Source organism: Coffea arabica, chromosome 10e (genome assembly GCF_036785885.1).
Source record: "Coffea arabica cultivar ET-39 chromosome 10e, Coffea Arabica ET-39 HiFi, whole genome shotgun sequence".
NCBI lineage: Eukaryota > Viridiplantae > Streptophyta > Magnoliopsida > Gentianales > Rubiaceae > Coffea > Coffea arabica.
This window is the reverse complement of record NC_092328.1, coordinates 32,628,956-32,701,044: the sequence shown is the minus strand read 5'-3', so window position 1 is coordinate 32,701,044 and position 72,089 is coordinate 32,628,956. Positions and strand designations below refer to the sequence as shown.

At 39.7% G+C, this 72,089-nt stretch overlaps 1 protein-coding gene across 2 annotated transcripts in view; it reads left to right on the top strand.

Annotated features, from left to right (window-relative positions):
- The first annotated feature begins 70,882 nt into the window (after positions 1–70,882).
- LOC113712435 (mitogen-activated protein kinase kinase kinase 1) overlaps positions 70,883–72,089 on the top strand; it is a 12,107-nt gene continuing 10,900 nt past the window's right edge. For both annotated transcript variants that reach the window (XM_027235860.2, XM_072066871.1), the window contains exon 1: positions 70,883–72,089. This exon is cut by the window's right edge and continues 255 nt beyond it. In XM_027235860.2, coding sequence (XP_027091661.2) covers positions 71,026–72,089 — 1,064 coding nt within the window. In that variant the 5' untranslated portion in view covers positions 70,883–71,025.

Here is a 72,089-nt window from a genome sequence, read left to right as displayed (position 1 = left end):
CTGCATGTTGGTTGCATGAAAATAACTTTTGATTTTTGCACCTTGATCCCCAAGTCTCCCTTTGTTGCATTGTGGCCCAATTATATTTTTATTTCTTGCAATTGAATCCTAAAGTATTTGCATCTTCACCTAAAGTATTGGAAATGGTCTCTGATTCTTTTCCTTGTGAAATTTTTGCATTTGAATCATTACTTGATCTTTTTTTGGCCCTTGAACCCTTGAAGTTCCTAAAAGTGTTTGATTAGGCTTGAATGCTTGGTTAGTGTTCACAATTGAGTCTTTGGCAGCACTAATGTTTCAATTCAATTGCTTGCTTGCCTTCATTGGTTATCATGTTTTGCTAAGGTGATGCTTAATGCATGGATTGTGAAACTTGGTGTCTAAATGAGTATGTGGTTGCCTATTTTCTTGAATTTTCTGAAATAAATTGGTTACTTGACCATTTCTTGCTCATTGGACCTGTAAAATTCCTAAAAATGTTTTCAAGTAACCTTGATTGGTTGATCAATGATTGCTATTGGGTCTTTAGTCGTTTTGCCATTTTAGAAATTTGATCAATGTTCCACCTTTGTTTGGAATTCATACATTATTTGATCATTTCTAAGTTGCAAAGTGAGGAAACATTCAATGTTTGACGGATTCCGATTTGTCTTATTACCTTTTTGTTTCGATAGTCTTATTACCTTCAATGTTCCACCCTTTTCTTTGGTGACTTTGTCATACTTTACTATTTGTGGTACCTTGACCCTTTTATTATTTTGGAGGGTACATTAGTAACTTCACTACGTTAGAGCTTCAACTCAAGGGAGGTAACTTCTATATTCTTGAGTTATTTTTCCTACGTGCTCCTACGTGTTATGTGAATATACATGTCTACTTTGCTTTCATAGCCTTTCTTTAATTTCTTTTATTTACGTCATTTATTTTTGCTTTTTATTTAAGTTATTCTTTATGGGGTATGTGTACACCTCTTGGCTTGTAATAGTTAGGGATTTAATTATTTTATTCCTTTTACCCCTTTTAGATTGTAGTAGGGTCTCCCTAATGTAATAGATAGGGCTTGGAGGAGCATTCAATGAAGACCTATCGAAGTCATGTGCCTAGCTAGCAAATGTAATAATTAGGGCTTTAATCGTCTTATGTGTCTTGCATGCTTAGTTGCTACGTGTTAATTTGCTTTGTTAGGGCCTTGCATCTAGTCGAGCATGCTAAATGTTATGTGCTATGTGTTTATGAGTGTTTGGCATGTCTACTCGCTTTCCATAGCCATGAATGAATGTGATGGATGAATGTACGTTTCCGCCAGTCCAACGCTAGTCGGAATTCATAGAATGGGCTAGTCCAACGCTAGACCCTTAGGGATTTCCCCTCGTTAGTACATGTTTGCATATTCATTACATGTCATGCATTCTTTTTAGTTTTATCATTTTTGCATGCCCCCCGAACCCCTTTTCCCTCCATTTTAGGATTTTTGCATTTCATGCTAGTTATAGGGTTCATTTGCTTGAGAGTCCCCTTAAATATGGGATATAGACGAGTGTGGCTTTTTCTAAGCCTTAGCACGCTTGTATTCCCTCTATAAAAGGGCAAATTGAGTCACGATTTAGGTCTCCCCGTACCCAATATGCATGAATTCCCTAAGCTCATGCATTTTTAAATCCACTCTACCATTTTATACCCTCATCACACTTTCATTTCTCCTCCCATTTTGCACACGTGCACCTTTACGTTTCTTCACTTGCACACGAACACTTTTATCATCACTTGCACACATACACTTCATAATATCACTCGCACACATGCACTTTATGTTATCTCACATACATTTTCACATTATTACTTTACTCAACTTATCTTGTACATCCATTTGCACACCTCCACTTACATCCTATTATTTTTATCACTTTTCTCACTTCACACAAACTCACATTTTCACATGGCATGCATTCCACTCATTTTTACGTCATTTAGGATTATGTGTGACCTCTCCAAAGGATCATTATTGGGCTTCACAATTAATGTGATTGGCACCACTCAACCTTTGAAGAGAAATTTCCCCCATGTCCCCTTAGGTCTAGGTTTTTGCATTCATATAGTCATATCCAACACGCGATACATACCTTGGGTAGAAAAATTAGGAAAAGTTGGGTTAAGTCACGCAACTAGCCTTGGCTAGGGTGAGGGAGTGCCTTAGGCCTTGCCTTTGCCTTCTCCCTCATCAAATGTGACCCCCGATCCCTCTTTTTGGTTACGTAGACCCAAAAGTTCTCTAAAAGGGTTTATTTGCTTTTTTCATTCAAAAACAAAAAATCATTTTTGGGTGACTTGGTACACCCTAACTCTATACCAAGTGGCGACTCCATTTTTATTAAAAAACCCTTTTCTGAACTTTGTTTGGCCAAATCGTCGCATTCTTAAGTCCCATGGCCTTTTTACTTTTCATTTCGCACACGTTCACATGTATATCGTACACACTACTCACTCTCACACACACTCACACCACCATTTCGAAAAGTGGGGCGCGACAGACTGGACCCGATCCTGAACCCCAAGCCGACCCTAATGTGCAGATAGCTGCTGCTATGCAGCAAATGACAAACCTGCTGGCACAAGTAGTGCAGCAACAAGCCCAGAACCCAAACCCTAACCCTGGAAACCCCGGAAACCCTGGCCATCATGTCGAGAGCGAAGACAGAGCTCTCGAACGGTTCCAAAAGTTCGCTCCGCCAAAGTTTGTTGGGGGACCCGACCCAGACGTTGCCGAAAGATGGCTTGAAAAGATGGTGGATATATTTGAAGCCCTACACTACCCTGACGAACGGCAGGTGACTTTTGCCGTGTTCCAGCTTGAGGGGGCAGCCCGTTCCTGGTGGAACGTAATTCGGCAGAAGTGGGAACGAGAACAGACACCTAGGACTTGGGTGAATTTCATCACAGAGTTCAATGCGAAGTTTTTTCCTCCTCTAGTTCAGGAGAGGAAGGAAGACGAGTTCATTCGACTCCGCCAAGGAGCTCAAACTGTGGCGGAATATGAGAGCCAATTCACCCGCCTATCCAAATTTGCGCCCGAACTCATCATGACCGAGCAGCGAAGAATACGGCGATTTGTCCAGGGCCTGAACGTAGAGATTCAAAAGGACCTCGCGGCAGCCCAAATGAACGCCTTCAGCGAAGCAGTGGAGAAGGCACAACGAGTAGAGAATGCTAGGCTCCAGGTGAAAAACTTCCAGGCGAAAAAGAGAGGATTTCCTGGAAGTAGTTCGGGGCAGGGGGATGAAAGTACCCCTCCCAAGTTTGGGCGGGGAACGGGAGGAGTAAGGATGCCAGGAGTATCACAAGAGAGCCCGTCAAGAGGAGGCTCGGCTTCTGCAGCACGCGGACCCTGCGGGTATTACGGAAAATTAAACCACTCGGAGGACAATTGCTGGAAGAAAGGAGGAAAATGCTTGCTCTGTGGGAGTGCCGAACATCAAATTGCTAACTGTCCAGCTCGCCTGCGCGAGCGGCAAGGGACTCTGCCACCAACTACGACCAACCCTGCCCAGTCGAAGGGGGACAAGGATGGATCGAAAGTGTCCTCTCGGGCGTACTCTTTAGAACAACATGAAGTCTTTGACCCATTAGAGGACGTGGAAGGTAAGAATTTCCTGAACCTGGCCAGTGAAGGGGGTACAGATTTGTTAGCTAAGTAAAATGCTCAATGTAATCCCGGAGTAGCCTATGATAAGGAATTTCGAGGACGAAATTCTTTTAAGGGGGACAGAGTGTGAGAACCCGTATTTCCCTAATAATTTTCCTAGGGTTTTCCCCTTTAATTGCATGTTTTCTGCATTTTCTGGCTTAGGAATATTTTCTTGGTGGATTTTATGGATAAATATAGTTTTTAGATGATTTTTCTAGCATTGGGTAGTTTTTGAAAAATTACGGATAGATTATGAGCGTGGGCCCCACTAGTGCGAAAAGTTCGGAAAAATTCGGCCAATAAGGTTAAGTTTCGGATACTGTGTAAAATTTATCGGGTGTTAAGAGATAAGTAGAGTGTGTGAAATGATTGATGTGAGAGAGAAAAGAAAGGATAGGAATGCATTAATGAAGTGCCACGTGTCACTTGGTGATTGGTTTTGACTTAAGAACACTATTCACTTTTTTTGACTTTTGACCAAAATTGGTTAAATATCTTAAAAATTGACTAAAAATCACCATTTTTCACTCCATGTTGGCCGACTCTTGAGAGCTCAAGAAGGAAGAAGATTTCTCAAAATTTCAAGCTCCCAACTAGCTCAATCTTCCAAACCACTTGCATAAATTAGTTTCTACTCCATAAACTTCTTCCATTAGGTGCTAGTGAGTTGTGTGGTGAAGTTTTTTTGGAGAATCTAAGGTGGTCTACAACTTCCTCTCTCTTGTTTAGTAGGTAAGTGATGATTGAACATCCTCTTATATCTAATGATGCTTATTTTGTGCATAATGGTGGCTTGAGTGATGGAATGTGTGATTTATTTCTTGATTTGAGTTGATTTGGTGAAGTTTTTATATTTTTGAGGAATTTTCTGGTTTAATATGAATGTGATGTTGTGGCTGTCTTTGATGATTGGAAATAGTCTATAAAGACTCTAGTAGGTGTGAATTAGTGATAAAGGCAACCAATTTTGGGTTTGGATTGAAATGAGAAAGTTAGGGTTGATAACCCCTAAATCTGTCCGGTTTTGGGTCATAGGGTTAGAGGCCGAATTGGACTTTACGGAAAACATGAAAGTTGTAGGTATTGATGATTTTGAAGTGCCTGCAAAATTTCAGGGCATTTGGAGTAGTGTAGAGTGAGTTATGTCATTTTTACTGTTGCTGTTCTGGGTGATCAGAATGTGCGAACTGCACTTGTAATTGGCCATTTTGACTGGAATTGCTTTGGATTTTGATGATAGTGTCTTCTGATGAAATGTAGCTTGATGTCTTAGCTATCATATGCCTTTGGAATCAATGCATTTGGACCTGTATAGACTGACTTGGACTGATTACAGTTTTGTGTGATTTGGGAACCTGCAATTACGGTTCTGGCTTGGTTTTCTGCATTTTTTACCTAGTTGTGCTAGGATTTGGACTGAGTGGCCTTCTACATTGTTGTAGCCCTGTCTTTTAGGTTCGAGATGGTGGGTCTTACGTCCTCATCCGATAAGCGTAGCGCATTTTGTGCCATTACCGCATTAGGAGGCCAAAACTGTTTTTGTTGTTGGATCAAATGAGTTCCCTTTGCTGAAATTTCTGGTTTGCTATTATGCTTGTTTATGCATATGAAACCCTATTGGGTTATAATTGGCTTGGCTTTATGACTCGTTATCGAGTCTTATGGTATTTGTTTACATGTTCTAGGGCGTGACGTTAGTGCACGACGTATTAGGGACGACGGTGCATGAAACCTCACTTGCTTAATTGGTGAGTATACTACTCACTTGAATGTTACAATGTGGCTTTGCTATATGTGATTTTGTTGCCTTGAAGGCTTATCTGGCTATTGGAATTGATTGAGGTGAGGGTGTACTTGACCGCCCTCACCCCTTGTGATACCGTTAATGACTGATTACCGTTTTACTGAAATACTGCACTTGCTATATGAGATATTGAATTCCATTCATGGAAAACTGATTTGGTGTCGTTTGGACGAATATCCAACGGCCCTACTGTACTACTGAGCTCAACCCCGTTGGTAGTCAATTGAATCGAGCCGGCGAGGGCTTGGTCGTGAAAATTGACATGCCACAGGGACTGTACTGGGGAATCTTGTAGTAATGAGACTCTTGGTTCCGGTATACTCGAGTATTACCAAAAGCTACTGATTGGAGTGCGGGCCCGATTGGGGTATGTTTGGTGGAAGGAATGGGAGTGAAGTGGGTTCTACGGTTGGTACTCATAAACGTTGACGGAGAGTCAATGAGATTGGATCAAGAATATAAGCGTGGAAATGGGCTCTTGAGAGCCGTCCGTATCCTTTTACTGATTTGTTTTATTCCTTAATTGTGTACTGAAATGAAAGGTTATGCTATATGCTCTTTGTTGCTTATGTGGTAGTAACTCACTGAGCTTTAGCTCACTCCGTTCCATTTGTTTTCCTTACAGGAAAATGACTATTTTGAGAAAGGTTGTGCTAGTTGGTTGTCAAAGTTGAGCTCATGTAAATGTATATTTTGAATAGCTCCTTGAGGGTGAAAACCCTAAGTGTTTTGTTTCAACCAATGGTTGGCTTGTAATTGGCTAATTGCACATGTATGAACTTGTTGGATAATTTGGTATACCGCTTTGGCTTGTAAATGTTAAATTTCGATGTATATATGTTGGATTGATGATTGGTTGAACTTCGGATTCTGATGTGGACGGTACTGTTCATCATCGGCTTCGATTTTTTTTAGTTTTTTTATTTGGTGATTTTGACTTGTTTACGCGCGTGGGTATGTTCCGGAACGTATTAAATCGACGTGAACTGATCCGTAGTCCTGGCGAGAGCTGGGCAGGCAGCCCGCTAACCCCTTTGGTTCGCCTTAGGGGAAAGTGGGGCTGTTACAATTAGTATCAGAGCCACTTCGCGTGGTCTCTGCGCGGAGTGAGACTGGGCCAAGTGGTGTTGTGGTCCTAATTTCATGAATATGTCTAAGTGCTCGTTTGAGCATAAGTTATGAACCGGGCATGTGATAAGTGTACGAATCATTATCATGGGACTCGAGGAAGCTAGGGATGTATGTCGGGTAGGAATCTTTAATAAGGATGGTTTACTCTTTGGACCGGCCGGCTCGAGTTGTGAATTATCTTAGATGGGATTCTTGCGCCCGGATACGAAGGATATGAGGGCCTAGGTTAGAAAGGATTTGGTGAACTAGAAAGGCCATTCCTCGGGGGATCGCCTATGCTTGTTTCTGACTTGCCTGTACTTGACTCGACTGATTGTATATATGTGTGTGGCTTGATCTTGCTTGGCTTGTATGTATACGTTTGTGATCCTGTTTGGACTGTATAAATATGTGTGACTGTGAAAATTTTGAGTGTTACTTACCTGCCTTGTTACTACTTTGGTTTAGTACTCTTGCCTAGACCAAGTAAAACTTATGGAAGGTACTCGGAGTGGTCGGGGACGTGGGCGCGGAACTATACAACCCACACCGGTTAGGGGTACGGTGGAAACCTCGACTGGACCCGATCCTGAACCCCAAGCCGACCCTAATGTGCAGATAGCTGCTGCTATGCAGCAAATGACAAACCTGCTGGCACAAGTAGTTCAGCAACAAGCCCAGAACCCAAACCCTAACCCTGAAAACCCCGAAAACCCTGGCCATCATGTCGAGAGCGAAGACAGAGCTCTCGAACGGTTCCAAAAGTTCGCTCCGCCAAAGTTTATTGGGGGACCCGACCCAGACGTTGCCGAAAGATGGCTTGAAAAGATGGTGGATATATTTGCAGCCCTACACTACCCTGACGAACGGCAGGTGACTTTTGCCGTGTTCCAGCTTGAGGGGGCAGCCCGTTCCTGGTGGAACGTAATTCGGCAGAAGTGGGAACGAGAACAGACACCTAGGACTTGGGTGAATTTCATCACAGAGTTCAATGCGAAGTTTTTTCCTCCTCTAGTTCAGGAGAGGAAGGAAGACGAGTTCATTCGACTCCGCCAAGGAGCTCAAACTGTGGCGGAATATGAGAGCCAATTCACCCGCCTATCCAAATTTGCGCCCGAACTCATCATGACCGAGCAGCGAAGAATACGGCGATTTGTCCAGGGCCTGAACGTAGAGATTCAAAAGGACCTCGCGGCAGCCCAAATGAACGCCTTCAGCGAAGCAGTGGAGAAGGCACAACGAGTAGAGAATGCTAGGCTCCAGGTGAAAAACTTCCAGGCGAAAAAGAGAGGATTTCCTGGAAGTAGTTCGGGGCAGGGGGATGAAAGTACCCCTCCCAAGTTTGGGCGGGGAACGGGAGGAGTAAGGATGCCGGGAGTATCACAAGAGAGCCCGTCAAGAGGAGGCTCGGCTTCTGCAGCACGCGGACCCTGCGGGTATTGCGGAAAATTAAACCACTCGGAGGACAATTGCTGGAAGAAAGGAGGAAAATGCTTGCTCTGTGGGAGTGCCGAACATCAAATTGCTAACTGTCCAGCTCGCCTGCGCGAGCGGCAAGGGACTCTGCCACCAACTACGACCAACCCTGCCCAGTCGAAGGGGGACAAGGATGGATCGAAAGTGTCCTCTCGGGCGTACTCTTTAGAACAACATGAAGTCTTTGACCCATTAGAGGACGTGGAAGGTAAGAATTTCCTGAACTTGGCCAGTGAAGGGGGTACAGATTTGTTAGCTAAGTAAAATGCTCAATGTAATCCCGGAGTAGCCTATGATAAGGAATTTCGAGGACGAAATTCTTTTAAGGGGGACAGAGTGTGAGAACCCGTATTTCCCTAATAATTTTCCTAGGGTTTTCCCCTTTAATTGCATGTTTTCTGCATTTTCTGGCTTAGGAATATTTTCTTGGTGGATTTTATGGATAAATATAGTTTTTAGATGATTTTTCTAGCATTGGGTAGTTTTTGAAAAATTACGGATAGATTATGAGCGTGGGCCCCACTAGTGCGAAAAGTTCGAAAAAATTCGGCCAATAAGGTTAAGTTTCGGATACTGTGTAAAATTTATCGGGTGTTAAGAGATAAGTAGAGTGTGTGAAATGATTGATGTGAGAGAGAAAAGAAAGGATAGGAATGCATTAATGAAGTGCCACGTGTCACTTGGTGATTGGTTTTGACTTAAGAACACTATTCACTTTTTTTGACTTTTGACCAAAATTGGTTAAATATCTTAAAAATTGACTAAAAATCGTCATTTTTCACTCCATGTTGGCCGACTCTTGAGAGCTTAAGAAGGAAGAAGATTTCTCAAAATTTCAAGCTCCCAACTAGCTCAATCTTCCAAACCACTTGCATAAATTAGTTTCTACTCCATAAACTTCTTCCATTAGGTGCTAGTGAGTTGTGTGGTGAAGTTTTTTTGGAGAAGCTAAGGTGGTCTACAACTTTCTCTCTCTTGTTTAGTAGGTAAGTGATGATTGAACATCCTCTTATATCTAATGATGCTTATTTTGTGCATAATGGTGGCTTGAGTGATGGAATGTGTGATTTATTTCTTGATTTGAGTTGATTTGGTGAAGTTTTTATATTTTTGAGGAATTTTCTGGTTTAATATGAATGTGATGTTGTGGCTGTCTTTGATGATTGGAAATAGTCTATAAAGACTCTAGTAGGTGTGAATTAGTGATAAAGGCAACCAATTTTGGGTTTGGATTGAAATGAGAAAAGTTAGGGTTGATAACCCCTAAATCTGTCCGGTTTTGGGTCATAGGGTTAGAGGCCGAATTGGACTTTGCGTAAAACATGAAAGTTGTAGGTATTGATGATTTTGAAGTGCCTGCAAAATTTCAGGCCATTTGGAGTAGTGTAGAGTGAGTTATGTCATTTTTACTGTTGCTGTTCTGGGTGATCAGAATGTGCGAACTGCACTTGTAATTGGCCATTTTGACTGGAATTGCTTTGGATTTTGATGATAGTGTCTTCTGATGAAATGTAGCTTGATCTCTTAGCTATCATATGCCTTTGGAATCAATGCATGTGGACCTGTATAGACTGACTTGGACTGATTACAGTTTTGTGTGATTTGGGAACCTGCAATTACGGTTCTGGCTTGGTTTTCTGCATTTTTTACCTAGTTGTGCTAGGATTTGGACTGAGTGGCCTTCTACATTGTTGTAGCCCTGTCTTTTAGGTTCGAGATGGTGGGTCTTACGCCCTCATCCGATAAGCGTAGCGCATTTTGTGCCATTACCGCATTAGGAGGCCAAAACTGTTTTTGTTGTTGGATCAAATGAGTTCCCTTTGCTGAAATTTCTGGTTTGCTATTATGCTTGTTTATGCATATGAAACCCTATTGGGTTATAATTGGCTTGGCTTTATGACTCGTTATCGAGTCTTATGGTATTTGTTTACATGTTCTAGGGCGTGACGTTAGTGCACGACGTATTAGGGACGACGGTGCATGAAACCTCACTTGCTTAATTGGTGAGTATACTACTCACTTGAATGTTACAATGTGGCTTTGCTATATGTGATTTTGTTGCCTTGAAGGCTTATCTGGCTATTGGAATTGATTGAGGTGAGGGTGTACTTGACCGCCCTCACCCCTTGTGATACCGTTAATGACTGATTACCGTTTTACTGAAATACTGCACTTGCTATATGAGATATTGAATTCCATTCATGGAAAACTGATTTGGTGTCGTTTGGACGAATATCCAACGGCCTTACTGTACTACTGAGCTCAACCCCATTGGTAGTCAATTGAATCGAGCCGGCGAGGGCTTGGTCGTGAAAATTGACATGCCACGGGGACTGTACTGGGGAATCTTGTAGTAATGAGACTCTTGGTTCCGGTATACTCGAGTATTACCAAAAGCTACTGATTGGAGTGCGGGCCCGATTGGGGTATGTTTGGTGGAAGGAATGGGAGTGAAGTGGGTTCTACGGTTGGTACTCGTAAACGTTGACGGAGAGTCAATGAGATTGGATCAAGAATATAAGCGTGGAAATGGGCTCTTGAGAGCCGTCCGTATCCTTTTACTGATTTGTTTTATTCCTTAATTGTGTACTGAAATGAAAGGTTATGCTATATGCTCTTTGTTGCTTATGTGGTAGTAACTCACTGAGCTTTAGCTCACTCCGTTCCATTTGTTTTCCTTACAGGAAAATGACTATTTTGAGAAAGGTTGTGCTAGTTGGTTGTCAAAGTTGAGCTCATGTAAATGTATATTTTGAATAGCTCCTTGAGGGTGAAAACCCTAAGTGTTTTGTTTCAACCAATGGTTGGCTTGTAATTGGCTAATTGCACATGTATGAACTTGTTGGATAATTTGGTATACCGCTTTGGCTTGTAAATGTTAAATTTCGATGTATATATGTTGGATTGATGATTGGTTGAACTTCGGATTCTGATGTGGACGGTACTGTTCATCATCGGCTTCGATTTTTTTTAGTTTTTTTATTTGGTGATTTTGACTTGTTTACGCGCGTGGGTATGTTCCGGAACGTATTAAATCGACGTGAACTGATCCGTAGTCCTGGCGAGAGCTGGGCAGGCAGCCCGCTAACCCCTTTGGTTCGCCTTAGGGGAAAGTGGGGCTGTTACAATTAGTATCAGAGCCACTTCGCGTGGTCTCTGCGCGGAGTGAGACTGGGCCAAGTGGTGTTGTGGTCCTAATTTCATGAATATGTCTAAGTGCTCGTTTGAGCATAAGTTATGAACCGGGCATGTGATAAGTGTACGAATCATTATCATGGGACTCGAGGAAGCTAGGGATGTATGTCGGGTAGGAATCTTTAATAAGGATGGTTTACTCTTTGGACCGGCCGGCTCGAGTTGTGAATTATCTTAGATGGGATTCTTGCGCCCGGATACGAAGGATATGAGGGCCTAGGTTAGAAAGGATTTGGTGAACTAGAAAGGCCATTCCTCGGGGGATCGCCTATGCTTGTTTCTGACTTGCCTGTACTTGACTCGACTGATTGTATATATGTGTGTGGCTTGATCTTGCTTGGCTTGTATGTATACGTTTGTGATCCTGTTTGGACTGTATAAATATGTGTGACTGTGAAAATTTTGAGTGTTACTTACCTGCCTTGTTACTACTTTGGTTTAGTACTCTTGCCTAGACCAAGTAAAACTTATGGAAGGTACTCGGAGTGGTCGGGGACGTGGGCGCGGAACTAGACAACCCACACCGGTTAGGGGTACGGTGGAAACCTCGACTGGACCCGATCCTGAACCCCAAGCCGACCCTAATGTGCAGATAGCTGCTGCTATGCAGCAAATGACAAACCTGCTGGCACAAGTAGTTCAGCAACAAGCCCAGAACCCAAACCCTAACCCTGAAAACCCCGGAAACCCTGGCCATCATGTCGAGAGCGAAGACAGAGCTCTCGAACGGTTCCAAAAGTTCGCTCCGCCAAAGTTTGTTGGGGGACCCGACCCAGACGTTGCCGAAAGATGGCTTGAAAAGATGGTGGATATATTTGCAGCCCTACACTACCCTGACGAACGGCAGGTGACTTTTGCCGTGTTCCAGCTTGAGGGGGCAGCCCGTTCCTGGTGGAACGTAATTCGGCAGAAGTGGGAACGAGAACAGACACCTAGGACTTGGGTGAATTTCATCACAGAGTTCAATGCGAAGTTTTTTCCTCCTCTAGTTCAGGAGAGGAAGGAAGACGAGTTCATTCGACTCCGCCAAGGAGCTCAAACTGTGGCGGAATATGAGAGCCAATTCACCCGCCTATCCAAATTTGCGCCCGAACTCATCATGACCGAGCAGCGAAGAATACGGCGATTTGTCCAGGGCCTGAACGTAGAGATTCAAAAGGACCTCGCGGCAGCCCAAATGAACGCCTTCAGCGAAGCAGTGGAGAAGGCACAACGAGTAGAGAATGCTAGGCTCCAGGTGAAAAACTTCCAGGCGAAAAAGAGAGGATTTCCTGGAAGTAGTTCGGGGCAGGGGGATGAAAGTACCCCTCCCAAGTTTGGGCGGGGAACGGGAGGAGTAAGGATGCCGGGAGTATCACAAGAGAGCCCGTCAAGAGGAGGCTCGGCTTCTGCAGCACGCGGACCCTGCGGGTATTGCGGAAAATTAAACCACTCGGAGGACAATTGCTGGAAGAAAGGAGGAAAATGCTTGCTCTGTGGGAGTGCCGAACATCAAATTGCTAACTGTCCAGCTCGCCTGCGCGAGCGGCAAGGGACTCTGCCACCAACTACGACCAACCCTGCCCAGTCGAAGGGGGACAAGGATGGATCGAAAGTGTCCTCTCGGGCGTACTCTTTAGAACAACATGAAGTCTTTGACCCATTAGAGGACGTGGAAGGTAAGAATTTCCTGAACTTGGCCAGTGAAGGGGGTACAGATTTGTTAGCTAAGTAAAATGCTCAATGTAATCCCGGAGTAGCCTATGATAAGGAATTTCGAGGACGAAATTCTTTTAAGGGGGACAGAGTGTGAGAACCCGTATTTCCCTAATAATTTTCCTAGGGTTTTCCCCTTTAATTGCATGTTTTCTGCATTTTCTGGCTTAGGAATATTTTCTTGGTGGATTTTATGGATAAATATAGTTTTTAGATGATTTTTCTAGCATTGGGTAGTTTTTGAAAAATTACGGATAGATTATGAGCGTGGGCCCCACTAGTGCGAAAAGTTCGGAAAAATTCGGCCAATAAGGTTAAGTTTCGGATACTGTGTAAAATTTATCGGGTGTTAAGAGATAAGTAGAGTGTGTGAAATGATTGATGTGAGAGAGAAAAGAAAGGATAGGAATGCATTAATGAAGTGCCACGTGTCACTTGGTGATTGGTTTTGACTTAAGAACACTATTCACTTTTTTTGACTTTTGACCAAAATTGGTTAAATATCTTAAAAATTGACTAAAAATCACCATTTTTCACTCCATGTTGGCCGACTCTTGAGAGCTCAAGAAGGAAGAAGATTTCTCAAAATTTCAAGCTCCCAACTAGCTCAATCTTCCAAACCACTTGCATAAATTAGTTTCTACTCCATAAACTTCTTCCATTAGGTGCTAGTGAGTTGTGTGGTGAAGTTTTTTTGGAGAAGCTAAGGTGGTCTACAACTTTCTCTCTCTTGTTTAGTAGGTAAGTGATGATTGAACATCCTCTTATATCTAATGATGCTTATTTTGTGCATAATGGTGGCTTGAGTGATGGAATGTGTGATTTATTTCTTGATTTGAGTTGATTTGGTGAAGTTTTTATATTTTTGAGGAATTTTCTGGTTTAATATGAATGTGATGTTGTGGCTGTCTTTGATGATTGGAAATAGTCTATAAAGACTCTAGTAGGTGTGAATTAGTGATAAAGGCAACCAATTTTGGGTTTGGATTGAAATGAGAAAAGTTAGGGTTGATAACCCCTAAATCTGTCCGGTTTTGGGTCATAGGGTTAGAGGCCGAATTGGACTTTGCGTAAAACATGAAAGTTGTAGGTATTGATGATTTTGAAGTGCCTGCAAAATTTCAGGCCATTTGGAGTAGTGTAGAGTGAGTTATGTCATTTTTACTGTTGCTGTTCTGGGTGATCAGAATGTGCGAACTGCACTTGTAATTGGCCATTTTGACTGGAATTGCTTTGGATTTTGATGATAGTGTCTTCTGATGAAATGTAGCTTGATCTCTTAGCTATCATATGCCTTTGGAATCAATGCATGTGGACCTGTATAGACTGACTTGGACTGATTACAGTTTTGTGTGATTTGGGAACCTGCAATTACGGTTCTGGCTTGGTTTTCTGCATTTTTTACCTAGTTGTGCTAGGATTTGGACTGAGTGGCCTTCTACATTGTTGTAGCCCTGTCTTTTAGGTTCGAGATGGTGGGTCTTACGCCCTCATCCGATAAGCGTAGCGCATTTTGTGCCATTACCGCATTAGGAGGCCAAAACTGTTTTTGTTGTTGGATCAAATGAGTTCCCTTTGCTGAAATTTCTGGTTTGCTATTATGCTTGTTTATGCATATGAAACCCTATTGGGTTATAATTGGCTTGGCTTTATGACTCGTTATCGAGTCTTATGGTATTTGTTTACATGTTCTAGGGCGTGACGTTAGTGCACGACGTATTAGGGACGACGGTGCATGAAACCTCACTTGCTTAATTGGTGAGTATACTACTCACTTGAATGTTACAATGTGGCTTTGCTATATGTGATTTTGTTGCCTTGAAGGCTTATCTGGCTATTGGAATTGATTGAGGTGAGGGTGTACTTGACCGCCCTCACCCCTTGTGATACCGTTAATGACTGATTACCGTTTTACTGAAATACTGCACTTGCTATATGAGATATTGAATTCCATTCATGGAAAACTGATTTGGTGTCGTTTGGACGAATATCCAACGGCCTTACTGTACTACTGAGCTCAACCCCATTGGTAGTCAATTGAATCGAGCCGGCGAGGGCTTGGTCGTGAAAATTGACATGCCACGGGGACTGTACTGGGGAATCTTGTAGTAATGAGACTCTTGGTTCCGGTATACTCGAGTATTACCAAAAGCTACTGATTGGAGTGCGGGCCCGATTGGGGTATGTTTGGTGGAAGGAATGGGAGTGAAGTGGGTTCTACGGTTGGTACTCGTAAACGTTGACGGAGAGTCAATGAGATTGGATCAAGAATATAAGCGTGGAAATGGGCTCTTGAGAGCCGTCCGTATCCTTTTACTGATTTGTTTTATTCCTTAATTGTGTACTGAAATGAAAGGTTATGCTATATGCTCTTTGTTGCTTATGTGGTAGTAACTCACTGAGCTTTAGCTCACTCCGTTCCATTTGTTTTCCTTACAGGAAAATGACTATTTTGAGAAAGGTTGTGCTAGTTGGTTGTCAAAGTTGAGCTCATGTAAATGTATATTTTGAATAGCTCCTTGAGGGTGAAAACCCTAAGTGTTTTGTTTCAACCAATGGTTGGCTTGTAATTGGCTAATTGCACATGTATGAACTTGTTGGATAATTTGGTATACCGCTTTGGCTTGTAAATGTTAAATTTCGATGTATATATGTTGGATTGATGATTGGTTGAACTTCGGATTCTGATGTGGACGGTACTGTTCATCATCGGCTTCGATTTTTTTTAGTTTTTTTATTTGGTGATTTTGACTTGTTTACGCGCGTGGGTATGTTCCGGAACGTATTAAATCGACGTGAACTGATCCGTAGTCCTGGCGAGAGCTGGGCAGGCAGCCCGCTAACCCCTTTGGTTCGCCTTAGGGGAAAGTGGGGCTGTTACAATTAGTATCAGAGCCACTTCGCGTGGTCTCTGCGCGGAGTGAGACTGGGCCAAGTGGTGTTGTGGTCCTAATTTCATGAATATGTCTAAGTGCTCGTTTGAGCATAAGTTATGAACCGGGCATGTGATAAGTGTACGAATCATTATCATGGGACTCGAGGAAGCTAGGGATGTATGTCGGGTAGGAATCTTTAATAAGGATGGTTTACTCTTTGGACCGGCCGGCTCGAGTTGTGAATTATCTTAGATGGGATTCTTGCGCCCGGATACGAAGGATATGAGGGCCTAGGTTAGAAAGGATTTGGTGAACTAGAAAGGCCATTCCTCGGGGGATCGCCTATGCTTGTTTCTGACTTGCCTGTACTTGACTCGACTGATTGTATATATGTGTGTGGCTTGATCTTGCTTGGCTTGTATGTATACGTTTGTGATCCTGTTTGGACTGTATAAATATGTGTGACTGTGAAAATTTTGAGTGTTACTTACCTGCCTTGTTACTACTTTGGTTTAGTACTCTTGCCTAGACCAAGTAAAACTTATGGAAGGTACTCGGAGTGGTCGGGGACGTGGGCGCGGAACTAGACAACCCACACCGGTTAGGGGTACGGTGGAAACCTCGACTGGACCCGATCCTGAACCCCAAGCCGACCCTAATGTGCAGATAGCTGCTGCTATGCAGCAAATGACAAACCTGCTGGCACAAGTAGTTCAGCAACAAGCCCAGAACCCAAACCCTAACCCTGAAAACCCCGGAAACCCTGGCCATCATGTCGAGAGCGAAGACAGAGCTCTCGAACGGTTCCAAAAGTTCGCTCCGCCAAAGTTTGTTGGGGGACCCGACCCAGACGTTGCCGAAAGATGGCTTGAAAAGATGGTGGATATATTTGCAGCCCTACACTACCCTGACGAACGGCAGGTGACTTTTGCCGTGTTCCAGCTTGAGGGGGCAGCCCGTTCCTGGTGGAACGTAATTCGGCAGAAGTGGGAACGAGAACAGACACCTAGGACTTGGGTGAATTTCATCACAGAGTTCAATGCGAAGTTTTTTCCTCCTCTAGTTCAGGAGAGGAAGGAAGACGAGTTCATTCGACTCCGCCAAGGAGCTCAAACTGTGGCGGAATATGAGAGCCAATTCACCCGCCTATCCAAATTTGCGCCCGAACTCATCATGACCGAGCAGCGAAGAATACGGCGATTTGTCCAGGGCCTGAACGTAGAGATTCAAAAGGACCTCGCGGCAGCCCAAATGAACGCCTTCAGCGAAGCAGTGGAGAAGGCACAACGAGTAGAGAATGCTAGGCTCCAGGTGAAAAACTTCCAGGCGAAAAAGAGAGGATTTCCTGGAAGTAGTTCGGGGCAGGGGGATGAAAGTACCCCTCCCAAGTTTGGGCGGGGAACGGGAGGAGTAAGGATGCCGGGAGTATCACAAGAGAGCCCGTCAAGAGGAGGCTCGGCTTCTGCAGCACGCGGACCCTGCGGGTATTGCGGAAAATTAAACCACTCGGAGGACAATTGCTGGAAGAAAGGAGGAAAATGCTTGCTCTGTGGGAGTGCCGAACATCAAATTGCTAACTGTCCAGCTCGCCTGCGCGAGCGGCAAGGGACTCTGCCACCAACTACGACCAACCCTGCCCAGTCGAAGGGGGACAAGGATGGATCGAAAGTGTCCTCTCGGGCGTACTCTTTAGAACAACATGAAGTCTTTGACCCATTAGAGGACGTGGAAGGTAAGAATTTCCTGAACTTGGCCAGTGAAGGGGGTACAGATTTGTTAGCTAAGTAAAATGCTCAATGTAATCCCGGAGTAGCCTATGATAAGGAATTTCGAGGACGAAATTCTTTTAAGGGGGACAGAGTGTGAGAACCCGTATTTCCCTAATAATTTTCCTAGGGTTTTCCCCTTTAATTGCATGTTTTCTGCATTTTCTGGCTTAGGAATATTTTCTTGGTGGATTTTATGGATAAATATAGTTTTTAGATGATTTTTCTAGCATTGGGTAGTTTTTGAAAAATTACGGATAGATTATGAGCGTGGGCCCCACTAGTGCGAAAAGTTCGGAAAAATTCGGCCAATAAGGTTAAGTTTCGGATACTGTGTAAAATTTATCGGGTGTTAAGAGATAAGTAGAGTGTGTGAAATGATTGATGTGAGAGAGAAAAGAAAGGATAGGAATGCATTAATGAAGTGCCACGTGTCACTTGGTGATTGGTTTTGACTTAAGAACACTATTCACTTTTTTTGACTTTTGACCAAAATTGGTTAAATATCTTAAAAATTGACTAAAAATCACCATTTTTCACTCCATGTTGGCCGACTCTTGAGAGCTCAAGAAGGAAGAAGATTTCTCAAAATTTCAAGCTCCCAACTAGCTCAATCTTCCAAACCACTTGCATAAATTAGTTTCTACTCCATAAACTTCTTCCATTAGGTGCTAGTGAGTTGTGTGGTGAAGTTTTTTTGGAGAAGCTAAGGTGGTCTACAACTTTCTCTCTCTTGTTTAGTAGGTAAGTGATGATTGAACATCCTCTTATATCTAATGATGCTTATTTTGTGCATAATGGTGGCTTGAGTGATGGAATGTGTGATTTATTTCTTGATTTGAGTTGATTTGGTGAAGTTTTTATATTTTTGAGGAATTTTCTGGTTTAATATGAATGTGATGTTGTGGCTGTCTTTGATGATTGGAAATAGTCTATAAAGACTCTAGTAGGTGTGAATTAGTGATAAAGGCAACCAATTTTGGGTTTGGATTGAAATGAGAAAAGTTAGGGTTGATAACCCCTAAATCTGTCCGGTTTTGGGTCATAGGGTTAGAGGCCGAATTGGACTTTGCGTAAAACATGAAAGTTGTAGGTATTGATGATTTTGAAGTGCCTGCAAAATTTCAGGCCATTTGGAGTAGTGTAGAGTGAGTTATGTCATTTTTACTGTTGCTGTTCTGGGTGATCAGAATGTGCGAACTGCACTTGTAATTGGCCATTTTGACTGGAATTGCTTTGGATTTTGATGATAGTGTCTTCTGATGAAATGTAGCTTGATCTCTTAGCTATCATATGCCTTTGGAATCAATGCATGTGGACCTGTATAGACTGACTTGGACTGATTACAGTTTTGTGTGATTTGGGAACCTGCAATTACGGTTCTGGCTTGGTTTTCTGCATTTTTGACCTAGTTGTGCTAGGATTTGGACTGAGTGGCCTTCTACATTGTTGTAGCCCTGTCTTTTAGGTTCGAGATGGTGGGTCTTACGCCCTCATCCGATAAGCGTAGCGCATTTTGTGCCATTACCGCATTAGGAGGCCAAAACTGTTTTTGTTGTTGGATCAAATGAGTTCCCTTTGCTGAAATTTCTGGTTTGCTATTATGCTTGTTTATGCATATGAAACCCTATTGGGTTATAATTGGCTTGGCTTTATGACTCGTTATCGAGTCTTATGGTATTTGTTTACATGTTCTAGGGCGTGACGTTAGTGCACGACGTATTAGGGACGACGGTGCATGAAACCTCACTTGCTTAATTGGTGAGTATACTACTCACTTGAATGTTACAATGTGGCTTTGCTATATGTGATTTTGTTGCCTTGAAGGCTTATCTGGCTATTGGAATTGATTGAGGTGAGGGTGTACTTGACCGCCCTCACCCCTTGTGATACCGTTAATGACTGATTACCGTTTTACTGAAATACTGCACTTGCTATATGAGATATTGAATTCCATTCATGGAAAACTGATTTGGTGTCGTTTGGACGAATATCCAACGGCCTTACTGTACTACTGAGCTCAACCCCATTGGTAGTCAATTGAATCGAGCCGGCGAGGGCTTGGTCGTGAAAATTGACATGCCACGGGGACTGTACTGGGGAATCTTGTAGTAATGAGACTCTTGGTTCCGGTATACTCGAGTATTACCAAAAGCTACTGATTGGAGTGCGGGCCCGATTGGGGTATGTTTGGTGGAAGGAATGGGAGTGAAGTGGGTTCTACGGTTGGTACTCGTAAACGTTGACGGAGAGTCAATGAGATTGGATCAAGAATATAAGCGTGGAAATGGGCTCTTGAGAGCCGTCCGTATCCTTTTACTGATTTGTTTTATTCCTTAATTGTGTACTGAAATGAAAGGTTATGCTATATGCTCTTTGTTGCTTATGTGGTAGTAACTCACTGAGCTTTAGCTCACTCCGTTCCATTTGTTTTCCTTACAGGAAAATGACTATTTTGAGAAAGGTTGTGCTAGTTGGTTGTCAAAGTTGAGCTCATGTAAATGTATATTTTGAATAGCTCCTTGAGGGTGAAAACCCTAAGTGTTTTGTTTCAACCAATGGTTGGCTTGTAATTGGCTAATTGCACATGTATGAACTTGTTGGATAATTTGGTATACCGCTTTGGCTTGTAAATGTTAAATTTCGATGTATATATGTTGGATTGATGATTGGTTGAACTTCGGATTCTGATGTGGACGGTACTGTTCATCATCGGCTTCGATTTTTTTTAGTTTTTTTATTTGGTGATTTTGACTTGTTTACGCGCGTGGGTATGTTCCGGAACGTATTAAATCGACGTGAACTGATCCGTAGTCCTGGCGAGAGCTGGGCAGGCAGCCCGCTAACCCCTTTGGTTCGCCTTAGGGGAAAGTGGGGCTGTTACAATTAGTATCAGAGCCACTTCGCGTGGTCTCTGCGCGGAGTGAGACTGGGCCAAGTGGTGTTGTGGTCCTAATTTCATGAATATGTCTAAGTGCTCGTTTGAGCATAAGTTATGAACCGGGCATGTGATAAGTGTACGAATCATTATCATGGGACTCGAGGAAGCTAGGGATGTATGTCGGGTAGGAATCTTTAATAAGGATGGTTTACTCTTTGGACCGGCCGGCTCGAGTTGTGAATTATCTTAGATGGGATTCTTGCGCCCGGATACGAAGGATATGAGGGCCTAGGTTAGAAAGGATTTGGTGAACTAGAAAGGCCATTCCTCGGGGGATCGCCTATGCTTGTTTCTGACTTGCCTGTACTTGACTCGACTGATTGTATATATGTGTGTGGCTTGATCTTGCTTGGCTTGTATGTATACGTTTGTGATCCTGTTTGGACTGTATAAATATGTGTGACTGTGAAAATTTTGAGTGTTACTTACCTGCCTTGTTACTACTTTGGTTTAGTACTCTTGCCTAGACCAAGTAAAACTTATGGAAGGTACTCGGAGTGGTCGGGGACGTGGGCGCGGAACTAGACAACCCACACCGGTTAGGGGTACGGTGGAAACCTCGACTGGACCCGATCCTGAACCCCAAGCCGACCCTAATGTGCAGATAGCTGCTGCTATGCAGCAAATGACAAACCTGCTGGCACAAGTAGTTCAGCAACAAGCCCAGAACCCAAACCCTAACCCTGAAAACCCCGGAAACCCTGGCCATCATGTCGAGAGCGAAGACAGAGCTCTCGAACGGTTCCAAAAGTTCGCTCCGCCAAAGTTTGTTGGGGGACCCGACCCAGACGTTGCCGAAAGATGGCTTGAAAAGATGGTGGATATATTTGCAGCCCTACACTACCCTGACGAACGGCAGGTGACTTTTGCCGTGTTCCAGCTTGAGGGGGCAGCCCGTTCCTGGTGGAACGTAATTCGGCAGAAGTGGGAACGAGAACAGACACCTAGGACTTGGGTGAACTTCATCACAGAGTTCAATGCGAAGTTTTTTCCTCCTCTAGTTCAGGAGAGGAAGGAAGACGAGTTCATTCGACTCCGCCAAGGAGCTCAAACTGTGGCGGAATATGAGAGCCAATTCACCCGCCTATCCAAATTTGCGCCCGAACTCATCATGACCGAGCAGCGAAGAATACGGCGATTTGTCCAGGGCCTGAACGTAGAGATTCAAAAGGACCTCGCGGCAGCCCAAATGAACGCCTTCAGCGAAGCAGTGGAGAAGGCACAACGAGTAGAGAATGCTAGGCTCCAGGTGAAAAACTTCCAGGCGAAAAAGAGAGGATTTCCTGGAAGTAGTTCGGGGCAGGGGGATGAAAGTACCCCTCCCAAGTTTGGGCGGGGAACGGGAGGAGTAAGGATGCCGGGAGTATCACAAGAGAGCCCGTCAAGAGGAGGCTCGGCTTCTGCAGCACGCGGACCCTGCGGGTATTGCGGAAAATTAAACCACTCGGAGGACAATTGCTGAAAGAAAGGAGGAAAATGCTTGCTCTGTGGGAGTGCCGAACATCAAATTGCTAACTGTCCAGCTCGCCTGCGCGAGCGGCAAGGGACTCTGCCACCAACTACGACCAACCCTGCCCAGTCGAAGGGGGACAAGGATGGATCGAAAGTGTCCTCTCGGGCGTACTCTTTAGAACAACATGAAGTCTTTGACCCATTAGAGGACGTGGAAGGTAAGAATTTCCTGAACCTGGCCAGTGAAGGGGGTACAGATTTGTTAGCTAAGTAAAATGCTCAATGTAATCCCGGAGTAGCCTATGATAAGGAATTTCGAGGACGAAATTCTTTTAAGGGGGACAGAGTGTGAGAACCCGTATTTCCCTAATAATTTTCCTAGGGTTTTCCCCTTTAATTGCATGTTTTCTGCATTTTCTGGCTTAGGAATATTTTCTTGGTGGATTTTATGGATAAATATAGTTTTTAGATGATTTTTCTAGCATTGGGTAGTTTTTGAAAAATTACGGATAGATTATGAGCGTGGGCCCCACTAGTGCGAAAAGTTCGGAAAAATTCGGCCAATAAGGTTAAGTTTCGGATACTGTGTAAAATTTATCGGGTGTTAAGAGATAAGTAGAGTGTGTGAAATGATTGATGTGAGAGAGAAAAGAAAGGATAGGAATGCATTAATGAAGTGCCACGTGTCACTTGGTGATTGGTTTTGACTTAAGAACACTATTCACTTTTTTTGACTTTTGACCAAAATTGGTTAAATATCTTAAAAATTGACTAAAAATCACCATTTTTCACTCCATGTTGTCCGACTCTTGAGAGCTCAAGAAGGAAGAAGATTTCTCAAAATTTCAAGCTCCCAACTAGCTCAATCTTCCAAACCACTTGCATAAATTAGTTTCTACTCCATAAACTTCTTCCATTAGGTGCTAGTGAGTTGTGTGGTGAAGTTTTTTTGGAGAAGCTAAGGTGGTCTACAACTTCCTCTCTCTTGTTTAGTAGGTAAGTGATGATTGAACATCCTCTTATATCTAATGATGCTTATTTTGTGCCTAATGGTGGCTTGAGTGATGGAATGTGTGATTTATTTCTTGATTTGAGTTGATTTGGTGAAGTTTTTATATTTTTGAGGAATTTTCTGGTTTAATATGAATGTGATGTTGTGGCTGTCTTTGATGATTGGAAATAGTCTATAAAGACTCTAGTAGGTGTGAATTAGTGATAAAGGCAACCAATTTTGGGTTTGGATTGAAATGAGAAAAGTTAGGGTTGATAACCCCTAAATCCGTCCGGTTTTGGGTCATAGGGTTAGAGGCCGAATTGGACTTTCCGCAAAACATGAAAGTTGTAGGTATTGATGATTTTGAAGTGGCTGCAAAATTTCAGGGCATTTGGAGTAGTGTAGAGTGAGTTATGTCGTTTTTACTGTTGCTGTTCTGGGTGATCAGAATGTACGAACTGCACTTGTAATTGGCCATTTTGACTGGAATTGCTTTGGATTTTGATGATAGTGTCTTCTGATGAAATGTAGCTTGATCTCTTAGCTATCATATGCCTTTGGAATCAATGCATGTGGACCTGTATAGACTGACTTGGACTGATTACAGTTTTGTGTGATTTGGGAACCTGCAATTACGGTTCTGGCTTGGTTTTCTGCATTTTTGACCTAGTTGTGCTAGGATTTGGACTGAGTGGCCTTCTACATTGTTGTAGCCCTGTCTTTTAGCTTCGAGATGGTGGGTCTTACGCCCTCATCCGATAAGCGTAGCGCATTTTGTGCCATTACCGCATTAGGAGGCCAAAACTGTTTTTGTTGTCGGATCAAATGAGTTCCCTTTGCTGAAATTTCTGGTTTGCTATTATGCTTGTTTATGCATATGAAACCCTATTGGGTTATAATTGGCTTGGCTTTATGACTCGTTATCGAGTCTTATGGTATTTGTTTACATGTTCTAGGGCGTGACGTTAGTGCACGACGTATTAGGGACGACGGTGCATGAAACCTCACTTGCTTAATTGGTGAGTATACTACTCACTTGAATGTTACAATGTGGCTTTGCTATATGTGATTTTGTTGCCTTGAAGGCTTATCTGGCTATTGGAATTGATTGAGGTGAGGGTGTACTTGACCGCCCTCACCCCTTGTGATACCGTTAATGACTGATTACCGTTTTACTGAAATACTGCACTTGCTATATGAGATATTGAATTCCATTCATGGAAAACTGATTTGGTGTCGTTTGGACGAATATCCAACGGCCTTACTGTACTACTGAGCTCAACCCCGTTGGTAGTCAATTGAATCGAGCCGGCGAGGGCTTGGTCGTGAAAATTGACATGCCACGGGGACTGTACTGGGGAATCTTGTAGTAATGAGACTCTTGGTTCCGGTATACTCGAGTATTACCAAAAGCTACTGATTGGAGTGCGGGCCCGATTGGGGTATGTTTGGTGGAAGGAATGGGAGTGAAGTGGGTTCTACGGTTGGTACTCGTAAACGTTGACGGAGAGTCAATGAGATTGGATCAAGAATATAAGCGTGGAAATGGGCTCTTGAGAGCCGTCCGTATCCTTTTACTGATTTGTTTTATTCCTTAATTGTGTACTGAAATGAAAGGTTATGCTATATGCTCTTTGTTGCTTATGTGGTAGTAACTCACTGAGCTTTAGCTCACTCCGTTCCATTTGTTTTCCTTACAGGAAAATGACTATTTTGAGAAAGGTTGTGCTAGTTGGTTGTCAAAGTTGAGCTCATGTAAATGTATATTTTGAATAGCTCCTTGAGGGTGAAAACCCTAAGTGTTTTGTTTCAACCAATGGTTGGCTTGTAATTGGCTAATTGCACATGTATGAACTTGTTGGATAATTTGGTATACCGCTTTGGCTTGTAAATGTTAAATTTCGATGTATATATGTTGGATTGATGATTGGTTGAACTTCGGATTCTGATGTGGACGGTACTGTTCATCATCGGCTTCGATTTTTTTTAGTTTTTTTATTTGGTGATTTTGACTTGTTTACGCGCGTGGGTATGTTCCGGAACGTATTAAATCGACGTGAACTGATCCGTAGTCCTGGCGAGAGCTGGGCAGGCAGCCCGCTAACCCCTTTGGTTCGCCTTAGGGGAAAGTGGGGCTGTTACACATGCACCTCCATTTTACCATATCACTTTTTCATTTTTTTTATCTACATTTTCTCACTACTTGTATTTTTCTCACTCCACATGCCATGTTCACACACTTCTCTTTTTTCCCTATCACTTATTTATTTGCTACCTCACAAATTGCACCCAATTGCACTTATATGCATTTACTACTATTTATACCATATTTTCATCCACTTGCACACAAACACCTTCATTTTCTCAATTTCTCAATTGGCACACATAAACTTTTCTTACATTTGCACACATTGCACCTTTCTTACATTTGCACACATTGCACTTTTCTTACATTTGCACACTTGCACATACATTTGTATTTTTACTTTATTTTATTTTGCATTCCTCTTACATTTTCACACTTGCACTCATATTTGGGTCTTCATTTGCATTACCCGTGACCTCTATGAGAGTTTTCCTTATTGGCCATCACAACTCATGTGATTGGGACCAAAAAGCCTCATAAGAGACATTTTAGATTTAGGATTGCATTTTTTCATATCCATTAGTCACATCCAACTTGCAACACATATTTTGGGTAGAAGAATTAGGAAAAGTAGGGCTAAGTCACGCAACTAGCTTTGGCTAGGGTAAGGGAGTGCCTTAGGCTTTGCCTTTGCCTTCTCCCTTATCAAATGTGACCCCCGATCCCTTTCTTTGGTTACGTAGACCTAAAATTGTTTAAAAAGGGTTTGTTTACTTTTCTTTCCAAAAAATCACTTTTTGGGTGACTTGGTACACCCTAACTCTATACCAAGTGGCGACTCCATTTTTCATCCAAAAAACCCTTTTTGAACTATACTTTGGTCAAACCGTCGCATTTCACAATCCCACGGCCTTTTATTTTCATCTTCACACACGTTCACATACACACTACTTTCACACACTCAAAAAGTGGGGCGCGACAGTTGGCGACTCCACTGGGGACTTGCTAAGTGGGTCCAAGCATTTGATTTAGCTATTCTTTTCCATTTTCTACCCTTTTTATGCATAGCATTTGGATATTAGGGTTGCATTTTCCATTTTAGGACTTTTTGCCTCGCGCACGTATCAAACTATTCCCTCACTCACGTATGTATGATTGGTTGTTTGGATGTATGTTGTACTTGTTTTATCTCGCGCTTTGCATTGCATTCTCGTGGGGGGACATTACCCTAGAGCCTCGCAGTCCAAACGAGCACTAGCATACGTGCATACGCTTTATTTATTTATCCCTCCTTTATTTTTCTTTTAGTGGCTTGTCACGCCACTCCACCCTATTAGGATTTTAGGTGACTCACTTGGACTTGTGATCGCGACACGATGTGTGCGAAGCTTGATCCGAGGGGTCACTCAATCTTCCATTTTAAGCTTTGGGTTCATAGCCTTTAGCTTTTAGTTGAAGGTTGAGGATTTTCGATAGATTCACTCATGACATGTAGCCGTGACACGATGTGTGCGTAGCAATGTCTGGGGAATCGCTCGAGCCACCGACAAAGAACCTTGGGATTGATTACCCTTGGTTTCCAAGTCTGAAGGTTCGGGGACCTAAAACCTATCGAGTCTAGACGCATTAGTGAGCCAATACCTCATGCATCCATGATAGCTTGCCTAGGGAAGAGTCTGCCTTGCCTTATTAGGGACACTATTCACGAGGGGAGGGATCCAACCCCTTTTCCCTTTTATTGCTTTATTTCTTTGTATTGATTTTATTGCTTTATCGTTGCTACAATGTGTTATGTGTATTTATCTGGCTGAACTAACTTTCTTGGTTTTGTCCCCATTGCATTCACAAACCCTAGCAAATAAGAGGTCTGGCATGACTTTCTTTTAGAACTTACCCTTGTAGATAGGCTATTGCACGTTTAAAGATTTTGGTATATTGCATTCTTAGATTAATAATGCCATATCATTTTAGGCTTACCCTGGCAAATAAAGGGTCCCTTAGGTCATATTTCATTTCAAACTGCATGTTTTATCGCTTTAATAAACTGGCATCATGCATAAACCCTAGAAAAGGAATGCCATTTAGGGGATCCCACGATAGGACTAAACCGCCCTGTGTCTCGGATATTTAATCCAAGGAGACTTGCACGTTTATATTTTTGTACCATCCAAAGGGGTAGGGCACAAGGTAAGGTAGGGTCCGATCCTATCCATGACCCTGGTACATTGGTACATTAGAATATGAGCATCTAACAATCATTCTTTGGCCATTTTTAACATAGTTGGTAAAAATCCCTTGCAAAAAGGACATTAATTTGAAGAAATTCACAAACAATTCCTCGCTATTGAGACGATAAATAAACTGAGGCCAAAATTTGATTTTAGAAGGCTCATAGACTAATGCATCGCAATAAGCCGTCAATTCCATTCAGTCCATTGGATCATTTTATTCATCAATTTCATCCAGTCCATTTTATCAATTTGTTCATTTTTAGGGCAATCTAATCGATTTTGAATTCATTTAACTAGTTTATCCATTTTAGGGCAATCTAGTCGATTTTTGAATAAGATCACCAATTTCATTCAATTCATTTGATTAGTTTACCCATTCTTAGGTCAACTCAATCAATTTTGAATAAATTCAAATCATCAGATTCGTTCAATTTCATTTGACCAGTTTACCCTTTTTAGGGTGATTTAGTCAATTTTTCGATCCATTTGACCAGTTTACCTATTTTTAGGGCAATTCGGTCGATTTTGAATAAATCATCATTTCACTCAATCCACTTGATCAATTGACTTCATTCAATTCATTTGATTAGTTTAATTCATTTTAGGGTTATCCATTCAATTTTGAATAAATAATCAAATTTCATTCAATGCATTTGACCATTTTACCTTTTTTTAAGGTGATTCGGTCAATTTTTGAATAAATCATCAATTTCATCCAACCCAGTCAACTAATTAGGGTTTTAATGTCAAATTTCAGATTGAAACGCCTAGTTGTTTTAAGAAGATCACCCATTGCATTTTTATTTGATTTGGATAAATTAGGGTTTTGATCTGTGTTAGGAAATTTCAAATTTCTTCAAGCTCGTCAAAGTTAATTTAATTCTTGTGCCAATCAAAACCAATCATTCATTCGGAGTTGTCCTCATTTTGTTGGAGAGCTCCCGCTGTTCGATTGGTCCAAAATTTCCAAATTACTTTCTAATCAAATGTCGATAAGTTGATCGGATCCATCAGGTATGGTATCGTGCCTACCTCAGAGGATTACATCATTCTAGGCCTACCCTTGGCACAAAAAGGGTTCCCCCATAGGACATGCATCCGATTTTTTTGGATATTTACTAACTCTTGTCTTTTTCTTTTCCTTTTCTTTATTTTTATTGGAATAGCTAAGCGAGGGCTAAAACTAAAGGCAATTCTTTCCAAAATTCTCAGGTAATATTTAAATATAGCTTCTCGTCGAAGCCCCATCATAACGCGATCCTGTAGTCGAGCCCAGAGGAGTCGTGTAAACATGAGTTCACAACCGGAACCGTCGGATAGGTCTGCTACTACAGCTCAACCTGAGACTGCAAGTTTGGGGGTCCAACTGACCGAGATGCTTACTAAGTTTGGTGAGATGGCCACTGAGATGGCGGACCAAAGGAAGTTGATTGACGAGCTAATCAGCAGTGGAGTTCAACCCGAACCTGTACCCGTTAGGCAGCCTGAACAAGAGCCATTTGTCATCCCTCCGACTCAAACCATCATTACTCCATCCTTCCCTATTCCACCCGAAGGAACTTTCACCTATCCCACCATAAATTTGCCATACACTTACCCTCCTAACCCTTCATTCTTTCCTACTCACATGCAAGGTCCCCAACCCCAAATCACTTCGAATATACCACCTGAGCCACATACCTTTTATCACACTGCTGCTGAGCCATTCCTACCAGACCATACTATTCAAACCAAGCCAGAAATGGGGGAATCTTCCGCTCCCGTTGATATAAAGCTGCTCAAATGCCTTGACCGTTTTGATGAGTTTATGAGAAAGAGTCAGGGGTTGAACAAGCAAGGAGTCCTGGATTACGATGAGCTTTGTCTCTTTCCAAATGTGCAATTGCCTGAGGGGTTCAAAACCCCTAAGTTTAACAAGTATGATGGGACGGGTAATCCCAAAACACACCTCCGACTATTTGCTAACAAGTTGGGAAAGCCTGTAGACGACGAGAACCTGCCTCTAAGGTTGTTCCCGAAAAGTCTGGAGGGGGATGCCCTCGACTGGTACTCAAATTTGAAGCCCGAAGAAGTAAAAACCTGGATTGACTTGTCCAATGCTTTTGTAAGGCAATACGAGTATAATTGCGAGCTGGCTCCGACACGAACCACGTTGGAAGGAACAAAAAGAAAACCCTCCGAGGATCACAAGACTTATGCCAAGAGGTGGAGGAAAATAGCTGCCAAAGTCGAGCCACCGATGACTGAGGACGAAATCATACACACTTTCATTAAAGCACATGATCCGCCGTACTTTGAAGAAATTTTTCGCATGACTGGATGCTCGTTCGCTGCCATTGTCAATAAACTTGAGGAGTACGATGACTTCGTGAAAGCTGGGAAGATTGTTAATGTCTCTGCCCTCAAATCCCAGTTGGATGCCTTGCAAGGACAGGGGAATAGTGGGAAGAACCCGCAACTTAAAAAGAAAGAGGGGGAAGCTGCTTCCATATGGGATCAAAACCCTATCCCAAGACCTAGACCTCGACAATACCCCACCTACTCAAACCCTTACCCTTATTATTCCAACCCTCATCCTGTTTATCACACCAATATCACTCATCCTCGACCTCGCCCTAATTACACCAACTCGCCCATAGCCCATTTTCAAATATCTCAACCCAATTTCCAACAAGTTCGACCCCGACCTCCCTACAATCAACAATTTCCTCCACCAAATAGACCCGTTTACAACTATCCTCAGCCCCCTAAAGCCAACAACCCGGGACGTAACCGCACATTCACCAATCTCGACAGGCCTTTGGATCAATTATATGATCAATTGAAGGCTGCTGGGAAAATAGGTATCATTCCCCCTCCAACCTATCCGTATGGCATACCCGTTGGGTATAACCCACAAGCTGTCTGTGCTTATCATTCAGGGGCACCCGGCCATCCGATTGCTGAGTGCAAAGCACTCAAGCATAAAATTCAAGACATGATTGAAGTTGGAGAGATTGTAATTAGAAGAAAAGAGGCACAAGCGCCAAATGTGGATAAGAACCCCCTGCCAGAGTACGATAACACCATTGGGGTTATTATGGACAATACGGAATTTAAGGAGCCTGTTAGAAACTCGTCAAGTGAGGCTGAGATGTTTGGAAATGATGCAGAATTTCCCGACATCCCTGAAGGATCAATTTCCAATTGAACAGCCGAGTTTCTGCCATTCAGAAGGAGTTTCGTAAACTTAAAGGGGTTTGTCATTCATACGAACTCATTGAAAATGCTTTTGCATCTGTAAATAGCTAATGAAAGCATCTTTATTTTTGACTAAAAGTTTGCACATGTTTTCATTTCATTTCCACTTGCTTTCTTTTTATTTCTGCGTTCAATCAAAGGTTTTATGAAAATGCACAAGTCATTCTTGTCATGTTATTTTGTTTATTCGTTTGTTTATATTTCCGTCATATTGCTTGTTCATTTGTTTGTTGTATACTTGTTTGTTTATTATCCCAAATTCGTTAATTCTTTCAGATGGCCAAAAATAAAACTATTCGACCCTTTGGATATCACCGCTCTGGAAGTCAATAATAGCAATCTCTATCTCACTCACGACTTGAGAATTTTGGAACCCAAATTTCAAAGCGAGAGTGATAATGAGAAAATATTTGATTCTTTTCAAAAATCTTGAACAACATGAGGAGAAATTCGAACCAAACCTAGAAACCACAGCAATTGTTCACTTTGGCACTGAGAATGAGGTCAAGAAGACATAAATCAGCATTTGTTTGGACATACGCGATAGGCACTAGGCATATTTGATTCTTTTAAGCTGAATGATATACTTTAAGCTGAAATGCCGGTGAACTGACGAATTAATGTTTTGTAGGTATGTATCCGGGCAGTTCGAGTAGTGCGGGACCTAGTGGCATGGGACCGAGACCTCCGAGTGCGAGGGGCCCAGAGGATCGAGCGCTGCGTAAGCGGGCGATCCGTTATCGGCAGAGACCTGGAGAGCCTTACACTTTGTACTCCCCTTTTGGTCAGGTGTCACACCGACCTTGTAGGTGTTGGTATACGTACAGTTATCCTAACGAGGTCGTCCTGGCAGTGGACGATGAGTGACGCAGCCTGAGTAGTCAGCTAGAGGAGGCCAGAGAGGTTGGCCATGGGCAGGCGATGCGTATTAGGGACTTGGAGCGGGGTCTCCGAGATGAGATGCAGAGGGTGGACGCTTTACGCCGTCAGCTTCAGGACACCCATCAGCACCTCTTCGCTTTGAAGAGGCAGCTAAAGGAGAGGGTGCGGAGTATTTCGATGGACTGCGAGATCATTCTAGATATGGCCGTGGAGGCACCGCCTCGAGCCACCGGTCCAGAGGGGATGGACGAGGTGGACATGTTAGGTTCCGTTGGGAACCTGGGCCCTAGGGGAGGCGTTTAGGGTCGCTTTTGTACTTTTGTTTAGCTAGTGGATTACCACTTTCTTTCGTTATTTGGTTGACTGACTAGATTTTTTGGAGCCGGTGCTCATGTGTACATTGGGTTTTGTACCGATTGGAGGTCGGTAATCTATAAATCTTTTGGTGTGACTTTGTAAATATATGTATATATTTGAGTGGCATTTTGAACTTATCTTTTGTGTGTCTTTTGTGCATACACTTTACGTCAGTACTTTTGCTCATAGTTTGAATAATAAGTATATGTAACGTTCCGATCTATAGACTTGTGCCCCGAAATGGACTCCGGTGGTCAAAGTAGAGCTGGAGAGCAAGGACGCGGCTCTGAAGGAAATAATGGAAATGGGGCGGATCAAGTCGCTACAGCCATCCAGCGGATGGCCGATCTACTAGAGTGAATGACAAATCAACAGAGCCAGGGGAGCAGTACTGGGAATCCTGGACATAATCTGGGACAAAATCCGAGTAATCATGAGAGAGAGGACCGTGCTTTAGAACGATTCCAGAAATTTGCACCTCCTAAGTTTATAGGTGGACCTAATCCTGACCTAGCCGAGGGTTGGATGGATCGTATGTTAGACATATTTGCCGTGCTTAGGTATTCGGAGGAGCGGCAGATATCCTTTGCCATCTTTCAGTTCGAAGGGGCCGCGCGAGCCTGGTGGAACGTGATCAAAGCCAAGTGGGAGCGAGAACAGACCCCCTGGACATGGGTCAATTTTACTCAAGAATTTAATGAGAAATACTTGCCGCCCATTGTGCAAGAGAAACGAGAAGATGATTTGATCTGCCTGCGTCAAGGGGCCTCTAGTGTGGCGGAGTATGAAACTCAGTTTACAAAACTCTCTCGCTTTGCCCCAGAGCTGGTGCTGACGGAGCAAAAGCGAATTCGCCGCTTTACCCAAGGCTTAAATGTGGAAATCCAGGAAGCACTGGCGGCCGCACAGCTGGACACGTTTAGTCAGGCACTAGAAAAAGCACAGCGGATTGAGACTGCCAGGGGACAGGTTAAAGCCTTTCATGACCGGAAAAGGAGGCAACCTAGCTCGAATGATTCCGCGGTTGGACAGAGCTCGCGAAACGAGCCACCCGCTAAGGCGAGTAAAGGCGCAAACGGTCCACGACCTGTAAGAACTCTGAACAACTTTGGGCGAGATCAGGTGGTACAAGAGCCCCCGAGGAGTACCCAGCGTGGAGGGTCAAGTACGGCCACTAAGCCAACCTGTGGTTTCTGTGGGGGCAATCATACTGCTGAAAATTGCGGGAAAAATAGTTCGGTACGGAAATGTTTCAAATGTGGTAGCACCGAACATCTGATTGCCCGGTGCCCTAAGATGCAGAAGGAAAGACTCAAGCCACCGACTGAAGGGACCACAACTAAACCGATGAATGCAGGGGAAAATCGACCCAAAGGGCCAGCAAGAGTGTATGCAATGGGTCAATATGAGGTGACTGACCCTTCGGCGGATTTCGAAGGTATGCTTTGACCAAAGAATTAATTTCGAGGACGAAATTTTCCTAAGTGGGGGAGATTGTGAGGCCCCAATCAGTTCGTAAGTTGATATTAGGGTTATTCATTATTTCGGTGTGGTGAAGTTAGGGTTAGGGCTAAGGAGGAAACCCTAATCTTGGTTAAGATTGAAAACCCTAGTTTATGTATTAGTTTGAAATGGTTAGCAAACTCTAGATTAGCAAACCTCTAGTGTTACAATTTATTAGAAAGCTTAAGTGGAGTTTTATTTATCGCCCGCGTTTTTCTACATTTTCTTTATTAGAAAATTCCCCAGATAATTTTTATTGAGTAAATATAGGTTTTAGATGATTTTTCTAGTATCGGTTAGTTTTTGAAGAATTAAGAACATATATCGGACGTGGGACCCACTAGCGCGGAAAGTTCGGAAAAATTCGGCCAATAGGTTAAGTTTTGGATACTGGAATTAATTTACCGGGTGTTAAGAGATAAGTAGAGGTTGCAATTTGGATTGATATGAGAGAGACAAGTTAGGTAGGTATTTAATAAAAGGTGACAAGTGTCACCATTTGAGTGGTCTACCCTTAAGACCACTATTCATGGTCTTACCAATTGACTAATTAAATCAAAAAACAACCAAAAATTATCCATTTCTTCTCCCTTGTTGGCCGGCTCTCTCTCTCAAAAAGAAAGGAAGAAACTCTTCAAGTTTTGCTTCCATTTTGCTCCAAATCATCAAAACCAACCATTGAAACTTGAACTTACTCCATAAAACCTCTTCAATTAGTGTTAGTAAGTTGATTGGTGGAGTGATTTGGAAAGTTAAGGTGACCAATTTCTCTCTCTCTCTTGTTTCTAAGGTGAGTTGTGAAGAACCACCCTTCTCCTTTAATTGATGCTTAAATCATGCTTAGTGGTAGTATGAGATGCAAGTTTATGGATTATTTCTTGATTTGTGGTTGAAGTGATGAAGTTTTATTATTTTTGGGGATTTTTCTGTTTTAATATAAGCATGATTGTGTGGCTATCTATGATGATTGGCAATGGTATATAATGACTCTAGGAGGTGGAAAAAGTGATTAATTGCAACTAATTTCTGGTTTGGAAGAAATTTCAGAAAATTAGGTTCTTGTGGGAGCATTCTGCCCGAATTGTTAGCTCCTAGTTAGAGGCCTAATTGGCCTTGACTTAAAACATGAAAGTTGTAGGGAATGACATTTTAGAGGTGTCTACAAAATTTCAGGTCAATCAGAGTAGTGTAGGATGAGAAAAGTCGAAATTACTATTGCTGTTCTGGTTTTACCCGAATGTAAGAACTGCGCCTGTAATTGGTTGTTTTGGCTGGAATTGCTTCCGAATTGGTTGTTGAGGTCTTCTGATGAAATGTATCCCTGTTTCTTAGCTTTCAGCTGGTTTTGGAATTTCTAGATTCGGACTTGGATAGCCTGATTTATAATGTTTCCGCTAGAATGCGTTCTGTGAATCTGTTTTTGTGATTCTGGTGTAGTATTTTGCATTTTTGACCTAGTTACCCTCTAAACTGGACTGAGTAGCCTTCTTCAACATTGTAGCCTCTTAAGTCCTGAATATATATACAGAATTTCCGGTCAAACGGATCTCTGTAGCTCGAGTTATAACCAAAACACTCGCACCTGTTTTGTGCCCTGAAATTGTGTACGTTTTGAATTTCAGCTTCTGACCGTGCATTTTTCCGTTTTGATCCCGTACGATCTGGGTGTCAACTCCTTCATAAGAAATGTAGATCTTGGTTTTAGTTTCGAAACGGTATAAAGTGCGTCGAAATCCGAGTTCAGTAGCTTCCGTTATGATCAAAACAAGATTGATCGTCAGAACTGCCTTTGATCTGGACAGTTCTAACGGGTACTTTGGCACTCAATTTTCGTTCTGTTCTGAATGGATTCAGGTCTTGACGAAAACATCAAAGTTTTATCCTTATGTCTTAGCTTTCTAATGCCTTTGGAATTTCCTGATTTAGATTTGTGAGCTGGGAGTTATGGTCCAGCAAACATACCCTGTTCGTTACTATAGAGTGCGAATTTCTGGAACGATTTTCCATACTTTCAACCTATTTCTGTTCAGATCCGGATTTAGATGTCTTCATGAAAATTGTAACCCTTCCTCTTAGCTTCGTAACGGTACCTCATGTACCTTGATCCGACATTCCTAGCCTAACTTTTGATCAAAACGGTTTGAGAAGGCAGATTTGGCCATTTCCGTTTGCCGTTCCGCGCGCCCGTTTTGCCGTTTCCGCACTTGCATGTGCCGATTTTGCCGTTTTGCTTGTTTTAAATATGTTAGTAGCCGTTTGTGATATATTGTGACACAATCTTCAATTTCAAACGTTGGTGAGCTAGGTGAAGCCGGTGGGGCCTACTAGCTACTCCTCGCGGCACGAATTTCGTACTTTTGCTCTTTTGTTCGTTGTGTAAGTATTCAGGCCGCTCTTATGTGTTAGTTGCTTATGTGTTTCGATATGTATGAAAAGGGTACCTAGGCGAGGGTGTACTTTATCGCACTCGACCTAAACCCTAATTTACGCACACATTTGTATATGGCATATGTATATGAATCATTTTGGAACTAAACCCCTTGAGCTTGTGGCTCGGGGTGACTTTTGAGTAAATTTTGTGAAGTTTGTGAGTTTGGGGCCCGATCTCATGACCTAGATGGACTATTCGAGCCGGTTAGGACTTGGTCGAAGTTAGTCCAACCTGGTTTGAGGTCACCAAGTTTGTGAATCCGGTTCACCGATTATGTGGACCAAGTTTGTGACCCGAGCTTGTGAACCAAGCTCAATTTCGTTCGCTCGAGCAAGTTTGTGAGGTGTCTGGCCAGAGAGGGTGATAAGGTGTACGGTGGGAGTACAAGTGAAGTTCTACGGACCATTATTTGTGGTCGACGGAGTGTCGGCAGGAGGTCACACATGGCAAACGATTTGGCTTTGGAGCCACCTGTATCCTTATTATGTGATGTTACTTTTCTGCTTTTGCTTTACTCTTACTGTGCAATTGTTAATATGTGAGATTTACGCTTTTGCCCCTGTTTACTTGCTAAGCATATAGCTTACCCCTTTTCTTTTGTTTTCCTTAGCAGGGGCCGACGCGGGGACTTTTGACACATACACTAGTATAGTTAGGTTTGTTTGTAATAGTCGGACAGCTAGGATGTTTATTTTTGTTTTGGTGATTTGTATAAGAACCCTCCTTAGGGTCTACCTTCTGATGGTTGTTATTATAATGTATTAAAGTGGTTTGACTCGATACTTTTGAAGATGTAAATAGAATTTTTGGCGGTTGTATATATTATAAATAGTTCTCTTTTGGTTTAATATAATTTTGTTAGCTTTGTGTTTTGAGTCCTAGCGCGAGCTAGGCAGGCGTCCCGCCGATACCCTAGGGTTCGCCCTTGGGAGAAGCGGGGGCGTCACAATTTACCTATAGGAACTAGCGAAAAATGGAACTTCTTTAGAAGGTAAGAATTTTGAGGACAAAATTCATTTTAAGGAGGGAAGGATGTGAGAACCTCGAAAAAATGCCTACATATATATATACATATAAAATATAAAGGTGTACTTACGTATTGCCTTTGCATCTTGGACTTGTAATAAATTCTACTCTTAACCTTATTCGTTCTCAAACAAGCATGGGAAAAAAATATATATATATAATATATAAAATATATGTATTGCACCTGCATTTTAGATTGTTAATAAACTTCATTTTTATTTTTACTTGTTCTTAAATAAGTATGTAAAAGTAGTTTTATGTTATAAACAACTTAATTGTGCCAAAATATTAAATTACTTGGTTCTTGTCAAGATAAATTAATATTGCTTGAGTTAGATTAATTTTATTGCCTTAATATTAAACCTTTGAATCTCGATAACTAGTTTTAACCATTAATAATGTTAAGTGTTAATAGGAACCTTAGCATTAAGATAGAGCCGATAAACTTTAGACAAAATCGATATAAGTATACTAAGTATACTTAGGACGTGAATTCCCAAAGATTAAATTTTCGCAAGGTTAGTATATAATTAGGCGTTTAAAATTTCATTTGGGATAAATCTTGGATTTACCATGTAGCCACGGAAACCTTAAACAAGATTCATTCCAAAATTTCCAATTGTTGCCGGTTCCATTTCCATTATGTATTCCAGCACTTTCCATTCCTATTTCCGGCTCAACTCCACTAAACACTGCAATATATATACATTCCACTAACCACAACAACCCCACTTCACTTCCATTTCCCTGCCTCGGTATCATCGACAAGAGGAAGCCGGATTCTTTGCTCTGTTTTCTTTCCTGTTCGTGAGCTAAAAAAAAAAAAAAAAAGAGTAAGACCTGCTGTTCATTCCTCATTCTACCGTGAGCTGGTGGAGAGAACCGAGAGCCAAACTTCCTCCAATCCAGCCGCAAGTTTGAGCCAGGGAGAGGGAGAGTTGCGGACTGCAATTCTGGACAGCCGAAAGTGGAGGATTGTTGCAGCTACTAGTCGTGTGCATTAGGCTTCAAGCTGAGGTAATTTCTGGACTTAGATGAGCTGTTTATAGGTAGATGAAGCTGTTTAGAGGCATGCATGTGAGAGTTGTACGTTTGGATGAAGAATTAAGATACCAGAATTTGGTTTCAAAAGAAATTGGAACTGCCGTGAACTTGAGCTGGAGATTTACAGCCTTAATTCGTTAATTTGTGGTGATCTGAGCTTAGTTTTGGACCCAATCTGATAGATAGTTCTTTATTTGATGTTGCATGTGAACTTTATGGCCAGGAATTCGGTTGCATGGCTGGAAATTTGTATTAGAAGTTATTGGACTGCTGAACACTTTTCCAGTTTAGCCGATAGAGTTGTTTTGGGAATTGTATAGGTATTTTAGTATGAACTTTGCTGGAAAGTGTTTGATTTTCATTTGGTTATGTGTTTAGCTAACTAAATACTAAGCCCTGCATGAGATTAATTAACCATGTGTAAACCAGAAATTTGAATGAAACCAAAAATCTGCTGCATGCATGTCATTCATAAATGGTTGAACAAATTCCGGAATTTTGGATGAATTTTGTTGGTGACTGACCGTGTTTTGGACCAGTATTGATAATAACTTCATTTATTAGTCATGCATGTTAGCTTTGAGGCTATAATTCAGTGATTTGGCCGATAAAATCTGGATTAACGTTTGACTACGCCGCTGGAATTTTTCCAGTATAGCCGAGTGAAGAAGAAAATAATTTTTCCAGCTTCCTTTTGCGAATTTTGGGTTCTAAAATTATGTTACAGGTTGTAAATCTTTTGTTGTTGTTTGAGAGACCCCCATAAGCATAATAATTCTCATTTGCATGATAAGCTGGGAGTGTAAAAGGTCGAAGTCTTGTTGCTGGAAAATTTGGGTAATTGCCGTATTGGTTGGGACTTTTGGTGGAATAATTTGTTGGAACTATCTGTCATTTGACTCATTTCATGTTAAAGAAAATGCATGTTAAGTGTTTAGTGTTTAAAGCAAGTTAAGGATGGAAATCTTGTTGAAATTTTTGAAGTATCTTTGCTGGAAATTTGTACGTGGTTGCTAGCCGTACTAGTTCAAGCTTTTAATGAGTTTATTTTCTGGATTTGTGTATTATTTGCCTTAGTTCAAGTTGAGCAGGTTATGATCTATATGTTTAGTGTATCTAGCAAGTAAAAGATGGAGAGTTATTGGATATTTTGAATTGACATTTGCTGGAATTTTCTTGACTTCCAAAGCAAGAAAGGAATTTATGAACTTCTAGAGTTATTTGATTGTAAGCTAGCCGTGACTTATCTTCTATACTTGAGTTAAAATTTATGTTGTTCGTAGCAAGGGATGGTTGTTTGATACCAAGAGCTAATGATTGATGAAGCTCTTGGCCAGTCGAGTAGTTCTTGCAAGAATTTAATTTTAATAAAGTGTTCAAGTAGTTGACTAAAATGTGCTTGGAAGTTCCCTGGTTTGCATTTTGGAATGTCTTGATACCTTGGACTCCCTTTATCGAGTTTATTTGGAATAATATCTGTTGAGACCTGGGGCTAATGATTGATGAAGCCCTTGGCTATTTGAATAACTTTTACAAGCATTTCAGTTCTGATGGAATTTAACTGCTGGAGTTACTTGTTATTATTTATACTTGTTTGATATGTGATTTAGTTGATGGAATTGTTTGGAGGCCTTGCATTTATTTTGTCCAATTGTGATCTGATATGAGTATGTTGGATACCAAGAGCTAATGATTGACGAAGTCTTGGTCTTTTGTTTAATTCTTGATCAGCAACGAATCTGTTAAAACTTAGGGCTAATGATTGACGAAGCCCTAGTGAGATTTCTATTTGAAATGTGAGTTGGCTATATTGACGAATCTGAAATATTACGTGCTTGTGAATCGGAATTGTAAGGAATCCGTTTTGGTCCTGTGAACTTGAGAAAGTTTTAAGCAAGCTATTTAAATATATCTTCACTCTAGCATGGTACGATAAAACTTAGTATGGTATGTTAAAGTTAGAAATTTTGTGTAGGGACTTTCTAAACCTTGCCGACTCGATATTTCTTCCTTTAATCTTAAACTAGCCTTATTACTTTTAGAAAATGATTCCACTAGTTTCTAAAACCCTAAGTATTGATCTATTTCCTTTCTTTTCCTTAAAATTGTCCCTGGCTAGTTGTCTTGAGGAAAATTTCTAAAATACAAGATTTTAGTGACTCTAACTAAAAATAGAAGAAAACTTACTTTAACTAAAATAGTGCTAGCTACACTTTTATAAAGAAAAGTATTTTAAGGAAAGCCATATAAAACATTTCCTACTTTTGCTAAAATTTTAATCCTAAGTGGATGGTCGAATTATTTTGAGAAAATAAACTAGTAATATACTAGATAACCTTTTGTATTTAGAACTTGAATAGAAAACTTATAGTTTTAAAAACTTGGTTTTCTAGGTTTAGCAAGGACGAAGATTTCGATTCCCAGCGTGAGTTGTGACTTCACCCTTGGTGAGTGTCCCTGCTTGTTCTATGCCTACTTGATTAAAGTGCTTTCTTGACTCGATATGTGAAAATTGGATAATGATTTTCTGATCCATCGAAGTGAGCAGTGTGTACTTTATCACACTAGCCTTTCGAGTGGTGACTTGTGTGAAATATTTTAGTGAATCCAAGTGTTGTGACGTCGCTGGGTGAATCCCTCGACCAATTTCCTGAGGGTATACGCAAGTATACTGCTCCCTTTATTTTGTCGTGCGGGCCCGGAGCTGGGGTATGTCTGGTGGCCGGAGTAAGAAAAATAAGAGAATCTACATGGACCGTAAGTAGTGAGAGTTGACGGAGGGTCAACTACGATAACTTTGGATCAAGCGAGGCAAATGGCTCCTGAGAGCCCCTGTATCCTACCTTGTGCTGTTATCTGCTTTTCTTGAGTGTGAAATTTAAATACTCGTTACTTGCCTTATGTGATTGCATGTTTTGGGGCACCACTGAGTTTTAGCTCACCCCACGTTCATTTGTTTTCCTTACAGGTTATGAAGTTTGAAAGAGTTTGAGCTGCTTATATTTTCTATGACTGTACTTGACCAACTTGAATTTAGATTGTGGTTTGTAATGAATTCCAGGTTAAGCATTGTATCTTTTATTTTGGATTGCCACTTGAAGCTGGAAAAGTGTAATCCCTAATTCTGATATTTTGATATAGGCAACCCTAGGGGAAGACCCTCCTAGAACCTCCCAACCTTGTAATTATCAGAGTTGGATCTTTTCTCCCAACAGAAATTGAACTCGATTGTTCTCATGAACTCAAGACCTCTGACACACAAAGGTAATCAGCAACCTTAAGCAAATAAGGATGGATGAAACGACACCACGATTAGGGAACAAGCTAATCGATAAAGTCTGATTTGAATCCTAAGCCATGAACTCAAGAATTCAAGAGTAAGTTCGATTAAGAACTTGAAGAAAAATTCCTCACGATTTCTGGTTGTAATAATCTGTCTTTTACTCTTACAAGAGGTGCCTTTTATAGGCTAAAACTAGGGCAAAAATCCGGCCCACATAAACCTGGAAGAAATTCGGCCCGCACAAAGAGCTTAAAGAGCCAGCTCTTTAAGGCTTTCCGGTAAGGCCCAATAAGTAATAAACCTGGAAGAAATTCGGTCCGCACAAAGAGCTTAAAGAGCCAGCTCTTTAAGGTTTTCCGGTAAGGCCCAATAAGTAATAAAATACTAAATGCCTAACAACTACTAAACTAGACAGTCTTAAAAGAACTACCAACTAAGCTAACAAGTATGAGATCATTCCTTCGCTTCAAACGTACAAGTGAACAAAGTAACTTCATGGTCTATCGAATCTTCAAACCTAGCTTGCCCCTTGCTTGTATGGTGAATGATCAAGGCTCGTAAAGCTTCCTTCACCTTCTTGGTTGTTGATCTTGTCATCGGACCACCAATGTTGATCAAAGGGTCCTTGACCCAAGGTTGGAGTTGTTGTGCGCCCGTATCCTTATCATTCCCTCCCCCTTCGAAAGGATTCGTCCCCGAATCTTCAAAGTCTGTATCAAAGTCAAAAAGGGATAGGTCAGACACATTAAAAGATGCGCTTATGCCATACTCACTTGGAAGTTCCAATTTGTAGGCATTGTCGTTGATCCTCTCTAGTACACGAAAAGGTCCATCTCCTCTTGGATGTAACTTGGTCCGTCGAGATGCAGGAAACCTTTCCTTCCGCATGTGCACCCAGACCCAATCACCGGGTTCGAATACAACATGTTTTCTACCCTTATTCGCATGTTGTGCATATTGCGCATTTTTCTTCTCAATTTGAGCTCGAACTCTCTCATGCAAGATCCGAACAGCCTCTGCCTTTTTGACACCATCTGCGCTTAAACACTCATCAACAGGAATAGGTGATAAATCTAGAGGGGTTAGCGGCTGAAACCCATAAACAATTTCAAAAGGAGAATGATTAGTAGTAGAATGAGTGGTTCGGTTATATACAAACTCAGCGATAGGCAAACATTCTTCCCACTTTTTCAAGTTCTTTTGAACAATGGCTCGAAGTAAAGCACCAAGGGTTCGATTGGTTACCTCAGTCTGACCATCCGTTTGGGGATGACTAGAAGTAGAAAACAGCAACTTAGTTCCCAACTTTCCCCAAAGTGATTTCCAGAAATAGCTTAAGAATTTCACATCCCTATCACTTACAATAGTACGCGGTACTCCATGCAATCTAACCACATCCTTGAAGAATAAATCAGCAACATGGCGCACATCATTTGTTTTCCTACAAGGGATAAAATGAGCCATTTTAGAAAATCTATCCACGACAACAAAGATACTATCCATACCTCTAGAAGATCTTGGTAAACCAAGCACAAAATCCATGGATAAGTCTGTCCAAGGAGCATGAGGTACGGGTAGAGGAGTATACAATCCATGAGGGTTACTCCTTGACTTTGCCTGCTTACACTTTAAACACTTATCACAAATGTTAGCAATGTCACGCCTCATTTTAGGCCAATAAAAATGTTCATGCAAAATGTCAAGAGTTTTATCAATACCGAAATGTCCCATCAACCCTCCACCATGAGCTTCTCTAACAAGTAATTCCCTAAGCGAACAATTGGGAATACATAGGCGATTTTCTTTGAACAAGAAACCTTCATGCCTATAGTACTTTTGAAATGCAGCATGTTCACAAGCTTGAAACACATTAGAAAAATCGTCATCATGTGCATACATATTTTTAATGTGCTCAAAACCAAGTAGCTTAGTGCTCATGTTAGTGATCAAAGTATACCTCCTAGACAATGCATCCGCAACGACATTATCTTTCCCCTTCTTATACTTAATGATGTACGGAAAGGAATCAATAAATGCAATCCACTTCGCATGTCTTTTATGCAACTTTCCCTGACCCTTAAGGAATTTAATTGATTCATGATCAGTATGTATCACAAATTCCTTAGGCATAAGATAATGCTGCCACACTTCAAGAGCACGCACAACCGCATACAATTCTTTATCATAAGTAGGGTAATTAAGAGCTCCCCCACTCAACTTTTCACTGAAATATGCCAAGGGTCTATTATTTTGATGTAAGACAGCCCCTATGCCGATCCCACTAGCATCACATTCAACTTCAAATGTCACATCAAAATTAGGCAAAGCAAGAATAGGTGCTGAAGTTAACAAATCCTTAAGCTTATTAAATGACTCTTCTTGCTCTTTTTCCCATTGAAACCCCACATTCTTTTTAATTGTCTCATTCAAAGGTGCTGCAATAGTACTAAAGTCTTTAACAAATCTTCTATAGAAACTTGCAAGACTATGAAAAGACCTTACTTGAGACACATTGGTTGGAGTCGGCCACTCTAAGATGGCTTTTACCTTGGCGGGATCAACACGTATGCCATTTGCACCAACAATATATCCAAGGAAATTAACTTCAGGAGTGCAGAAGACACATTTTTCCATGTTAGCAAACAACCTATTTTCACGCAAGGCACTTAAAACAAGGCGCAAATGCTCAACATGTTCATCTAAAGACTTGCTAAAGATCAATATATCATCAAAATAAACAACAACAAACTTCCCAAGAAAATGCCTTAAAACATGGTTCATTAACCTCATGAAAGTACTTGGAGCGTTTGTCAAGCCGAAAGGCATCACAAGCCACTCATAAAGACCATACTTTGTTTTGAAAGCAGTTTTCCATTCGTCTCCTTCCTTTATCCTTATTTGATGATAACCATATCTTAAGTCAATTTTAGTGAAAATGATTGCCCCATGCAATTCTTCTAACATATCATCTAACCTAGGAATAGGATGACGATACTTAACAGTAATTTTATTAATTGCACGACAATCCGTACACATTCTCCAAGTCCCTTCTTTCTTAGGCACTAAAATGACTGGGACTGCACAAGGACTAAGAGATTCACGTACCTGGTCCTTTTCAAGGAGGGAATCGACTTGCCTTTGGATTTCCTTTGTTTCCTCCGGATTTGCTCTATAGGCTGGTCGATTTGGGAGAATTGCTCCAGGAACAAAGTCGATTTGATGTTCGATACCTCGAATTGGAGGTAATCCTTTTGGTAGTTCCTCCGGAAACACATCCTTGAATTCCTGCAAAAGAGAGTAGATTGTACTAGGAAGAGAATCGGTTATGCCTAGTGTGTAAAAAGAAGAATAATCAGCTTCCCTGTACAGAAGTACTATGAGAAGACTTTGTGCATTCAAAGCCCTACCTACCTCACGCACACTTGCATAGAAGCTCTTTTTGTTCACTTTCAAGCTCTCGGCCTCACTAAGTTTTTTTCCACTCGAATTTTCTTTTTCACTCAACTCGGCCTCTACTTTCTTTTTTCCCTCATCCTCAGGCACATTCGGCTTTTTCTTTGCCTCTCTCAGTTGCCTTTTCTCTCGCTCTTTTCTGAGATGCAATTGTTCCTCATACACTTGGATAGGTGTCAAGGGTGAAAGAGTGATCTTGAGGTTGTCCATAATGAACTTATACTTATTAGTGAGTCCAATATGATCAGCCTGCCGATCATACTCCCACGGACGACCTAACAAGACATGACTAGCTTGCATAGGAATTACATCACATAAAACTTGGTCCTTGTATCGACCAATAGAAAAAGCGATTAAAGCTTGTTTGGTCACCTTGACTTCCCCCCCATCATTTAACCAAGATAGTCTATAGGGTTTAGGGTGGTAAGTCCATGGAAGGTGCTTTTGCTCGACAAAGTCAGCAGCTACGCAATTAGTACAAGAGCCACTATCAATGATCATGAGACATACCTCATCTCCAATTTTGCATCTCGTATGAAAAATGTTGGTCCGTTGGAGATCATCTTCTTGAGCTTGTGCATTTAGCACTCTCATAGTCACCATAGTTCGAGCCACGGGGTCCTCTTCTATTTCAACCAGGTCAGCATCCTTCCCCTCTTCTTCAAGTGGTGGCATGTCCGCATATTCCTCCTCTCCTTCGCTTTGCCACATTCCCTCTTCATTCAGGTACATGATGCTTCGGTTAGGGCATTGAGTCATGAGATGGCCAATTCCCTTGCATTTGAAACATGCCTTTGGCTGGTTGGTAGACGTATTGACCCTTGGAAGAGCCGGCCGCGGGGTTGGTTTAGAAGGAGTTGCACTCAGATGGAACGGTTGCTCCATTCGCCTGTTTTCCCTTTCTTTATTGCCTTGCCTCGGCCAAGCATTGGATGTTGGCAATTGATCTCTTCTCCAAGGTGTGGAAGAGGATGTAGTGGTTCGGCCACTAGGTGTCTTTATAGGTAAGGCTTGCCTTTCCACCTTCTCTGCATAAGACACCATTTGTTGTAGCTCAAAGTGGTCTTGAAGCTCAACCTTCTTCCGAATTTCAGGATTTAATCCATTAAGGAATCTTGCCATGGTTGCTTCCGAATCCTCTTGTATATTGGCCCTTATCATTGCTACCTCCATTTGTTTGTGGTACTCATCAACCGAACTGGACCCTTGGGTGAGTCGTTGGAGCCGATTGTACAAATCCGTGGTGTAATGGAAGGGTACAAATCGTTTCCTCATCACTTGCTTCATTTCAGCCCAAGTGTCAATTGGTTGTTCCCTATTTCTCCTCCTTGTGGCACATACTTGCTCCCACCAAATGGATGCATAATCTTCAAATTCAATAGCCGCAAGTTTCACCTTTTTCTCTTCGGAGTAATTGTGGACTTTAAACACTGGCTCAACTCTCCTAACCCAATCTAAATAAGCTTCAGGATCATTTTTCCCATGAAAGGTAGGCATCTTAGTCTTGATGGAACCAAGATTGTCATCGGTTCTCCTAGGTCGGTCTCGGCCTTCCCTCGCTTCCCTGTGGCTTTTCCTTGATCGGAATGAGGTATTAGAATGATACCCCTCATCATCCGCATCATGCTCAACACTCTGAGCACTTGAAGCCCTATTGGGAACATCTCCAGTACCTCGCATCTCAATGGCAGCCAACCTGTCGGATATTTGTGCCATCGTAAATTCATGTCTCTCCGCTTGTTTTTGAAGAGTTTGGAGCACCAGTTTGAGTGACACGTCGGTCTCAGACGGCTCAGGCATGTTCCCCTCTTGAGACATATTGTCCAACCTGCAAAACAAGTGTATCCTAGTCTACCTTGCAAAGCACTCGTATATCACTCAAGAAAACACACTCACTCCCAATTTTCCTTCTCAAAGTTCTTAAGACAACTCAACTCTAAAAAATTCCAGAATTAATTACCCTATAATCAAGTAATAAGACACAAAGCAGAATTTTGTAAATCCTAGAAAAACTCTACCCGAAACTGGAATTTTTTTTTTTGAGCTGCTGTTTTGCTGAGTTTCTGGTCAGTATTTTGGAGGGTAGGTGGTGCTTTTGGGATGTTCAAATAATGCAAGAACCAGTCCTCAAATTTCAGTCAAATCGGATTGCAAAACTAGCTCAACCGATTTTAGAAACTCAAGAACTCCCAAGGCGATTTGGGGCTAAGGTGTTTGGTTTGGTTTTGAAAACATAATCTGGTGTGTTTGGGGCTGGTGAGGTCGTTTGGGGTCTTTGGAATTCAATCAAGATTGGAACTCAAGAGTTGGAAACCAATCAAGATTAGGAAACTCAAGTTTTGGGAAATCAACCAAGATTTGGAGATTAACCAACATTTGGGAACCCACCAAGAATTGGAAACTCACGATTTTTTTGGAAACTTGATTTCCTTTGTATGAGAGCCAATTCCTTCTCTTCTTCCTTTTTTTTTTCCTTTCGTTTTTTTTTTCTCTCTTTTTTTTTCGGCTCTTCAAGGAACACAAATTCAGATCACACCAACAAGTTCAAGGAAAAGGATGAAAGGTTATGCCAATTCCAAGAAAACCCTAGTTCTTGGTTTATTGTTCAAGAATTTTCAAATCAAGACTTGGTGGTCCAAGAACTTCAAGAATTTGTTCAAGAAACACAAGAATTTCCCCAAATTATGTTGCGGTGTCTAGGGTTTGCAAAAACAACAACCAATTCTCAAGAAATAGGCAAAACAGAATTTCAGCAATATTCAAAAGAAAATTCCAGCAATACTCTAGCAACTTGAACACTAAACAATATAAGGTACGTGACTCTTTTTTTTTTTTTTTGTCTTTAAACCCTAACAACCCAAGAACTTGGACCGAAAACACAAAAAGACAACACCCAAACAGTTTTTTTTTTTGACTCGGATGAACATTAACGTGAACAGTACGCTACAGTACGATGAACAGTATTTCGGAACAGTAACGATGAACAGTAATCGCTACAGTTTTTTTTTTTTTTTGTCAAAAGACACAACTAACAAGATATGAACAACTTCAATTAAAAGAAAATTAACCTGATGCTCTGATTACCAACTGATATAGGCAACCCTAGGGGAAGACCCTCCTAGAACCTCCCAACCTTGTAATTATCAGAGTTGGATCTTTTCTCCCAACAGAAATTGAACTCGATTGTTCTCATGAACTCAAGACCTCTGACACACAAAGGTAATCAGCAACCTTAAGCAAATAAGGATGGATGAAACGACACCACGATTAGGGAACAAGCTAATCGATAAAGTCTGATTTGAATCCTAAGCCATGAACTCAAGAATTCAAGAGTAAGTTCGATTAAGAACTTGAAGGAAAATTCCTCACGATTTCTGGTTGTAATAATCTGTCTTTTACTCTTACAAGAGGTGCCTTTTATAGGCTAAAACTAGGGCAAAAATCCGGCCCACATAAACCTGGAAGAAATTCGGCCCGCACAAAGAGCTTAAAGAGCCAGCTCTTTAAGGCTTTCCGGTAAGGCCCAATAAGTAATAAACCTGGAAGAAATTCGGTCCGCACAAAGAGCTTAAAGAGCCAGCTCTTTAAGGCTTTCCGGTAAGGCCCAATAAGTAATAAAATACTAAATGCCTAACAACTACTAAACTAGACAGTCTTAAAACAACTACCAACTAAGCTAACAAGTATGAGATCATTCCTTCGCTTCAAACGTACAAGTGAACAAAGTAACTTCATGGTCTATCGAATCTTCAAACCTAGCTTGCCCCTTGCTTGTATGGTGAATGATCAAGGCTCGTAAAGCTTCCTTCACCTTCTTGGTTCTTGATCTTGTCATCGGACCACCAATGTTGATCAAAGGGTCCTTGACCCAAGGTTGGAGTTGTTGTGCGCCCGTATCCTTATCATATTTGGTATGTATGTTTGTATTGGTGTGGTATGGCTTTAATCCTTGTAAGTAGCGCGTGAAGTGTTTAAGAGCCGTCGATTGGCTAACTTCAGATGCTGTTATCTTTGAAGTTAATGTGGTATTAGTAATCGATTTATTTTGGAAGAACCTCTATTGTAATAGCTTAGGTTAATCTCCGGAAGGATTTGGGTTAGTGTGCTTGCGTGAGTCCTGGCGAGAGCTAGGCAGACGGCCCGCCAACCCTTTGGTTCGCCTTAGGGGGAAGTGGGGTCGTCACAACGCTCTCGACTGGTATTCTAATTTAAAACCTGAGGAGATGAGTATTTGGTTGGATCTGTCTACTGCTTTTGTGAGCCAATATGAATACAACTGTGTACTTGCACCAACAAGAACCACGCTCGAGAGTACCAAGAGGAAGCCATCGAAAGATCATAAGACATATACTAAACGGTGGAGAAAGCTTGCTGCGAAGATGGAACCCTCCATGACCGAGAAGGAAATTGTTCGCACATTCATCAGAACCCATGACCGGCCATATTTTGAGGAGATCTTTCGTATGATTGAATGCTCATTTGCGGCCATTGTTAACAAATTGGAAGAATTTGATGAGTTCGTCAAGGTAGGCAAGATAGTTAACGTATCTACATTGAAAATGCAACTGGAAGCTCCGCAAGGTCAAAGTAATAGTGGCAAGAAACCCCGGTTCAAAAAGAAAGAAGGAGAAGTTGCTTTTGTTTGGGATCAAGACCCCTTTATTAGACTTAGATTTCAAAACCGACCCACCTATTCATCTCCCTACTTGCATTATCCAAACTCCCATCCTGTCTACCACACTACTATCAACAACCTTCGCCCCCGACCCAACTACACAAATATACCTGTACCACCCTTTTAAATTTCTCAATCGAATTTGCAAACTCGACCTCGACCCCCTTTTAATTCAAGACCCGTTCCACCAAACAACCAAGCCTATAACTATCCTCAAACTGGTGAAACTCCAAACCAAATCAATACTGAACATTCACCAATTTGGGCCGACCTCTCGACCAATTATACGAGCAACTTAAGGCTACTGATAAAATTGGCTTTGTGTCTCCTAAAACCTATCCGAGGGGTGTCTCTGCTGGCTATGATCCTCAAGCCATTTGTGCCAATCATTCTGGGAGTCTTGGCCACTCTACTATCAATTGTTGGGCATTAAAGCATAAGATTCAAGACATGATTGACATTGAGGATATAGTTTTGAGGAGAAGATGTGAGTCAGAACCGAACGTCAGAAAGAATTCCCTTCCTGAGTACAAAGAAACTGTAGGGATCATTGCCACTGATGATGAATGTGAGGAGCCTGTCCAATATATTGTAGATGAAAATGAAGCAATTGGAATAGTTGAGAACCCTTTTGTGCTCGAAGAAGAGCAGTTGAAAAATAATGGAGAGCCTTTCATTCTGGACTTGCCAGAACCTGTGGTACTTGAATTTCCTGAACAATCACGTATGCATAATTTGCAAGAAATACCATGAAATTATAGTGAGTCTATTTTGTTGATTGGGGATATCGAGGTACCAAAAGAAGAGGGGGTTACTGTCAATAAATTTGGAAAGATTGAGGAGAAGAATCTGATGTCATCCAAGCCATCTGTGACCGAGAAAGAAGAATTAGATTTTCTTCAATGCTGAAAAGGAGCGAGTTTAATGTCGTGGGACAATTGGACCAAATGCCTGCATGAGTATCAATTCTGGATTTGCTTTTAACATCTAAATTACACAGAAATGCATTGCTCAAGGTCTTGAAGGAAGCACAAATACCGAAGAATGTCCCAGTTGACAAATTCGCTCACATTATAGAGAATGTGTTGGCTGCTAATCACGTAACCTTTTCAGATGAAAATTTAACCTCTGAAGGGATCAGACATAATAAGGCATTATATATCTCAGTAAGGTGTAATGGAAAGCTGATGCCGAGGGTTTTGATAGATAATGGATTCACCCTAAACATCTGTCCGTGGAATACTCTTGTAAAACTTGGATTTCTAGATGTTAGGTTGCGACCATCTGCCATGATAATAAGAAGGTTTGACGGATCCATAAGAGAATCAATGGACGAAGTTGACTTAGTACTAGAGATAGGGCCCGCCCAATTTCAAGTGGTTTGCCAAATTCTGAATTTTTCAAGTGTATATAACATCCTACTTGGACAACCTCGGATCCACACGTCTAGCACCATTCCATCTTCTCTCCACTAAAAGATGAAGTTCATCATCAATGATCAGCTTATCACTATGTTCGTCGAGGATGATTGCACTATGATCATTAATTCTGCATCGAAGAAGGAGAATGGTAGAAAAACTTTGGTTTCCCCCCATCATGTGGCTAACGTCATATCCATAGGTCGGGCATCTGAACAAGATTTATTGACAAAGGTGAGTTTGCCAGAGGCTAGCGTCATGATGGCCAAGAAAATGACAAGAGGAGGGTATTAGATAGGCAAAGATTTAGGGCAGAATTTACAAGGTATTTTGGGGCCTATAGAACCTTTTGGGAAGAAAGACACGTTTGGACTGGGATTCCAACCGACTGCCAAGGACAAGAAAGAGATGCAAACTCACAAAAAGGCAGAGAAGGAAGGAAAACAGATTGCTATGATTGTCCCCCGCTACACTACAAATTTCCTCGGACATTTAGAGTAATCCTGTCAGAATTGGATGAAGAGGACCCGATCGAAGAGATTGAAATGGGCCTATCTCAGCTGTTCGTTGGAGTCATCTGTGAGGATGAGCCACTGGAAGAAATGGAGTTCCCAACTATCCCTGAAGGAGCCGTGCAAAATTGGACTGCAGATTACCTTCCCTCTCAAAGGAAATTTCGATAAATTTAGGGAGTTGTTCTTGGCCGAAATCAATGACAAAAGCTACTTTATTTTTAGTTATTTGTTTCCTCTCAGTGTCATGTTAAACACATTTTGTTTAAATGAAAGTTCGTTCCCACTGCACAGTTTTATTGGGAATGTGTTGGTTTTAACTGATATTTCAGTTTGCAAAGTTCTCATCTTTATTCCAATGTCTATCTGCTTCTTTAAATTTAATGAAATTGAAGATTTTTGTTCACATTTATTTTTTTTCACTTGTTTATTGTGTATGTTTACTTTATTTTCAGATGACCAAAAATAAAATCGTTTGACCCTTCGGATATCACTGTTCTGGAATTCAATGATTGCCAACTCGATATCTCTCACGAATTTGAAATTATGGAATCTAAAATTCAAAATGAAAGTGATAGCGAGGAAGAGTCCGAGTTTATTTCAAAGATTCTTGAACAATATGAGGAGTGGCCAAAATCGAATTTAGAAGAGACAAAAATCATTAACATTGGCACTAAAACGGAGGTTAAAGAAATCAAAATCAGAGTGCACTTGAATAAAGGGCAGAGAAAAGAGATGATTGAATTATTAACCATATTCCAAGATATGTTTGCATAGTCATATGATGATATGTCTGGGATTTCAACAGACATAGTGGTTCATAAATTGCCGACCGATCCAAATTTCCCGCTAGTAAAGCAAAAATCGCACAAATTTAAGCCAAATATAAGTCTCAAAATCAAGGAGCAGATCGAGAAGCCGTTCAATGCCAGAATCATCATAGTCTTTCATTATCCCATTTGGCTTTTAAATCCTGTGCATGTTCCCAAAAAATATGGAGAAGTGTGAATATGTGTCTATTACAAGGATCTCAATAAAGGTAATCTGAAGGATGATTTTCTGCTATCAAACATTCATATTCTTCTGGATAACACGGGGGGACATGAAATTGAATCTTTTGGTAACTGTTTCGCTGGGTATCACCAGATCCTGATGATCGAAGAAGACAGAGAAAAAACTGCTTTCATTACTCCATGGGAAACTTTCTACTATCGAGTAATGCCGTTCGGATTAAAAAATACCAGAGCCACCTATTAACGGACCATGATCACTTTGTTCCACGACATGATTCATAAGGAGATGGAAGTCTATGTGGACGACATATCATTAAATCCAAGAAAGTTGAGGATCATCTGGTTGACTTAAAGAAACTGTCCGAAAGGTTGAGGAAATACAATTTGAAACTGAATCCTGCAAAACATGCTTTTGAGACTCCCGCCAGTAAATTGTTAGGGTTCATTGTCAGTAAAAAGGGAATTGAGGTTGATCCGGCAAAAATCAAAGCAATTCGAGAGATACCCACACCGAAAACTCAGAAGGAGGTGAAGATCTTTTTGGGAAAGATCAATTTTATCAGTAGATTTATCGCTCAATTAACCTCAACATGTGAGCCTTTGTTCAAATTATTGAAGAAGAATGCGCCGATGCACTGGAACGAAAAATGTCAGCAAGCTTTTGATAAGATCAAGGATTATCTGTTGAACCCTCCGATTTTAGTGCCACCCAAGCCCGGTCGAACTCTGATCATGTATTTGTCTGTGCTGGATGAGGCTATAAGATGCGTATTGGGACAACATGACGATTTGGGGAAGAAGGAGCAAGCCATCTATTACCTCAGTAAGAAGTTCACCGCATACGAGGCCAACTATTCCTTTCTTGAGAGGAGTTGTTATGCATTAGCTTGGGCCACTCAAAAGTTGAGGCATTACTTGTTCAGTCACACTATCTACCTCATTTCCCGCTCCAACCCTCTGAAATATTTGTTTGGAAAACCTATGCCAACGGGCCGTATGGCAAAGTAGCAGATGATTCTTTCAGAGTTCGATATCATTTTCACTACGTAGAAGGCAATCAATGGTCAAGCTATAGCAGATCATTTGGTCGAGAATCCAAGGGAAGATGATTACCAACCATTTATACCTATTTTCCTGACGAGGAGATCTTATTTATTGGCGCATCAGAAGATATGAATGAGCAATACCCTAGGTGGAGGTTATTTATTGATCCCCCAATTTCGGATGGGCATCAAGTCATCCTGGTGGGAATCAAATATTTCACCAAATGGGTTGAAACAGCATCTTACAAGAGTGTGACCATGAAAATAGTATCCGATTTTCTGAGGGATCACATTATCTGTCGTTTTGGGGTGCCAAAGATGCTGATCACTGACAATGCCAGAAATCTCAATAATGATATGATAGATAGATTATGCAAACAATTCAAGATCAAACACTGGAATTCGACTATCTATAGGCCTCAAATGAACGGAGTGGTAGAAGCCGCGAACAAAAATTTGAAGAAAATCATTCACAAAATGACAAAAAGACACCGAAATTGGCATGAGAAACTGCCGTATGCATTAATGGCTTATCGGACTGTAATAAGAACTTCTATTGGGGCAATGCCTTATTCTCTCATGTATGGTATGGAAGCAGCATTACCCGTGGAGGTTGAGATCCCCTCTTTGCGCATCTTAATGAAAATTTAGTTGGAGAAAACTGAATGGATTAAACAACGACACGAGCAACTATCTTTGATTGATGAAAAATGGTTAAATGCTGTTTGCTACGAACAGTGCTATCAAAGGTGAATGGCCCGTACTTACAATAAAAAAGTCAAATCTCGCATATTTTAAGAAGGGGACAAAATCTTGAAACGAATTCTTTTCATTTAAGACGAAGCTAAAGGAAAATTTGCTCCAAATTGGCAAGGACCTTTCATTGTCTAAAAGGTATTGCCTGGAGGAGCACTGATTCTCATAGATATTGATGGACAGATTTTTCCTCAACCAATTAATTCGGACATGTGCAAGAAGTTTTTTATCTGATTATGTGAATTTTTCTTTTGAAATATGGTCTAAGGTGAACTAAAAGGCAGGCCTTCTTCTTTTCCCTTTGAACATTTTATCCCTAGTTCTCCTCTTTGAATCTCCAGAATAATCTACTCCTTCATTTGATAGCTTCCTAAATATCGCAAACCCCACACTAGGCCAAATTTTATCTTTCATATGTAAAAAAAAAAAAGCCAAAAGCCAAACTGGGACAATTTTTTAGTTTTAATAGCCCTAAATTGGGGCAAGAAGTTATAGGATGCAGTTTTAGGATTTTTGAAACCCTTTAAAATTTGCCTGTGAGCCTCTTTCACAGTTCTTAACACCACACCTGACCCAATTACAAAAATCATAAAGTCCCGGTCTCCATCTTAGTAGTATTTTTAATGAAAATTGCTTAATCAAATGGCAAATGATGTTAACACACCTTCACCAATTTTGCAAGGAAAGGATTGTCACACTGATGCCATTAATCTTGAAACATATTTCTGAATCGATAAAGGTTGCTGTTAAATTTGTTCAATAGGTGAAAATCTGAAAGGGCGCCTTCTAAAAAAAAGAGAAGAAAATAAAGCTTGAAAAAAATTAAGAAAAATGAAAATTAAGAAAAAAAAGAAGAAGAAAAAGAAAACAAAAAAGAGAAAGGAAAAAAAACAAAAGCAAAAGAAAAATAAATGGGCGGGGACAATCTTAGTGAAAATCCGAAAGGGCGCTAAAGTAGGGTTTGGAATCACTGACCGAGTCGAAAATGAAAAATTGAGGGTCGACTGTTAAGAAATTGGTGACTATGTTCGTTTGGGATTATTCTTGTATTGAGGCTCTTTGGCAGCACTAAATATTCAAGAATACGATATCCAAAGAAGTCAAATGTGACGTTTTCTCATCTAAAAGGGCCATTCAAATTTGTCTTCAAGTTGTTCTGTAAAACTTAATAAGAATCATTTTTCTCGTTGAAAAATTATTTTACTCTATTTTGGAGTCTTTGCATGAAATAATTTTATCTAAAATTTTTATTTGTTTTCTTTTAATTCGACCAAGAAACAATCCCTGTAATTTATCATATTTGGTGCATAAACATATTTCTTATGATCTAAGCACAGTCGACCGAGCATAGATACTAGCAGGTCGAAGAAGGATTATACAAGATTTTCGAATCAAACAGTTAATTGATATCAAAAGACTCATGTTTCTCAAGACTTTAGGGACCGCATGGTGTAGGCAATATATTTCGTCACAATTATTTTATTCTCTTTTGCAGGATTGAACTACATACGTTTCTTGAAGGAACAAGAAATTAGCAATTATTCAGTCAAGTCTGACCTACACTGGAGCAATTTTATTGCAAAGGTGATATCTGATTCAATAAGTAAATTCAATATTTGTTTAGAAAAATAACAAAAATCATTTCACACCTTTTTATTCAAACACAATCTTCATGTAAAGTTTATTTTGTTGGAATTAGGTTTTATCCTGTGTTTTCAGACTCGGACCGGACCGGCCGGTCGAACCGATCGAACCGGGAACCTGTCAGGCATCCGGTCCGAGTTAGTTAAAAAACTCGGGTATTAAAAACTCGGTCAAACCCGGTGGTGAACCAGATAATTTTGATCAACCCTGGTTTTTTTTGCCCTTTTTTTTGCTTTTTTTCAGTCAAAAGTTTGACTGACCAACTAAAAATAGTTAAAAAATGACTGAAAAAATAGGACAAAATTAAAAAAACTTGGGTCAGCTACTTTGCTTCTCATTTCGTAGTTTTCTTCCTTTCCTCTTCAGCTCCGATAACCCTAAATCTAAAAGCCTCCACCGTTGTCACTTGAAAAAGTAGGAATTGGCTTCACTAACCCAATCAGCAAAGGACGCATTGAAAGCTGTTGAGGAATCTGTGAGACGAGAGTTCGCTGCTGCAGAATCTATGAAAAGTCGCCTTAATGCATCATCACAATCTTCTACAAGAGGTGTTGCAGAACAGCCCTCAGATGCTTGCCAGAACAGAGCAAAGAAAGTTATTACGATCCAGGACAAGGATGGACCCAAGCAATTTAGAGTTTTCGTGGATGATAAATTTGAGAGACTCTTCAAGATGTATGCCGACAAGGTCAAGCTTGATTTGCAGAATCTAGTTTTTTGTTTTGATGGAGTAAAATTAGTCCTACCGCAACCCCTACTGGGCTTGAAAATTGAAATGGAGGAGAATGACATCATCGAGGTGCATGTGAAAAGAAAATGATGTAGAGTGGTGGCAGACTGACTTCGGTGTGCAAGACCTTTTTGCTTAATGGAACTTTCCTTTTGTCTGCAACTATATAGTAAAGAATTTCTGTTAGGAAATGACTGAAATCTTAGGGAAAATGAACTTGAAATTGTTACCTTATTTGGATTGTTGTTAGTCAGGGATTAAACATGTATGAGATTTCTATTTTATAAATTTTGTGAGTTTGGATGAATTTGGTGATTTGTTTGATGAATTGGATATAAATTTAGATGATTGGATTTATAGTTATATTTTGTAAATTTGATTTGCAGGAATATATATATATGACGTCATCCGGTTCGACCCCCCTATCTATTCCGGTCGAACCCATTGACCCCTGACCCCTGAGTTCAGCCGAGTCGACTCTCGGTCCGAGTCTAAAAACATAGGTTTTATCCCATCGACCCTTTATTTTATTGGATTTAGGTTTTATCCCACCAATCATATCGAGTTTGGATTTTATCCCATCGAACGGTTATTTTGTCAGAATTGAGTTTTATCCTACCGATCCTTTATTTTGTTGGGTTTGGATTTTATCCCACTATACCGTATCGGACTTGGATTTTATCCCATTGAACATTTATTTTGTCGGGTTTGAATTTTATCCTACCGACCCTTTATTTTGTTGGGTTTGGTTTTATCCCACCAATCATATTGGGTTTGGATTTTATCCCACAGAATGTTTATTTTATCGAATTTGGATTTTATCCCACTAACCATTTATTTTGTTGGGTTTGGATTTTATCCCATCAACTTTATCAGGTTTAAGTTTTATCTCACCGAACGTTTATTTTGTCGGGATTGGGTTTTATCCCACTGACCCTTTATTTTGTTGGGTTTGAGTTTTATCCCACCAACCGTATCGGATTTGAATTTTATCTCACCGAATGTTTATTTTGTCAGGTTTGGATTTTATCGCACCGACCCTTTATTTTGTTGGATTTGGGTTTTATCCTACCAACCGTATCGGATTTGGGTTTTATCCTTCTGAACGTTTATTTTGTCAGGTTTGGGTTTTATCCTACCAAACGTTTATTTTATTGAGTTTGGATTTTATTCCACCAACCCTTTATTTTGTTGGTTTGGGTTTTATTTCTCCAACCATATCGGGTTTGAATTTTATTCCACCGAACATTTATTTTGTCGGGTTTGAGTTTTATCCCATCGATCCTTTATTTTGTTGGGTTTGGGTTTTATTCCACCAACCGTATCGGGTTTGGATTTTATCCCACCGAACGTTTATTTTGTCAGGTTTGGGTTTTATCCCACTGAACCTTTATTTTGTTATATTTGAGTTTTTATCCCACCAACCATATCGGATTCGGGTTATATCCCACCGACCGTTTATTTTGTTAGATTTGGGTTATCCTGCCACTCCTTTTATTTTCTAGGTTTAAGTTTTCTAACTCATTAAGTTTTGCTAGCTGTTTCGATTATAGTTGAGTCAGACAAGTGAGTAATTTGGTGTCTACATCTCTGTCTCGAATTTCTTCGAAACCCAGACAAAGAGAAGTAAGATGTAGACAACAAAATTTTATTATTTTATTTTTCATTTTATTTTTATTTTTTTTGTTCAGTTTTAGTTAAAATTTATTTTATTTTGTTCATCTCTATTTCTTAAGAAAAATCATTTTAGAAAAATCGGGAAAAGAAAGAAAGAAAAGTAGAAAAAAAAAAAGAAAAGAAAAAAAATTTTAAATCAAAATCAAAATTAGTTTAAAAAAATGAAAAAAAAGAGGTTTCACGCGCGCCATCCTTCTCCATGGCTTCAGGTACGAAGCCATGGACGATCAAGGACGAATTTTGCAACGGCCATTTTGGGAACCCATTCCACTCATTTTTGTTGTTTTCTTTTTCTCCCTAATCCTTTGCCACCTCACCCTCTTGATTTCTACTAGAAAAATCTAGAAGCCTAGCAAATCTAATGGTTCATATTTGCCAGAAAGATGCAGCAAATCTACACCTTAGATGCTAGGGTTGGGGGGAGTTTTTTGTTTGGTATAAAAACAAAAGAAAGGCTAAAAAACATGGCATGAACAAGAAAGAAAAGAGAGAGCGGCAGGGAAAAGAAAAACCAAGGGAAAAAAGAGAAAAGAGAAAAAAGAAGAAGAAAATTTTTACAGAAAATGGTGAAACAGGCTGATCATTCAGCCACTTTGGGGAACGATTTTCTCTTTGGTTGCGAGTTATTTTGAGGATTTTTTTTTTGTTTCTGCACTCTTTCTAGTTGTAGAGGAGTAGTTCTTTTTCAAAAAATTTTCGGTAAAAACACCATTATAGCCTTCAAATTTGAGGCTACAGTCCCCAAGTTCGCGTTTCTTCATCAGAACCTACAACTTATCTCCTTCCATTTTCTGGTGGACTTCGCTCATCCTCTTACGAGTTCCTACTGAGGTTTCGACTCCAAAGGCAGCAAACGGGTAACTCTAAACCCTCATCTTGTTCATTTCAATTCCTATGCGAAATCAAATCTTCTAAATCTGAGCATTGGATTCTTGCTTATTTGCTTAGTTTGATACCTTGGCTATGCAGGCTATGTTTTTTTTCGGTTTAATCTTTGCCTTTTGTTGCGAAAAGGGAGGGCAAGACATGTGAATGATTTGACTAGTGTTAGGTTTCCTTTAGTTGAGCAATTTTGTTGCTTTTCGATCTTTCTTCTGGTTCCTAGAATCTACTTTCTTCAACTGAAGTTGGGGAACCTTGTTAATGTTTTGGATGATTTTGCTAATAGTTTTTTGGAAAAGACTCTGACTTGAATTGTTCCCTAGAATAAGGTCTTGATTGCCTTCCTTTTCATGATGCAATATGCGTGTGAATGTTGGCTGGTTAAATGAACTTCCATAGCAAACCCAGAAAGTTGCAGAAGGAAGACAGCTCCTTCGAATCAATCTGCATGGAAATCTGGAATTTTTCATTTTGACCCCTCAACTTTTGCCTAATTTCACTATGGCCCAAAAACTTCTGCAAATGAACCGTTTTGATCCGTTTTAAGTTATAATCATCTTGTGCATATTTTATTCATGTTTTTGGATAGATTAATTTTGTACTTTAGGGTATGATTAGGGTTTAATATTTTTAGTTGATTTAATATTTGTTGGGTTTTGTAAGAAAGCTAGTTTTTGGGTTTAGGTTTATTTTGTTTGGATTTAGGGAATGGGTCATTGGTTTATTTTGATTGAATTTTGGCTGGGCTTTAGATAATGGGTCGTTAGTGATTTTGGTTGGATTTCGATTGGGTTTGGATACCAAAACCCATGCATTTTTCGATTGGGTTTGAGTAACAAAAGATGGGGCTGGACTATTTGTTTTCTTTGAACTTTCGGTTGGGCTAAGTGGCTTCTGGCCTAAGAAAATAAAAGAATGGCCCGTTGGTTAGGAAAACCTGATCCAAAAATTGTAACTTAGTCCATTTACTTTTGAATAATCTTATTGTGACCCTAAAAACTTTGGATTTCTTTCAATCAGGTCCTTAATTTAATTACAATTTGGTCCTTAAACTTTATTTTTCTTTAACTGTGATCCCTAATCTTTGTAATAATTTGACCCCAAAAACTTTCTTAATTTTGCAATTAGGTCCTTGATAGTTTTGATTTCTTAAATACAAGTTGTTTATCTTCTTTAATTATTAATTATACTTCATTTAAATGCTTGATTTGATAGATTTCATGATTATTTCCATTTCTTTATAATTAAATTGATGCATTGATTATTTTGTTGATTTTGGAGAACAAATAGGGCAAATTTCACCCCATTTAACCACAACTTCAAGAGAGATAACTTCTTTTATTATTTTAAGTTCTTTTATGTGCTCCAATGTGTTTTTATATGTAATTGCATGTCCTGAGTGCTTTTTTTTTAATTCTCATTTTATTCATTTTAAATTTCATTTATTTTATTTAATATTGATGATTATTTGAGAGGCATTTAAATGCCAAATTGTAATAGATAGATGCTCAAGACATGTATTTAGCTAGCCTATGTAATAGATACGTTTTAATTTTTGTTAAAAATGTATTTAGTTAGATATATGTAATAGTTAGGTTATTATTTTTAAAATTCCCCCTAGATTGTAATTAGGATCCCGAATGTAATAGCTAGACTTTTATTTGCATTTATTTGCTTGTGTGCTTGCATGCTTGTGTGCTTACGTGTTTATTCGATTTCACTAGGGTTTTGCATCTGGAAATTATGCATAGGTGTTACGTGTTCTATGTACATTATGTGTTTACTCGCTTTAATTATATTTTATATGATTTATTTAGTTATAATAAATGCATGAGGTCATCACACTAGTCCAACGCTAGTTGTGACCTTTCTCTCCGATTTCTCATTAGTCCAACACTAGTGAAGACTTGTAGAAATGAGTTAGTCCAATGCTAGAGCCCTTTAGGCCGTTTTCGCGCTAGAATTCATACTTTACTTGACATTTATTGCATTTCATGCAACTTTTCACTTTTAGAATCCTTTTCCTCATTTGGCATGATATTTCCTTTATATTATCTCCCTTCTCCCTGTGTGCGCAAAACATGATAATTAGACTTGCATTACATTTAGGAAAATTAGAAGTAGGTTAGTTCATTTGCTTGATTAGGTTAGGAAAGTCACCCTTCAAATATGGGAAATGAATGAGTGTGGTTTCTTAGTCTTAGTACGCTCTCATTCTCTCTATAAAAAGGAAAATTGAAATCACAAATCTTAGTCCCCCATACCCGTTATGTTGCATTCTTCTCTTTTAGGTCACGTATATTTATCTATTATAAATTTTCTTTTCTTTGAATCTCATTTTTGTATATTCGTGACCTCTTCTATGAATCATTTTGGGCATCACAATTAATGTGATTTGGACCAATTAAACTTTGAACAGATATTTCGACCCTCTCGATATCCATTAGATCTAGATTTGCATCCATGTAGAAACATCTAAATGTGATAAGTTTTATAAGTTAGATTAAGAAAATTTTCGACTAAATCACGCAACTAGCCTTGACTAAATTGAAAGTATGCCTTAGATCAAATCTTTGCCTTCCCTTTCTTCAACCGTGATTCCCGAACTCTTTTCTCTTATTTTTTGAAAATTTGGAGTCGTCTAAAAAGTATTTTGTTCATTTTTTATTTAAAAAACATATTTTGGGTGATTTGGTATACCTTAACTCAATACCAAGTGGCGACTCTTATTTTTTCTTAAAAACCCTTTTTAGATTATTATTTTAGGTCTAAACCGTCGCACATTTTAAGTCCCATTTTAGGCCCTTCCTTTTTCTTTATTTATTCTCTAAAATAAAAAAATCATTTTTCAAATCAAAAATTCATTTTTCTAGCACCTAAAAACTTAGATTTTATTATTTTTCAAAAAATGGGGCGCATCACCTTAAGTTTCTTTATGTTTGATACATTAATGTGAATTTAGTACTTATTATTATTATTATCAATTAAATTGGTGCCATGATACTTTTATTCATTTTGAGTATAAATAGAGCAATTTGACTCTATTTAATCACCACTTCACAAGGGAGGTATGTGAGAACCCGTAAAACCCTCATTATTTTCCTAGGGTTTATTTCCCCTTAATTGCATGTTTTCTGCATTTTCTGGCTTAGACATATTTTCTTAGTGGATTTTATGAGCAGTTATAGTTTTAAGATGATTTTTCTAGCATTGGTGAAGTTTTTATTTTATTGGGAATTTTTCTGGTTTAATAGGATCTTGATGTTGGGGGCTTGTATGATGAATTGTAATGGTTGGAAATGACTCTAGTGGGTGTGAATTGTTATTAAATGCAACCAATTTTGGAATTGGAATGAAATGTGCAAAGTTAGGGTTCATGAACCCCTATTCTGTCCGAAAATTTAGGTCATAGCTAGAGGCCGATTTGGACTTTGCTCAAAACATGAAAGTTGTAGGTATTGATGAGTTTAGTGTGCCTACAAAATTTCAGGGCAATTGGACGAGTGTAGAGTGAGTTATGCCGTTTTTACTGTTGCTGTTTTTGGTGCACAGAATGTCCGAACTGCGATAGAAATTGCCTGTTTTGACTGGAATTGGTTTGGATTTTGAAGTTGGTGTCTTCTGATGAAATGTAGCCGAATGTCTTAGCTAACATATGCCTTTGGAATTTCGGCATTTGGACTTGTATGGACTGAGATATACCGATTACAGTTTTCTGCGTTTTGCAAACCTGTTTTGGGAATTCTGGTATAGTATTTCGTATATTTGACCTAGTTGTGTTAGGAACTGGATTGAGTGACCTTCTACATTGTTGTAGTTCTGTTTCTTGGCTTCGAAATGGTGGGTCTTACACCCCCATCCGATAATTGTAGTGAGAGTTGTGCCATTACCGCATTATGAGGTCAAATCCGGTTTTCATATCAAGGCCTTAGTTAAAGCCCTTTCTTAATTTCTGGTTTCCTCTATTGTTTGTAAATGTTTATGGAACCTTATTGGGGTCATGTTTGGCCTTGGTTTATGACTCGTTATCGAGTCTCATTGTATTTGTTTGCATGTTTTTAGGGCGTGACGGTGGTGCACAACGTTCTTTTGACTAAAGTGTTTGAAACCACATTGTGCTAGCTTGGTGAGTGTACTACTCACTTATGTGCTATTACATGGCTTTGATCTTTGTACTTGAGATGTTGAATGTTGATTGATCCAGGTGAGAGTGTACTTTATCACTTTCACATATTGTTCCGCATGTTATTGGAAAGTTATATGAAATGTTATATGAAATGTTATATGAAATGAAATACATGACTTCAAATATTATCCATGAGCTCAACCCCATTGGTTATTGATTGAATCGAGCCGGCGAGGGCTTGGTCGTGCCAATTAATGTGCCTTGGGGCAACATCATAGGGAATCTTGTAGTATGAGAGACTCTTGATTCCGGTTTACTCGAGTAATACCACAATGCAAGTGTTTGGATTTCGGGCCCGGTTGAGGAATGTTAGGAGGAAGGGAATGGAAGTTAAGAGGAGTCTACGGTTGGTTACCTTTCAGACATTGACAGAGAGTCAATGAGACCTGATCAAGAATTCAAACGAGGAAAAGGGCTCTTGAGAGCCACCCGTATCCTTTTATCCTCATTATTAATGTGTGGCTTTATTTATTTTGGTAAATTGGACTGTTAAGCTTGATGTATCCATGAACTTGGTTGCTTGAGTTGTATTCTCACTGGGCAATTAGCTCACCCCGTTCCTTTTGTTTTCCTTACAGGAATATGACTCTTTTGGAATGAATTTTGATAAATGGTTGCCAAATGAACTAGATGAATGACTCTTTTGTATTGTATATAAAATGGGACCCTAAATGTATCATTAGGGCCGTTTTCACTTTTGTTTTGGCAAACCATATATGTAGTGACTTTTGTATCACTTTTAAATGTCATTTTGGTTTGTAAAGGCTAAATGTTATGGGGTATATGTAATTCGATGTTTGGTTGGGTTCGGACGAGTCGGTTACTATTCATGGCCGACTCCGGATGTCATTTTCTTTTATTTTGGGTTATTTTGCCCTTTTGCCTTATTTGCGCGCGTTATAAGTTCCGGAACGTGAAAGATCGCTCTATACTGCACCGTTAGTCCTGACGAGAGCTGGGCAGGCAGTCCGCTAACCTCTTTGGTTCGCCTTAGGGGTAAGTGGGGCTGTCACAAGGTACCCATATTATCATTTAAATTTTAATTACATACTCTTATGTACTCCTACGTGCTTCTATGTGTTTATATATTTTTACATGTTTTCTTATTTATTTGATTCAAATGTTCATTCAAAATTTTTTATGTTTGTTTAGTTAATTGTATAATTATTTGGGAGGTATTTAGATATCTCAAGATGTAATAGATAGGTAATATTTTTGCAAAAAAATTGTAATTAGATAAACCAATTTAATAAATAGGATAGGTAGGTTTATTTTATCATATTTTCCCATTTTAGATTGTAATTAGGTCCTCTATTATAATAGATAGAATAGATATGTTTATTTTATTATATTTCCCCATTTCAGATTGTAATTAGACTCCCCGTTGTAATAGATAGGTTTTGTATGTTTATATGACTTATGTGTTTATATGTTTTATCCGCTTTCCTTAGGATTTTTGCACCTAAATATTATGCTTATGTGTTACGTGCGATGTGCTCTTATGTGCTTATTTGTTTTAATTTATGTTTTATTTATTTTACTATGTATTAAGAATACATGACGTCATCACACTAGTCCAACGCTAGTTGTAGTTTCTCCCTCCACTTACTTGTTAGTCCAACACTAGTAAGGACTTCTAGAAATGGGTTAGTCCAATGTTAGACCTTTAGGTCGTTCATGCATTAGATTCATCTTTTGTGTGACATTCATTATATTTTTATGCAAACTTTTATTTTAGGATCTTTTCTCATCTGCATGATATTTCCTATTGTATTATCCCCTACCCTCTATATGTGTTAATCATATAATCATTTAGGATTGCATCTCATTTAAGAAATTGTAAAATGAATTAGTTCATTTGCTTGTCTAGATTAGGAGAATTACTCTTTGAACATGCGAAATGGGCGATTATAACTTTTTAATTTAAATACCCCATCAATCCCTGTATAAGAAAATTATATCATGAGTTTTTACCTCCCGTTCCCATTATATTGCATCCCTTTTTCCTTGATCACTTATATTTATATATAATTTAATTCTCTTTTCTTTTCAATTTCATTTTTGCATACTTGTGACCCTTTCAAGGGATTATTTTGGTCTTCACGATTAATGCGATTGATATCAATTAAACCCTGGAATGGACATTTTGTCCCTTCGATATTGTCTATAAATTTAGATTTGCATCCATGTAGGAAACATCCAAACGTGATAAATTGAAGGGTTAGATTAAGAAAATTTTTGACTAAATCTCGCAACTAACTTAGACTAGGTTAAAAGGATGTCTTAGGTTTGAGTCAATAGAGCATTTATCTTTCCTTTTTTCAATTGTAACTCTCGAACTCATTTTCTCTTGTCTTCAAAAACTTGGAGTTGTCGAAAAGGATTTTATTCTTATTTTTGTTAAGAAATATTTGTTGGGTGACTTGGTTCACCTAAATTCAATACCAAGTGGCGACTCCTATTTTCTTAAAAACCCTTTTTAGACTAAATTTTGGGCTCAAACTGTCACATTCTTTAAAGTACCGTTTTAGACCCCTTTTCACTTATTTTTAAATGAAAAACCACATATTTTGTAAATACTTTTTTTTATCACAAAAAATTGGGGCGCGACACACTCAACACTTGTGTTTTCACTCAAGTAGATAATTACTCTAATAGTTTCACGACAACTTTCTCGAGGTCCTTGTCACCTCCCTTAAAGAAATTAGAAGTTCCTTCAAGTGTTCAAGTTAACTCACCAACAATTATCTCACAAGTGCAGCTTGAATTTAAGACAAATGAAGGACTGAAAACAAGTGATAAACTGAGTTTTTAGAAGCCTAAAACACTGCAGGAATAATAAATTTGATGCTAGAAAAGACTCACAAGAATCGGCTGAAATATTCCCTAGAAAATAAACTCTACCCGATTAAAAATTGTTGCTGGAAATTAATTTGGCAGCAAGAATTTATTTAGACTGAATTAGGTGCAATTTGGTTCCTTTTCAAGTGAATTCGGGATTTAAGAATCTGTTTTGAAGTTCTCCAAACAGGTTTTGGATTTAATTTCCAAATCTGCCACGAAAGAAAAGCTAATCTGAATGTAACTAGGAAACTTGCTGGCGGCTGTTTTGTTGGAAACCAACCCCAATTGCTCTCTTCCTTCTTTTCTTGTTTCTTTCTCTTTCTTTTTGCAATCGGATACAAAAATTTTTCTTTTTTCCAAAACAGTCCGCGCATAATCAACAAGATTCGAGATCAAGATTTTGGAAGGTGTGTTCAAGACTTGTCAAGAACTTCAAGATTTGATCTAAAATGTTCAAGAACTTTAATTTTAGTTCAAGAACTTGAAGAACATAATCAAGAAATTCAAGAATTGCAAGAAACTTGATCAAGAAACACAAGATAAACAAGATTCAAGCTTGCAAACCTCTTGGAGAAAATATCCAGCTTCGACACAAACAAGAAACAAGGTAGGAGCTACTTTTCTGCTTTTTTTTTTTCTTTTTAACTTGAAATCCTAACTAACAAAGAGACAATAAACGACACAAGATTTAGCAACAAGAAACGACACAAAAAAGGAAATTATTTGTGGATAGCAAAGAAATAACAAGAACCCTAATGACTCCAAGAAAGAAACCCTAGAACCTAGAAATTTTTTTTGGGGATGAATAGTAACCATTGGATGAACAGTAATGATGAACACTAATTGCTACAGTAACAATGAACAGTAACAATTTTTTTTTTAAAGAAACCCTAGAAACAAATTGAAGAACAACAAATTGACTCAAACACAAAGAATAAAAGGATATAACCTGAATACCATCGACCTTGCTCTGATACTAACTGATACAATCTCTGTTGTATAACGAAACTCATGATCAATAAGTCCGGATTGTAATGGTGATATTTAAGCTTGATAGTGGAGAACCTACGAATCTAAATCCTGAGGTGCAAACTTCTTGACATTATCTCAACCCACAACCTAACGAGTCAGCGAACTAAGGTTTGGTAGAAAATTGCCACAAACAAGTGTGATTCATATTTAATAAGCCAAAACGAATACTTATAACTTTTCTAAGATGTTCAAAGGTAGCTACGAAGAGCCAAGAGACAAACTCTCACACAATTTTCTGGACTAAAACATTCTAACTTTATTAATGAAATAACGTTGCCTTTTTATATGCTACAAAGACGCAAATCCAAATCAAAATAGGAAAACCCTACAATCCCAAACTACTTTGAACTACCTAAATGACTAATCCTAAATCAACTAGGAGAAACTAATTTCGGCCTTATTGAACTTAAGCATTACCAACTAAAATACTTAATAAAACAATCAACTAAAGATGTGCATTCGGATTCACTTCAACCTTCACTTGAACTCGAACCATTGGATCGCATGCTCTCATTATTTTCTTTTTGAAAGTACTTCGTGGGATTGTCTTCTAGGCCAAGGGTAGAGATCTAACTTATTTTTCCCCATTAACAAAGGCAAAAGTGTGACGTGGCTATTTAAGAACCACAGGGTCCACAACTAGAGCCATGGACCAGGTTCATTTTAATTTTTGCCAGTCCGAAGAACTAGTGGGAAGGGGTGAACATGTCATTGAAAAATATTTTGCAAGCTGCCTATTGTCAATGGACTCAAGCATTAAAACTGAAGGAGTTCAGACTAAAAGCTCATTTCTAGGAATTGTTTCCAAAAAGGCCTTGTCCATTTGGTAACATCAGTTTATGCTAGCATTGTCCTTAATCTTTGGAGTCTAATGTGGCATTCATTTTAGTCGCAAACAACTTGTTTGATTCATTTAATAAAACAGATGTTATTAGGTGCTAATCTTGGATGCAGATGGAAGAATTATTGGGCAAAATTCTACAATGGTGCAAACATTGTTAGTGCTACATGTTGAACCTTTTTCTTGAATTGATCTTCTTTTACATGCAATGTAACATTGTCCCACCTCGATGCTCATCAAGATAGACTGTACTCTTCTCCTAACTTATTTAAAGATGCGTTTGGATTGATTCATTTGATTTTGATGAGATATTTAACATCAATGAGTTTGAAATTAGTGGATCTAGAATTCTTAGTTCATCCAAATTCATTGATTGGCTAAGAGTTGTTACATTACATAAGAATTTTATATTTTAGCAAAACATGAGGGGTAAAAATTGAATAATTGCAAAGTTCAAGGGTTGAAAATCAATTTTTCATTCTTCCTTTTCTTCTCCCGCCTTGAGTTTACATCCCTACCATTTTAGATCCACCACTTCACTTTCAGCAACTATTTTAGCAAATTAACAGTCAATAACTCCTTTTCCACTCAAACAAATTTTCATATATGTGTAGATTTTTGGGAAAATCGTTCAAAACATCCTTCACATTTTGCAAAATGACTTTTTTCGTCCTTCACTTTTAAAAGTGTATTTTTAGATCTCTTACAAATTTAAATTGATCAAATTTAGTCCCTATCTAAGTTTTCGATTAGTTTTTGGTCGGAATCCACCACGTGCCTTACACATGATCATTTTTTAAGAGCAAAATTATGAAATCAAAATTTACATAATCCAATCCATTGTCCCTTATATTTCACAAGATAATTTTTTTTATCCTTCACATTTCACAAAATGAATTGTTTCATCCTTCACATTTCACAAAATGAATTGCTTCATCCCTCACATTTTACAAAATAAAATTTTTCATTCCTCATTGATCATGTGTACGAATAACTTTTTTTAAAACTCATATATATATATATATATATATCTATTTGATTTTACTTGAATAATATGAATAGCATGTAATATATCTCTATTTTGCCTAAATATACTGGTCAGGTGAAATTAAATAGATATATATATATAGGGTTTTAAAAAAAATTGTTAGTTTTTCATTCAAGTTCATTTCCTTTTACTCAAAAATTGAAAATAAAGAAGATATTTTATTGCACATATTATCAGGTATTTATACCGAATTAAATTTGGACAGAAAAATAAACAAAGGAAAAGTATGACAAAAGAAGTAAATGATTGACACTTTCAAATTTTAAAATAATCACAAGACAAGAAATTCAATTGTTGATCTTAAAGGTGGCGAGTAAAAACTTTGAAAAAACTGCAATTTGTTATCATGACTATAGAATTCGAATTAGGACTGATTAATTAGATGACCTTATTACACAACTCAATAAATGAATTATTAGTGAAAAAGGAAAAGTTACAAATATTGAATAGATTCACTTGGTGAAATTAAATAGATAGATATATATATATATATATGGGTTTAAAACAAAATTGTTAGATTTAAACATATATATATATATATCTATTGAATAGCATGTGTATAACTACAATTAGTTTGTTTAGGTGAAATTAAATAGAGATATATTACTTGCTATTCATATTGTTCAGGTGAAATTAAATAGATATATACATAGATTTAAAAAAAAACTATTCGCACACATGTTCAATGAGGGATGAAAAAATTCATTTTATGAAATGTGAGGGATGAAAAAATTCATTTTGTGAAATATGAGGGACGAAACAATTCATTTTGTGAAATGTAAGGGATTATAGATCGGATTGTGTAAATTTTGATTTGACAATTTGGCCTCTAAAAAATGATCACATGCAAGCCACGTGATGAATTCCAGCAAAAAACTAGTGAAAAACTTAAGTAGGGACCAAATTTGATCCGTGTGAATTTGTAAGGAACGTAAAATTACACTTTTAAAAATGAGGGATGAAAAAATCATTTTACAAAATGTGAGGGTCTTTTTGAACGATTTTCCCAAGATTTTTTAACTATAGTGAGTTTCTCAACAAACTATTGTGATATCATATTTTTTTCTATAACTTTGACTAGCGGAGTAGCTAACATGGTTTGTTTGGATAGTGAACTTATCCCAAATAATATTTCGCTTGCATCATAAACACATTTTCCAACCCACCTTTTTATATTGCCAAGCACTTTTTTATCTCACATACATCACATCATAAAAAGTACCACAATAATTATTCCAAATAATACCATATCGACGATTGGCGGCAATTGGCAATTGCAGTCAACTCTTCAGTTTACACACATAAAAGAATGGATTCTTAAGTCAAGGAAATTTAAAATGGTTTTTGGGTGAATTTGAGATCCACTCATTTAAACTACAAAATTTGCAGGATTTCAACTCCAAATTCTTCTCAAATTATCCAAACAGTCAAAGGGATTTGGGTGAAGGATATGAAATCAAATTCACTTAAATTGTTGAATCCAAACCCAAACACAACCTAGAGGATCATTCAAAGGCATCGCCGTTGTGTTTGCTTGCAGGAAATAGTTTGGGCTTGGGCTGCTATGTGTTTTTACCAATGTCTGTTTTAGGCAACAAGTTCTCCTTACAAGCTTGCAATCGCAGCTAAACTTATGTAATTCTTAACTCCACATTATTAATAACATCTTTCTTTTTTTTCAAAAAATAAAGAAATCATAGTCTGAATTGATGTTCACATGAAAACATGCACTCGATTAAGTATTTATTTCGTAAAGCTCATAACACAACTAATTCACGTTGTTGACTATTAACCTTTCCCAAATCATTTTTGGGAAAAGCCTCCCAATATAGACCTAATAATCACCCCAAGGACACCAAAAAAAAAAAAAAAAACCAAAATTAGGCCCATCATAAAGGTAAAAGGTAAGAGAGTACACAAACAAAGAAAAGAAATACACAGAAGGAAATGATGGAATCACCCACGTCAGCTCTCCAGCTTGGCACCGCGTTTTCTTCTCTCTCCTTCACGGCGTTGGCGTTTACCCGTCTTTTCTCGTCTTTTTCCTTTCCTTCCTTCCTAGGCTTCTCCTCGCTCTTACCATTTTCCCTCAAATTTCACAGAAAAAATATCTATTACTTACTTTAGTCAACTCCTTCTGATAATCAAAATAATTCCGCTAATTGTAGCTAATTCATGGATCAAACCCACTGTTACAATGCATCGTTTACCAAATATCTTCATTACTCGTAAAAAATCCGGCAGCCGGATGGGGAGTCGGGATAGCCCAGCCGCCAAGCCGAAGCCGAGGTTGGAGCGGCGAAACGCGTTGAAGAATATAGACTATGAGCTGCCTTCAACTTCTTCGGAGGAAAATTCGTCGGTCTCTTCGGCGTCTTCATCATCGGCGGCGGCGGCGGCGGCGACGGCGACAAGAACTCGATCGCTTGATCTGATTCATCCTTTGTCGGAGAAGACCAGCTTCAGAATTGAAGGGAACGGGGAGGGTGAGTATGAGGTTATTTTCAGAAGTTTGGGCCTTTCTGGACCAGAAGATTTTGCTATTCCTACTGATGCTTGGGAGGCGATGAAGGTTCGGTCATCTTCCGATGTTCTTCCCCGTTTTTCACGGCTTAATTATAGTAGTGTTAGTAGTCCTGGAGCTGGAGATACTGATGGTGAAGTTTGTGCTGCTTCGCCTAGGGTTAGTGATGTAATTAGTCCTAGAAATGAGGGGATTGATTTTGGATGTTTGAGTAGTTCTGTTGCTAGCTCTGGAGTTAGTTTAACTAATCCACAAATCCTTGGTATTGATTTCGGATGTTCAAATAGTTCTTCTGCGATTAGTTGCGGTGATCAAATTATCGAGAAGATTGATTGTGGATTGCCGGGTAATGTGCCTATTGATGTCAATGGAGGAAGTGTTGGTGCAGCGCCTGATGTTGTGTGTGAATTATTGTATAGGTTAGGAGATAGTGTTAGAATAACTGATGCAATATCTAGCAGAATAGATGAGCAGGTTAAATTAAATCATGTTAGGGATGGTGATGGGAATCTCAATGGGAATGAGGGTGTTGAGATAATTGGTCGTGGTGGAGGTGGTGGTGGCATCAAAGGTGTGAGGCCACCAGCTTTGGCACCACCACCTGCTATGTCATTACCTGTTATTGATAATGGGTGCTCAACTTGGGATATCCTGAGGTCCTTTGCCCCAGAGGATGATAGGGTTCCATTTAGGTTTGAGGTTAGTGATGCTGTTACTTCTGATGATGAGGGTGGAAA